Here is a 72089-nt window from a genome sequence, read left to right on the forward strand (position 1 = left end):
TAGATTCCACATATAAGTGAAAATACAGTTTTTGTCTTTCTCGGTTTGAAAGCTAAGTTTCACTTAGCATAAAACCCTCCAGGTCAATCCATGTTGTTGCAAATTGCGAAATTTCATTCTTTTTTAACTCTGAGTAATATCTCATCCTGCATACATACCACATCTTCTTTACCCACTTATCTGTCAATGGGCATTTAGCTTGCTTCTCAGTTCAGCTGCTCAGTTGTGTCCAACTCTTTGCAACCCCATAGACTGCAGCACACCAGGCTTACCTGTCCATTACCAACTCCCAGAGCTTGCTCAAACTCATGTCCATTGAGTCAGTGATGTCATCTAATCAGCTCATCCCCGGTTGTCCCCTTTTCCTCCTGCCTTATATCTTGTCCAGCATCAGGATCTTTTCTAGTGAGTCAGTTCTTTAGATTAGGCAGCCAAAGTACTGGAGCTTCAGCTTCAGTATCAGTCATTCCAATGAGTATTCGGGACTGATTGCTTTTAGGTTTGATCTCCTTGTAGTCCAAGGAAACCCAAGAATCTTCTCCAATGTCAAAGCTCAAAAGCATCAGTTCTTCGGTGTGCAGCTTTCTTTATGGTCCAACTCTCACATCCATACATGACTACTGGAAAAATCATAGCTTTGACTCAATGGACCTTTGTTGGCAAAATAATGTCTGTGCTTTTTAATATGCTTCCTAGATTGATTATAGCTTTTCTTCCAAGCAGCGTCTTTTAATTTCATGATTGCAGTCACCATCTACAGTGATTTTGGAGCCCAAAAATAGTCTGTCACTGTTTCCATTGTTTCCTCATCTATTTGCCATGAAGTGATGGGACCAGATGCCATGATCTTTGTTTTCTGAATGTTGAGTTTTAAGCCAACTTATTCACTCTCTGCTTTCACTTTCATCAAGAGGCTCTTTAGTTCTTCACTTTCTGCCATAACGGTGGTGTCATCTGCGAATCTCAGGTTATTGATATTTCCCCCGGCAATCTTGATTCCAACTTGGGGTGCACATGTTTTTTGAAGCTAGTGTTATAGTTTTCTTTGGATAAATATTCAGGAGTGAAATTGCTAGGTCATATAGTAGTTCTATTTTTATTTTTGGGGGGAAACTCTATACTGCTTTCTATAATGGCTACATTAATTTCCATTCCCATCAACAGTGCACAAGAGTTCCCATTGCTCCACATCCTTGCCAGCACTTGCTATTTGTTGGCTTTTTGATGACAACCATTCAGACAGATGTGGAGTAATATTTCACTGTGACTTTGCATGCATTTCCCTGTTTATGAGTGATGGTGAGCATCTCTTCCCATGTCTGTTGGCCATCTGTATTTCTTTGGAAAAATGTCTAGAAAGATCTTATGGTTATTTTTCGATTAAATTGCTTGTATTTTTGGTATTGAACATAATACCATTTGCAAATATATTCCCCATTCAGTAGGTTGCCTCTTTGTTTTCTTAATGGTTTCCCACATTGTGCAATGTAGTCCCATTTGTTTAATTTTGCTTTTGTTTCCCTTGTCTCAGAAGATAGACCCAAAAATACTGCTAATACTGATGGGAAAGAACATATTGCCTCTGTTTTATTCTAGGCTTTTCAGAGTTTAAGTTCTTACATTTAAGTCTTTAATCTATTTGAGTTTATTTTTGTATATGTTGTGAGAAAAGAGCCTAGTCTTTTACATGTAGCTGTCTGGTTTTCCTAATGCTACTTATTGAAGAGACTGTCTCTCTTACATTATATATTCTTGCCTCCTTTGTTACAGGTCAACTAACCATTATTGTGCATGGGTATTTGCTGGACTCTCTATTCTCTTCCATTAATTTATGAGTTCTTTTTTTGCACCAGTACCATACTATTTTGTTAATTAGTTTTTCATTGAGAGTTGAAGGTCTTATCCTAGAAGTATAACTCATAGTGGGAACTCTGACAGACAGCAAGTGGTAGGTTTATGTTTTTTGATGGAGACAACATGCCAATTAAATAAGTAGATCATTCTCTATTCCTTTAGATGACTGATTACCTGTTTGGCATAAATCTTTATAAGAAAATTTTCATAGAAATAATGCAAGGATTTCTGTATTCCGTATTAGAACAATATCAACAATAGAGAGTAAAAAAATATGACTTTCAGATCCTGGGAACCTGCCAACCATATGGAAGGCAATAGAATCCAGTGTGGTATAGTAATTAAGAGAAGAACCTGGAATATCTGCTACTTTCAAAATTTAGGCCTGACATTGGTAGCAATAGAATCTTAGGACCAATTTACTTAACCTCTGTAAATTACTTTCCTCATCTATAACAGCAGTACTTACTTTATAGAGATATAGCAAGAATCCAATTTTTTTAAATCAACAGAAGGCACTTACCACTGCTTAGCAATTAGCAAGGCCTATATAAATGTGAGTTATGGCTGTTTCCATCACTGTTTCCATTGTTTTCTCCATCTATTTGCCATGAAGGGATAAGATCAGATACCATGATCTTAGTTTTTTGAATGTTGAGTTTTAAGCCAGGTTTTTCACTCTCCTCTTTCACCTTCATCAAGAGGTTCCTTAGTTTCTCTTCACTTTCTGCCATAAGGGTGGTGTCATCTGCATATCTGAGGTTATTGATACTTCTCCCGTCAATCTTGATTCCAGCTTGAGCTTCATCCAGCCATTTTGCATGATGTACTCTACATATAAGTTAAATAAACAGGGTGAGAATATACAGTCTTGATGTACTCTTTTCCCAATATGGAACCAATCTGCTGACCCGTATCTGATTTTAATTGTTTCTTCTTAACCTCCATACAGATTTCTCAGGAGGCAGGTGAGGAGGTCTGGCTTTCCCTTCTCTTTAAGAATTTTCCACGGTGTGTTGTGATTCACATAGTAAAAGACTGGCATAGTCAATAAAGCAAAAGTAGATGCTTTTCTGGAACTCTTTTGCTTTTTCTATGATCCAACATTTGTTGGCAATTTGATCTCTGGTTCCTCTGCCTTTTATAAATCCAGCTTGAACATCTGGAAGTTCTCATTTCACATACTGTTGAAGTCTCACTTTCAGAACTTTGAGCATCAATTTTGAAGCCTGTGAGATGAGTGCAATTGTGCAGTAGTTTGAACATTCTTTAGCATTGCCTTTCTTTGAGATTGGAATGAAAAAATGACCTTTTCCAGTCCTGTGGCCACTGCTGAGTTTTCCAAATTGGCTGACATACTGAGTGCAGCATTTTCACACCATCCTCTTTTAGGATTTGAAATAGCTCAACTGGAATTCCATCACCTCCAGTAAGTAGCTCTCTTCATAGCTTCTACTGCTAAGTCACTTCAGTCATGTCTGACTCTGTGCGACCCCATAGACGGCAGCCCACCAGGCTCCCCCGTCCCTGGGATTCTCCAGGCAAGAACACTGGAGTGGGTTGCCATTTCCTTCTCCAATGCATGAAAATGAAAAGTGAAAGTAAAGTCACTCAGTCATGTCTGACCCTCAGCGACCCCATGGACTGCAGCCTTCCAGGCTCCTCCATCCATGGGATTTTCCAGGCAAGAGTACTGGGGTGGGGTGCCATTGCCTTCTCCAAGAGATATTTCCTAAGACCCACTTGACTTTGCATTCCAGGATGTCTGGCTCTAGGTGAGTGATCACATCATCATGGTTATCTGGGTCATGAAGATCTTTTTTGTACAGTTCTTCTGTGTCTTCTTGCCACCTCTTCTTAATATCTTCTGCTTTGTTAGGTCCATACTGTTTCTGTCCTTTATTGTGCCCATGTTTGCATGAAATGTTCCCTTGGTATCTCTAATTTTCTTGAAGAAATCTCTGGTCTTTCCCATCCTATTGTTTTCCTCTATTTCTTTGCATTGATCACTGAAGAAGGCTTTCTTATCTCTCCTTGCTATTCTTTGGAACTCTGCATTCAGATGGGTATATCTTTCCTTTTCTCCTGTTGGAAACAGTGACAGACTTTATTTTCTTTTGATCCAAAATCACTGCAGATGATGACTGCAGCCATGAAATTAAAAGGTGCTTACTCCTTGGGAAAAAAAGCTATGAACAAGATAAACATTAAAAAACAGAGACATTACTTTGCCAACAAAGGTCTATCTAGTCAAAGCTATGGTTTTTCCAGCAGTCATGTATGGTTGTGAGAGTCAGACCATAAAGGAAACTGAGCGCTGAAGAATTGATGCTTTTGAACTGTGGTGTTGGAGAAAACTCTTGAAGAGTCCCTTGAACTGCAAGGAGATCAAACTAGTCAATTCTAATCAGTCCTGATTATTCATTGGAAGGACTGATGCTGAAGCTGAAGCTCCAACACTTTGACCACCTGATGCGAAGAACTGACTCATTGGAAAGACTCTGATGCTGGGCAAGATGAAGGCAGGAAGAGATGGGGATGACAGAGGATGAGATGGCTGGATGACATCACCAACTCAGTGGACATGAGTTTGAGTGGGCTCAGGGAGTTTGTGATGGACAGGGAGGCCTGGTGTGCTGCTTTCCATGACAGCACAAGGAGTTGGACATGACTGAGTGACTGCACTGAACTGAATATCATTTTTATGGTCAGGGCATGTGTCTTTTTTTTTTAAGCAAATAATTAATGAATGACATTAAGGTCTTACTCACTGAGTATTTCACAAGTATCTGCTTATTACAGAACTTTAGTAGACACTACTCAGAGAAATACAAATGTACTTTTTTTTTTAATTCCTAGACTGAGAGTTCCCACAGATGGAAGACAGGGGTGGAGGAGTCTATATTTTCATTGCTTTATTTTTAGCATCTGACATAGAACATGTAGATAATAAATACTGCTGAATCAATGAATGAATGATGAACCCTTAAACTTAATTACCAATATTTTCATAATTAACTCCCATTTAACTATACTCTTATTTCTTAACTCATCTTTTCTCTTAGATAAGTCCCAATACATATATAATTGTTCTTCAGCCTAGAAAAGTATATATTTCTCCCTCAAGAAAACAGTAGTTTGGTCCCTCTGTCCAAAGGTCACTAAAATAACTTGGATTATTATTGCCCTTTAGAACACCCTAAGTTTCTTCTCAAGCCCTAAGTTTCTCTCTGACTATGCCCTTTCCCTGGCAACCCACTCCAGTGTTCTTGCCTGGAGAATCCCAGGGACAGGAGAACCTGGTGGGCTGCCATCTCTGGGGTCGCACAGAGTAGGACACGACTGAAGCGACTTAGCAGAAACAGCAGCATGCCCTTTCCCAACATCTTAATTGCCCATGACAATAAGACAAAATAAGAGTTGGCCCTTTTTCTGGAGGGGGAATTTTTTTTAACCCTCTGATTTCATGTTTCCCATAAGAAACACCCAGAATATGGCACAAGTCAATGTAATTGGGTATGCATCATTATGATCGCATAGGAATTGTAATTCTCATAAAGTATACCCTTTTATGCAGTGACTAGGACAAAACGGAGTTCACTATTACTCACATTAAGAATCTAGCTAGACTTTGTATCCCTAGGAAATGATTCAGTCCCTAACGTATATCTGGAGTGATTGTTCAGTAAGTGATTGTTGACTGTTGAATCATTACTTCAAAATGCAAGACTAATATAAAATAAGAATAAAATTTTCTATGATTTTTATGATTAGAATAAATATGGAAAGGATATACTTATGAAAGACAATGTTAGAAAAAACAGGAAGAATGCAATGTATGTAAAAGAGTATCCCTGATGTCTCAATGAACTGACAAATCTTGAAAAGTTTTTTTTTTTAATTTCTAGGAAATAGGAGTCATTAATAGTTTTGTACTTGAAGTCATAAGAAGAATAAATTTTTAAGTTCAAGACAAAGTTGATAACTCAAGACCAAACTTCATTGTCTAAAACAATTTAAAAGTATTGTAGTTCAGTCACTTGAGTAAAGGACTGAAAAATATTTATTGAAATGTTAACATTCTTATATTTCTCCTTTTGTTCTTTCCAGTCTTCACTCACTTTCCTCCCTCAAGAAAATGTACCTTTATCAACCCATTCTCTGAAAGTTCATGCAGGGACTTAAAGAATGAGTGGAAAGAATCTTCCTCACTTCCAAGATGACCAAGGAAAGAAGGAACAATGGTCATGCCAAAAGGGGCATGGCCACGTGCAGCCTATTCACTGTACCAACTATGCCTGATGCATGTCCAAGGACAAGGCCATTGAGAGGCCATCACTTGGAACACAGGAGAGGCTGCAGCCATCAGGACATTTCTGAAGGAGTGTTTTTGATGCCTATATGCTTCCCAAGCCATACACAAAACTACAGTACTGCGGGAGTTGTGCCAATCACATTATAGTCAGGAATCATTCTTGCTAAGTCAGGAAGGGCTGGACACCTCCGTCCACCCTAATTTAGATCTGTGGGTGCTGTCCCAAGAGCTCCACCAAAACCTGTGTAAGGATGTAAGTATTTCTTTAAGCAAGAAATACTGTTCAGTGAAAAGATAAGAAAATGGAAATTATACTTAAAAAATAAAGAATGAATAGAAATAAACAAGACTAAAGAGGCAGGAAAAAATTCAACATATAGGAATCTTCATGACTTAAAATTCAGGCAAATTTTTGGAGAGGAAGGATGAAAGATTCAAAAAATAAGAAGTTTATAAGAATCTGAAGGTGGTGAACAAAAACGGAGAGAAAAAAAGGATGGCTTTTGGAAGTACTTTTATGGGATAAATTTGATTAAAGCTTATTTGAGAGATACAAGTTTAACTAGTATCACATAGCAATTATTTTTGTTCTATTTTAATGATGCTAAAACTGGGCCATGTGGATCTCTAAGGTGATATTAGGAAAATGCTTAATGGATTGGAAACAGGAGTTGCTAGAAAAAAAGGATTCTAACATTAGTTAGTTATCAATTATTACATGTATTATTCTATTTATAAACAGGTATTTTTTTTAATTTAATGCTCACAGCCATACTGTGATTACAAGTAAGTGAACCAAGATTCATAAAGACTAATTAACCCACAATGACAAGTAATGGATGTAAGATTCATACCCAGATATCCTATTCTGAATTTTATGAGCTACATCTAGCAACTTCTGTATAAGCCACAAAAATTGATATGTCAATGAAGCAAACTAATCACCAATCCTAATAAAATATAAATAGCAAACAAATTATTTCGATTAGATCTGCTATAAATATTTGGATTGAAAATGCCACCTTTTCAATATAATACTGAAAATATTGTTGTTCAGTAGAAGTTAACATATCAGTATTAAGCAAAGCATTTTAGAAAATGCCTGTCTTAAGAAAACTCCTTTCACACATTAAATGTCTGTTTGATACCACTCCCACTGTGCATAATGCAATTCATAGTTCATAATGCAATTCATCATGTTGTAATGATACAGAAATAGTCCAATTTTATTTCTTTCCATATACCTGTAATTGATCCGGAAAGAAGTTGCTGGATTTGAAATTTCAGCTGGCAAGTAGAAAATGAATGGGCAAGCAGCTCTTTTAGTCATCTGCTTGCCTCTTGGCTGGCCTAATTAAATTTTATCCAGTCAGAAAATCTCCAGTAGTAAATTCTTCTGTTACTCTGAAACACTATAAACATTTTCCCTGAAATGTTATTCAATTCATCATAATGGAGTCTTTGGGAGGTATCCCCCAACATATAAATAAATTTTAAAATGTATTCTCAACTCTCAGATCACTGTATACATTATGGGATCATATAATTTGCTTGTCTCTGCTATTTTCCAACATAATCATATCAATTTATGCCATACAAACCATTAAAACACAATAAAAAAGGTCATGAGGTGAATTCTATCTTGTAAAGCTTTTACATGTAATAAGTCAATTTTGTTATCAAATGTGCAAATGATGAAGGAAAAATGACTATATGATGAAGGAAATAAGAATATATGATGAAGAAAATTCAATGTAAGTGTAAAATGCTGATTTTGCATGCACTCTATCAGATCTTGGAAAGGTAAACATTTATAACTATAAATTAATATTAAAATAACCTTAGTATAATATAGCTGTTTATCTTGATTTGAGGACACATAAGGAGGAAATTGGTTAAAACTTAAGGGAGATTTCTTGACAGTAGAGGTAGTTAAACTGGTGCACTACTGGAAAGATTTTTAAATAAAAGTAATTTTCCTTTCTGAAATTTTTTCAACATGGTATAACCCACAAATACATGCGTGTTCTGCCCCCACTGTATAATACAATATGATATAATATCATATACATATATATGCATAAGAAAAGACAAAAGTTATAGACCCTGCCTACACAGAACTTCAAACTAATTGTAGACTGCATAAAATAATTAATAAAACCAAGGTGTAAACACGAGGGGGCTTCCCTGGTGGCTCTAAGAATCTGCCTGCAATGTGGGAGACCTGGGTTCAATCTCTGGGTTGGGAAGATCCTCTGGAGAAGGAAATGACAACACAAGACAAATAAGTAAATACACTTAAGAACAGAAAGGCTAGGATGATTGCTGCTGAGAGAGGAGAGGACGGTATGACAGAATTTAAAATGGAACTTATATGATGAATGTAATAAAGGGGGAAAGATGGAATGAATTTAAACAGAATTAAATTAGGAAAACACAGGGCATAAGACAGTAACATGTCAGACATTGCTTTGGAGTAGAACATTTAAAAATATTTAGAGATAAATTTTAACAAGTAGTTTAGGACCAAGCCCTAAAGATCTTTGGATACCAGGTTAAGAAGTATTATTTTTTCTTTTGATAAATGGGAAATTTTGTGGCCAAAGTCACGTTGGGCAAAGATTAATATGATAAGACTTGACATTGTATTGGGAAGTCTAGAAAGTTAAAAGGACAAAGAATCAGAAAAAAATACTATTTAGGAAATTGTGATAGATATTCTAGTTCGGCTGCCTTGGCACCCATTCCAATTTCCTTCTTATTCAATTCAGTTCAGTTCAGTAGCTCAGTTGTGTCCAGCTCTGCGACACCATGAACCGCAGCACGCCAGGCCTCCCTGTCCATCACCAACTCCCGGAGTTCACTCAGACTCACGTCCATCGAGTCAGTGATGCCATCCAGCCATCTCATCCTCTGTCATCCCCTTCTCCTCCTGCCCCCAATCCCTCCCAGCATCAGAGTCTTTTCCAATGAGTCAACTCTTCACATCAGGTGGCCAAAGTACTGGAGTTTCAGCTTTAGCATCATTCCTTCCAAAGAAATCCCAGGGCTGATCTCCTTCAGAATGGACTGGTTGGATCGCCTTGCAGTCCAAGGGACTCTCAAGAGTCTTCTCCAACACCACAGTTCAAAAGCATCGATTCTTCAGCGCTCAGCCTTCTTCACAGTCCAACTCTCACATCCATACATGACCACAGGAAAAACCATAGCCTTGACTAGATGGACCTTTGTTGGCAAAGTAATGTCTCTGCTTTTCAATATGCTATCTAGGTTGGTAATAACTTTTCTTCCAAAGAGTAAGCGTCTTTTAATTTCATGGTTTCAGTCACCATCTGCAGTGATTTTGGAGCCCATAAAAATAAAGTCTGACACTGTTTCCACTGTTTCCCCACCTATTTCCCATGAAGTGGTGGGACCACATGCCATGATCTTCATTTTCTGAATGTTGAGCTTTAAGCCAACTTTTTCACTCTCCACTTTCCCTTTCATCAAGAAGCTTTTTAGTTCCTCTTCTCTTTCTGCCATAAGGGTGGTGTCATCTGCATATCTGAGGTTACTGATATTTCTCCTGGCAATCTTGATTCCAGCTTGTGGTTCTTCCAGCCCAGCGTTTCTCATGATGTACTCTGCATATAAGTTAAATAAGCAGAGTGACAATATACAGCCTTGACGAACTCCTTTTCCTATTTGGAGCCAGTCTGTTGTTTCATGTCCAGTTCTAACTGTTGCTTCCTGACCTGCATATAGGTTTCTCAAGAGGCCAATCAGGTGGTCTGGTATTCCCATCTCTCGAACAATTTTCCACAGTTTATTGTGATCCACACAGTCAAAGGCTTTGGCATAGTCAATAAAGCAGAAACAGATGTTTTTTCTGGAACTCTCTTGCTTTTTCCATGATCCAGCGGATGTTGGCAATTGGATCTCCGGTTCCTCTGCCTTTTCTAAAACCAGCTTGAACATCTGGAAGTTCACGGTTCACGTATTGCTGAAGCCTGGCTTGTAGAATTTTGAGCATTACTTTACTAACGTGTGAGATGAGTGCAATTGTGTGGTAATTTGAGCATTCTTTGGCATTGCCTTTCTTTGGGATTGGAATGAAAACTGACCTTTTCCAGTCCTATGGCCACTGCTGAATTTTCCAAATTTGCTGGCATATTGAGTGCAGCACTTTCACAGCATCATCTTTCAGGATTTGGAATAGCTCAACTGGAATGCCATCACCTCCACTAGCTTTGTTCATAGTGATGCTTTCTAAGGCCCACTTGACTTTACATTCCAGGATGTCTGGCTCTAGGTGAGTGATCACACCATCGTGATTATCTTGGTCTTGAAGATCTTTTTTGTATAGTTCTTCTGTGTATTCATGCCACCTCTTCTTAATATCTTCTGCTTCTGTTAGGTCCATACCGTTTCTGTCCTTTATCGAGCTCATCTTTGCATGAGATGTTCCCTTGGTATCTCTAATTTTCTTGAAGAGATCTCTAGTCTTTCCCATTTTGTTGTTTTCCTCTATTTCTTTGAATTGTCCACTGAGGAAGGCTTTCTTATCTCTTTTTGCTATTCTTTGGAACTCTGCATTCAGATGCTTATATCTTTCCTTTTCTCCTTGCTTTTCACTTCTCTTCTTTTCACAGCTATTTGTAAGGCCTCCTCAGACAGCCATTTTGCTTTTTTGCATTTCTTTTCCATGGGGATTGTCTTGATCCGTGTCTCCTGTACAATGTCACAAACCTCCATCCATAGTTCATCAGGCACTCTATCAGATCTAGGCCCTTAAATATATTTCTCACTTCCACTGTATAATCATAAGGGATTTTATTCAGGTCATATCTGAATGGTCTAGTGGTTTTCCCTACTTTATTCAATTTAAGTCTGAATTTGGCAAGAAGTATTTCATGATCTGAGCCACAGTCAGTCCCTGGTCTTGTTTTGTTGACTGTATAGAGCTTCTCCATCTTTGGCTGCAAAGAATATAATCAATCTGATTTTGGTGTTGACCATCTGGTGATGTCCATGTGTAGAGTCTTCTCTTGTGTTGTTGGAAGAGGGTGTTTGCTATGACCAGCGCATTTTCTTGGCAAAACTCTATTAGTCTTTGCCCTGCTTCATTCCATATTTCAAGGCCAAATTTGCCTGTTACTCCAGGTGTTTCTTGACTTCCTACTTTTGCATTCCAGTCCCCTATAATGAAAAAGACATCTTTTTTGGGTGTTAGTTCTAAAAGGTCTTGTAGGTCTTCATAGAACTGTTAAACTTCAGCTTCTTCAGCGTTACTTGTTGGGGCATAGACTTGGATTACTGTGATATTGAATGGTCTGCCTTGGAAATGAACAGAGATCATTCTGTTGTTTTTGAGATTGCATCCAAGTACTGCATTTCAGACTCTTTTGTTGACCATGATGGTTACTCCATTTCTTTTGAGGGATTCCTGCCTGCAGTATTAGACATAATGGTCATCGGAGTTAAATTCACCCATTCCAGTCCATTTTAGTTCGCTGACTCCTAGAATGTCGACGTTCATTCTTGCCTCTCTTGCTTGACCACTTCCAATTTGCCTTGCCTTAACCTGACATTCCAGGTTCCTATGCAATATTGCTCTTTTCTGCATAGGACCTTGCTTCTATCACCAGTCACATCCACAGCTGGGTATTGTTTTTGCTTTGGCTCCATCCCTTCATTCTTTCTGGAGTTATTTCTCCACTGATCTCCAGTAGCATATTGGGCACCTACCGACCTGGGTAGTTCCTCTTTCAGTATCCTATCATTTTGCCTTTTCATACTGTTCATGGGTTCTCAAGGCAAGAATACTGAAGTGGTTTGCCATTCCCTTCTCCAGTGGACCACATTCTGTCAGACCTCTCCACCATGACCCGCCTGTCTTGGGTGGCCCCACGGGCATGGCTTAGTTTCATTGAGTTAGACAAGCCTGTGGTCCTAGTGTGATTAGATTGACTAGTTTTCTGTGATTATGGTTTCAGTGTGTCTGCTCTCTGATGCCCTCTTGCAACACCTACCGTCTTACTTGGGTTTCTCTTGCCTTGGACATGGGGTATCTCTTCATGGCTTCTCCAGCTAAGCGCAGGTGCTGTTCCTTACCTTGGACAAGGGGTATGAATATATAGATTCATAAAATTAATAGAATCAGCAATCATCTTACGTCTAGCTTTCTTGTTATGTGACTTAAAAGAAAAAAAGAAATGAACCTCTATTTGGTTACACTGCTCTAAAGTTGCAGCCAAAGAATCTGACACAGAAGCCATTAAAAACAATCCAGAGGTCAAGAAGAGCATCCAAAACCAAGTTACAGTGGAGGATAGGAAAACACCAGTAGTTTTCCCATGGCTGATTACATACAGGAATTACACTTTAGAAGGGATATGTTGATCAGTGCTGTAACGCTGAGGCCATGCATAATCACAGCGTCTTAACATACCCCACTGAAATAGATCAAAGGGTTTCCACCCAGCATGTCATCTCTTAGAGACCTAATGTTGTCCTCTCATACTCACATGTTGAAGCCCTAGCCTTCAATGTGTCTATATTTACAGATATGTCTTTGAAAGTCAAAGTGATAATTGCTCAGTCGTATCCAACTCTTTGAGACCACATGGACTGTAGCCCAGATGTTAGTCATATAGTAATTACACAAATAATTATAGGCTTTACATTGGAATAAGTCCTATGATGGAAGAAGATGTACACTGGTTTCGTGAGACTATTATTTTATAAAATAAGGGGATTTGACTTTTAGGAAAATAGGCATAGCTGGAAGGTTTTGTTTGTTTGTTTGTTTTTTGTTTGTTTGTTTGTTTTGGCTTAAACAATATAGATTTATCTTCTCCTAGTTCTGGAGCTTGGAAGACTAAAATCAAGACACTTTCAGGGTTATTTTCTCCTGAGGGCCCTCTCTTTGGCTAACAGGCCACTTTCTCACTGTGTCTGCCTGTGACCTTTCCTCTGGGCATACACATCCTTGATGTTACTTCTTTTTCTTATGACACCAGTCCTATTGGTGGGACCAGGGACCAGTATGACCTCATGTGACTTTAATTACCTCTTTAAAGAAATATCTATAGGGCTTCCCTGGTGGCTCAGATGGTAAAAAATCTGCCTGCAATGAGGGAGACCCAGGTTCAAACCCTGGGTCAGGAAGATCCTCTGGAGAAGGAAATGGCAACCCACTGCAGGATTCTTGCCTGGAGATTCCCATGGACAGAGGAGCTGGGCGGGCTACAGTCCATAGGGTCGCAAAGAGTTGGCATGACTGAAGTGACTTAGCATGCACACATGCATGATTAACATCTATCTATCAAACTTGAATGTCTGTGGTCTTACAGAGCATGTTACATTTCTGACAACTAAGGAAATAAATACCTGTGTAATGATTGATTATTCTGAATCAATTCCAGGAAAATGAAGCTCCATGAGCTCAAGAGCAATGTCCATTCTGATTCAGTGTTGTAATATCAAGAATAAATGAATGATCAAGATAAGAAAGACAAAGTAGAAGAAGTACCGCCTACTTTGAAAAAGTTCTGGAAATAGATGGTGGTGCTGATTGCAGAAGAGTGTGAATGCATTTACTGCATTCACAAAACTGCAATCTCAAAAATAGCTAAGATAGTAGATTTATGTCATATATACTTTATTATAATAAAAATGTTCAAAAAAATAATAAAAACTCAACTGAACTGATTTGACCCAGATCTGCTATATGTTTGTTGCATATGGTATATGACATATATTAGATCTGTATATATAAGCTGTTTGTGACTTTAGACATAGCCTTAACCTCTTGACCTGTCTTCTGATTTGAAAAAAGGAGGTATTATTCATGACTTCACAGGAATTAAATATAATAACCAGACTTTGACAAGTAGCAGGTGTTTTATTAGGTTTCCTTTGTAGCTCAGATGGTAAAGAATCTGCCTGCAATGCAGAAGACCCAGGTTAGATCCTTGGGTCAGAAGATCCCCTGAAGAAGGAAATGGCAATCCACTCCAATATTCTTGCCAGGAGAATTCCATGGACAGAGAAACCTGGTCGGCTACAGTCCATGGGATCACAAAGATTTGGACACAACTAAGCAACTAATAAAACATGATGGAGGTGTTTTATTAGTACAGAATTTGTTGGATTTATGTATATTGAGAAGATATCTCAGAGTTACTTAAATAGGTATAATGTTTCCATGACAGCCTTAAGGAGTGTTGGCAAGCAGATTTTTTACTTGCATAAATGGATCATAGTGATGAGAATTAAGTGGAGGGTTTCATTTGGCTACTTCAAAAGCATAGCAGTACCATTTAAATTCATCTTGAACCAAGGATATCCAAATGTTTGATCCAAGTTTTCAGAAATAGTTTGCTTTAGTAATGGGAATAAAACTTATTTCTTTCCATTTTTGTCAATTACACTGTCTCTCTTAACCTAATTTATCTTCCATATTGTAGAAGGAAAAGTCTTCTCAAAGGGAAATTGAACATCTGTATCAAACAACAGTGAAATGAAATTTTGTCCTGGCAATTGTAACTGCTGTTTCATCTCACTGTGGGCAGGGCAAATGTTCTGTTCTTTGAAAAGAAAATGTACCTGCACACAGTTCTATTATAATTTTTCATTTTAAAAAAATCCAACTTTTCAAAGCCGTGTTCTATACTACAGCTTTAAAAAAAGAGAAAAATTCTGGGCCTGGAATGCCTGTTAGCTCACATTTCATTGAACAATGTCACTCTCACTGGCTGAAGAACAGAAGAGATGTAGGTCTGAAAGGATCACAATGCACATCTGGCTGTTCCATGGTTGAATTAAAATGTGAATAAACCCACCCCATATGGTATCACTCACTAGCATTAGTTTAGGTGGACTTTTTAAAAAAAGTAAAATGCTAAGAAAAGAGTAACTTGGCACTCTCATTGTATCAGTTACAGTATATCAAAATCAGAAGGAAGACAATCTGCATCAATTTATATGCAATCTATATGCAATCGTATTTGTTCATTTGAATATGTCACATACCTACTGAGGCATATTAATTTGTTAAGAGCTTATCAGGTTCCAGTTTCTTCTTCAGTTCAGTTCAGTTCAGTCACTCAGTTGTGTACGACCCTTTGCAACCCCATGAATCGCAGCACTCCAGGCCTCCCTGTCCATCACTAACTCCCAGAGTTTACTCAAACTCATGTCCATTGAGTTGGTGATGCCATCCATCCATCCTCTCTTGTCCCCTTCTCCTCCTGCCCTCAATCCCTCCCAGCATCAGGATCTTTTCCAATGAGTCAACTCTTTGCATGAAGTGGCCAAAGTATTGGAGTTTCAGCTTCAGCATCAGTCCTTCCAATGAACACCCAGGACTGATCTCCTTTAAAATGGACTGGTTGGATCGCCTTGCAGTCCAAGGGACTCTCAAGAGTCTTCTCCAACACCACACTTCAAAAGCATCAATTCTTCGGCACTCAGCCTTCTTCACAGTCCAACTCTCACATCCATACATGACCACTGGAAAAACCATAGCCTCGACTACATGGACCTTTGTTGGCAAAGTAATGTCTGCTTTTGAATATGCTGTCTAGGTTGGTCATAACTTTCCTTCCAAGGACTAAGCATCTTTTAATTTCATGGCTGCAATCACATCTACAGTGATTTTGGAGCCCAAAAAAATAAAGTCTGACACTGTTTCCACTGTTTCCCCATCTATTTGCCATGAAGTGATGGGACCAGATACTACGATCTTCGTTTTCTGAATGTTGAGCTTTAAGCCAACTTTTTCACTCTCCTCTTTGTCAAACTCAAAATTAAAATGTAAAAGCAATTTAAAAATTCAACAGGGCTTATATAACACTTTGCATTAACAAATGGAGTAGTTAGGAGAGGGAATTAATGTGGCATTTTGCAATTCTTTGTAAGCAATGAACATATCAACTCCAAAGCAAAAAGAAAATAAAGTCTTGGTAAAATAACTCTCCAATCATTACCTGTTCCATCATCACTCTTTAGCAATGACAGCTATACTTTAAATATTGTTATAATAGTCATGTCTCTACTGGACCAAGAGAGAAGTTAGCAGACATAGTGTGAGAGAGAGGGAGTCAGAAAGGGACCTAGAAGCCCTCAGTGCTTGTCCAAGCATCTACTACAGGTACTTTAAGCCCCAGAACACAGGGATATGCTTTGAGAACAAGGTTAGCAGAGGATGGATCCATAGGCTTGTCTTTTCTCTGCATATCTTCTTTGAAAATATATGGTAACAGTAGGGAGAGAGCTCAGGATTTGAGGCACGTGAGCAAGCCCCCACACCTCCCTCACACACACACACACACACACACACACACACACATGAAAGTAGGATGCACTTTGATAATATCTAGCTGGAGCTAAATATTTAAATTCTTGGAATCAGGAATAGGCCCTATTCCCTGTATATTCCTGGCAAATAGTACCTGTACCATGGTGGGCCTGTAAACATACTTTCTTATTTTTTTATTTATTTATTTTTTAATGTTGAAAAAAAATTTAAATTCTTTATTGAATTGGTAATAATATTCCTTCTGTTTTTTTTTTTGATTGTCTATTTATTTTATTTTTTTTCTGAAATTTCAAATTTTTCTTTCTTTCTTTTTTTTTTAATTTTATTTTATTTTTTAAACTTTACATAATTGTATTAGTTTTGCCAAATATCAAAATGAATCCACATACTTTCTTATTTTTTTAATTTATTTTTGCTGTTAAGAAATGAAGACAGTTAGAAGTCAAGTCACAAGGGTCTTACACTGCCACATGAAGTAGACTGAATTTTACACTGTAAAAGCAGTGAAATAAAGGCAAGTCACTATGTTCTCTGAGCATCATTTCACGGTCCTGCTAATTCTATCCTCCCGTTAAGTCTTACCCAACTCCAGATACTGAGAAATTTCTGTAGTTAGTCACCAAAGAAAGTAAGTAGGTCAAGACAACTACAGATAACTGCAACTGCTCACATCCCAAAGAAGACAAGGGGGGTGACCTGTTTGCATCTTGCTGCAATGTGCGTTCCTTGGTCCAAAGCCTCTGATTTCCTCAGTTTCTCAGCTGAGAGGTAAAGCCACTGAATGGGTAGCATTTATCCAGGCTCATTTTGAAAGTAAGAAGAATTAATTCAGGTATGCTGATACTTATTGTATTTGATGGGCCATAGGGATAAATTCCTTTAGTTCAGTTCAGTCGCTCAATCATGTCCAACTCTTTGCAATCCCATAGACTGCAGCACGCCAGGCTTCCCTGTTCATCACCAACTCCTGGAGCTTGCTCAGACTCATGTCCATCAAGTTGGTGATGACAGCCAACCATCTCATCCTCTGTCATCCCCTTCTCCTCCTGCCTTCAATCTTGCCCAGCATCAGGGGTTTTTTTCCAATGATTCAGTTCTTTGCATCAGTTGGTCAAAGTATTGGTGCTATAGCTTCAACATCAGTCCTTCCAATGAATATTCAGGAGTGATTTCCTTTAGGATTGACTGGTTTGATCTCCCTGAAGTTCAAGGGACTCTCAGGAGTCTTCTCCAACATCACAGTTCAAAAACCTCAATTTTTTGGTGTTCAGCTTTCTTTATAGTCCAACTCTCACATCCATCCATGACCACTGGAAAAACCACAGCTTTGACTAGACGGACCTTTGTTGACAAAGTAATGTCTCTGCTTTATAATATGCTGTCTAAGTTTGCCATAGCTTTTCTTCCAAGGAGCAAGTGTCTTTCTAATTTCATGGCTGCAGTCACCTTCTGCAGTGATTTTTTAGCCTGAGAAAATAAAGTCTGTCATTGTTTCCATTGTTTCCCCATCTATTTGCCATGAAGTGATGGGACCAGATGCCATGATCTTCATTTTTTTGACTATGGAATCTTGTACAAGTATCAAAATAATTGTGGTCGATTAACCAATTAGCTTGAAAGTTGGGGTAAAATCTCACACTCTTCACAGTGCTTGATACTTGATTATGGTAATCAGAGCAGACTGAGCAGGCCATAGCTCCCTAAATTTAGAACTATGACATTTTGGACTGGACTGTTCTTTGTTGTGAAGATCTGAACCGTGCACTTTGCAGCAGGTTGATCAGCACCGTTCTCTACCAACTAGATGCCAGTAGCACCCCATCATCGTGACAATCAAAAATGTTTCCAAACAAAGCCAAATGTCCCCCAAGGAGACACTATTGAGAACTACTGGAGTAGGGAAAGATGAGTTTGAGGGATCAGCCAGGATTTCAATACAAAGGTGTAAACCAGGAGAGACATAGTACGGAAGACAAATTCAAGACCTATTTTGTGGTCTGATTAACACATACATGTGTGCATGCTAAGTCACTCAGTCATGTCTGACTCTTTGCAACCCCATGGACTATATAGCCTGCTAGGCTCCTCTGTCCATGGAATTTCCACAGCAAGCATATTGGGGCAGGTTGCCATTTCCACCTCAGGGGGATCTTCCTGACCCAGGGATCGAACCCACATCTCCTTCATCTCCTGAATCGCCAGGCAAATACTATACCACTGTGCCACCTGGGAAGTCTTCTGATTAACACAATGTGGTCAAAATAGTGGACCAACATTTCTGTGGAAACCCCAGATTATTATCATCCTTTGGGCTGTGCTATGACAGAGCAGGGCAAATGACATAATCTCAGGGCAATATTAAAAATGCATGCAGCTGTCTACCCAGATGAATCCAAACTGCTTTTGATCTTTTTTCCTGATAGGAATTGCGGGGAGGTGGGGGGGGGGAGCATTTGCCAGTTCTGTAGGCACTTTCCTTGTTCCAGAGGCCATATTGATCTACTTCAGTAGAGATGTGATAGCAACCACGACAACTGCAGCTGGGGCTAACTTTACCGTATTCCACTATCATCCTCTGTGACACACTTGGTTTGTAATGGAACTGAGCTGGTGAATTAAATGGAAATATGGTAAATGCCACAACCCCTGTATTCTTTATGTCTTTGAGGATATCTCTGCTGCTGCTGCTGCTGCTGCTGCTGCTAAGTCACTTCAGTTGTGTCTGACTCTGTGCGACCCCATAGACAGAAGCCCACCAGGCTCCGCCGTCCCTGGGATTCTCCAGGCAAGAACACTGGAGTGGGTTGCCATTTCCTTCTCCAATGCATGAAAGTGAAAAGTGAAAGTGAAGCCGCTCAGTCGTGTCCGACTCTTTGCGACCCCGTGGACTGCAGCCCACCAGGCTTCTCCATCCATGGGATTTTCCAGGCAAGAGTACTGGAGTGGGGTGCCATTGCCTTCTCCGAAAGATATCACTAAATAGAGCCAAATCTTTTCCAACTGAAATTGAACATTGTTTTTGATTTACCATCTTGGTCACAGTCAAAGTAGGGTTAATTTCAGTGGCTTCCACTTTTACTTTCCTACCATGATAATTCCTTTTCACTGTTCATGGACCCAGTACAAATGTTATGCTGGCTGCTAACTACAATCAGTCCAATTATGCCCTCAAAGATGAAGGGAATGACCCAAGGTTTGGTCCATAAACCTTTTAGATCTTTGTGAAATGAGCTTTCACCAAAACTTCATTAGGGCCTCCATATGCCCTCATTTAAAAAGAGAGGGGGAGGTGACATTTTTGGCCCCCTGAATCAAACATAAGCTTAGACCCTGTCCCCCAACCATCATCAAATAATTTGAGTACTGTCTTTTTTCAAAGCCAAGTCATTATTCTGGAAAATGGCCATAGATCCCCTTGCAGAGGATTGGGATAATTGCTAAGACATGCTATGGGATATAGGGTCTTTTCCCAAACGGACTGGTCTCCTTTTCATTCTATGGCCTCTGGGTTTGAGAACTAGGTCAAGTGTGGAATCTGGGAAAAGAATTATAAATTTCCATTGCAGTGAAAGACTTTAACTTTCTTTCCCTTGTTCTTGACTTTCCCTGGCTCTATGAGGCAATCAGTATCTTTGATTGCCATTCAACTATCTCAAACTTAGCACAATCATAATCTCAAACCTAGCATATAGTAGCCAAATACATAAATCCCAGTCAATCAAGGCTTTCTAATTTCCATGCTGTCCATGCTCCTCCACACTGTATTTCATCTTGGTTTTGACTATTAAGTGCTATCACCTTACCTCTGGTATTTGGTATTCCTATCAACCCCACAATACCAGGGGCCCAGATCTACAGTACATATAGATACTATATGTACTATACATACTAAGTTGCTTCAGTCATGTCCAGCTCTTTGTGACTCTATGGATTGTAGTCCACCAGGCTCCTCCATGGGATTCTCCAGGCAAGAAAACTGGAGTGGATTTCCATGCCTTCCTCCAGGAATCTTCACAACTGAGGGATTGAAACTGCATCTCTTACATCTCCTGCATTGGCAAGCAGGTTCTTTACCACTAGCACCACCTGGGAAGCCCCAGATCCATAGTAATCTGCCGGTAAATTCCTAACTATGCATATGTTCCCTTCATTGATGTGTTCATGTTGCTTATGGGAAGAAATAATCATGCTGTATCTACAAAAGCACATAGGCAGCTATGTGTTTTCTGGACATTATTAATCAATTATAATACCCCTGTTCTCTAGACTTTTGACCACTTGATCAATAATTCTCTAAAGCAGTTCCACAGCACTACCTCACTTACTAGAAGTCATCATTGTCTCCATACTTCAAAGAGCAGTGCCAGATACAGAATGAAATAGGCTCCAATTATCCTCCTTTTGAATCCTGAGTCATGAGGGGATGCCCTCATCTCAATAGACTTTAAAATTATCTATTTATAAATCATCTATCTATATTTATTTATATTCAATCTACTTAAACTGAAAAAAAAACAACTGTTTACCCATTTCTCCATCATTGCCCCCCCAATCTCTTGCAACCACCAATCTACTCTGTATATATGAGCTTGGTTTTCTACTTGTTTCTTTAAGATTCCACATATAAGAAAGATCACAAGGTATTTATCTCTGTCTGACTTATTTCACTTATTTATATATCCAAAATATATTCTGTATTACTGTTAAAATCTATTTTCAGATATGTTCCCCTGGTTCTTATCAGCCTATATTAACCAGATCTGCAGCTTTTAATAAGCAATCTTGTTTTGTATCAGGGACAGTACTTCTTTCAAGTAACTGCTTCTCTGGTGAATCAATACTTCCCTGATAAAATTTGATCCCAGTTATTGGTGGTTTAGAAGCAATGGAAGGATTCAAGGACATAATAAATGGAAAGAAAGCATCATCTTTTCAAAATTTAACCTCAGGTGAACTCTTTGCATGATATTCCAGCATTAGAAGCTATTCTTCTCTATTAAAGTGTACACGGCTCATTGGCTTATAGGATTCAGAATAATCTAGGGATTTAATATTATCAAGTGCCCCAGGACTCAGGGTTTTGCTATTATCTATCAGGATTTTGATTTTACATTTAGAACTTAGGAAATTCTGATTTTAGCAAAAGTTAGGAAATTTTCCATTAATTCCATTAAATTTTCCATTAATAGAAATTCAACCTTCTTTATCACTCTGTTTGTCTCACTATTAGTACCTGTGTCTGATTTTTATAATATATTCTCTGGTTATGTGAAATAAGTATTTTTTTTAATGCTGTCATGGAACTTATGATTATTCCTTGAGTCGATAGGTGAACTGAGACTTCCAATTTGTTCTTTCAACATTTCAATGGCAACTAACAGCCAACAATATTTCAAATATTATAACTACCATCATGTCTATATCATTCAAGTACTAGAGACACTGCATCAATGACGGCATCTTCTATGTGTATTCAGTCTCAGTTCCCTGTAAATGAGCTTTAGTAATTTTGATATGACACCATGTCAGGAATGATCATCACTCCAGCGATTACTTGAAATAGCCATTAGTGATTCAATTCCACAGCCCTACCCTGAGGGTCTGTATACTAAGACCACTTCTGGTACCACTTATTATAGATTGGGTTTCCCAAGAAGCATCTTTGGAAACATAATTTAATGAAAGTAGTCATTTGCAAGGTGACCCCAGGAAGCACTGACAGAAGGGTGGGGAAATGAGACAGGAAGGATAAAAAAGCAAAAAGGATGCCATATGGATCAGGTAACAGCAAAAGCCACTTGGAGCTCAATCCCAGTGGGAAACACTGAGTAACAGGGTAACACATACCTTGAGGTTATCCCGTCTGATGTCAGTGAGCTAGGCTAGTTTTCCATCACTTACCATCAGTCAGTCATTGAATGAGGGCTGTTCATGGAGGGATAAATATTAACTATCTGGCAATACTAGCCTGCCCAGCTCATATGTAAAGAAAGTTAGTGACATAAGAACAAGGCTTTAGGTAAGAGGTGCAGGTGTTTCCGTTTGAAAGCTATCAGTTTACTATGCAGGATAATAATACAAACCAAGGAAATACAAGCAGACCATTTTCTGTGACTGCTACCTTTGGTCATTTCAAGTCAGAAACAGCCTTACTTCTGTATTTAAAATGCCCATACCATATAACACTCAACTCTTTCAATGTGAATCAAAATCAAGGCTACTCCACCTCCCTCTGGGAAGATGATAACCATTGTCTTTCTATCTAAACTCCTTTCCCCATGTTATTTTGCTGTCCCTAGTTTCTGAGCCTTCCAGAGCTGGAAAATAGAAAGGAGGGGAGTTGGAGGTGACTGGCAAGTTCCAGCTTAGTTGGAAATGTCACAAGCTGGAAATGTGTCAAGTGCTCTCTGGACTCAGACAATGCATAAAATCTTCTCTTTAATGAACACTCTTGTGGACTCTCACACTAGGGCCCTTGACATGCAATCTTTCCTGACTCATAGCTTTCTCCTCCTGCAGGCAAAAGAAATCCTTGGCTATAGTTTCTCTGTCCTGAGGCTTGTCAACCTCTCTAGGAGGCCCTATGAGGCAGCATTTATGATACCTCCCATGCTGGTCCTCTGTGGTACATGTGGACCCCGTCCATTCACAGAAAACATTCCTGATCCCTCTAACCCTGACAAACTCTAAAAATGCAGGTGACCCATGCAGCCACCTCTCCTTTCCCTTTCCACTGAGGGGAAAACCAGCCCATTTTTGCTTTTAGATATTCCCACGTGGGACTTGGACATTAGTTCTTTGCATCCCTCAGATCACAGGAAGCATCTGTATATGCAACTCTCTTAATGGTTCTATTGAAGTTTCTTGCTAGGTTTAAAGTAGCAGGCAGAAATCCTTGACCTCTTTCCCAGGATTGGGGGGATGGGATTTTTCCAAAATATTCTCTCCACAAACTCTTTCCTAAACTCTTTTGTCCACTCTCTATACCCACAGTGTATGTAAGGGACTTCTAAGAACTATATAACAAATGCTTGGCCACCTACTTTTTGCAAAACCTTCATGGTAGTCTACCTTATAATTCACTGTGGCTTCTGATACCTACTGTAATAAGACCATACACAAAATTGAGACATAAAGATCCAATTTTAGAATCTTAATATAGGTATAAAAAAATCAAACAATTCCTAGAAATTCAAACTGTAGTTGTAGAAATACATATAATACAAATTCATTATAGAAAAAATAGGGGGGAAAAAGTACAGAGAAAAAGAAAAACAAGCTCCATAATTCCAGCAACCACAGATAATCAACAATATATCATTTTGATTTTATTTCTATCCAGTTGTCTTTTATTCTGTGCATGGTTCTTTACATATTATGATAATTCTATGTACAGTTCCCCATAAGGATTTCCGATTACTCAAGTCTGTCATTTTCCATAGGATTCTAAGCACTTCACAAATTGAATTAATAGGGATAAAGTAGCCCAAAGAAGTGATGTGGCACAATTTATTTCACTCTTCCTATATTCCCATTGTTAAGAATTATGACTGGCTCCACATTTTAGTAATTTTAAGTATAAATACCATAAATATTTTTTCTGCCCTAACATTTTTTTCCCCTAGATTCTAGGTTTAGAATCTAATCACAGAGGCATAATTATTAGCTTAAAAGGAAACCCTCAAGATTTAAAGCCTTCTCACCGGTCTAAAACCAGGACCCCTCCACTGTTGTTTTATTGACAAGGTGACCACTGAAAAAGCTGAACGAGGGTCAGAATGGACAGACCCCAGGCCTCACTCTAGTGGCCACTGCTGAGACCTTTGTAAGGACAGGTAGGAAAGGAGTCCATGGTACAAGGACCCTCACACCTGACAGGTACTTTCCTGGGATAATTTTGGCTAAAATAATCACACTCAGTTTGTAGAATTAAGAACTGAAATACTATTTGAGACTCAGTTATGTAAGACAGCAGCAAAACCACAAAACCTTTCAAGTCGTGAAGAAGCGAAGTGGGCTCAGTGGATCTGCTGCAGACTGCCCTATCTAAGATGAGAAGTCACTACTCATCCTCAGATAGGCTTGTCACATTTAGCAAACAAAAATACAGATGTCCAGTTCAATTAGAATTTCAGATAAGAAGAGATAAATCTCTACTTATTTAATATAACTATACACCAATTACTGCATGGGATAGACTTATGTCCACACATTGTTTGTTGTTTACCTAAATTTTAATTTAACCAGGCATCCTGTATTTTATCCGACAGCTCTATCCTCACCCAGCTGCTACCATCCAAGAGGGTGGGCCTAGGATTGCTAGATATTCAAATCTCTCAAGAGCTACCAATAATCTGAAAGTTCTTACAATGTCTCCTTATTTAATGTTAGCCACATGTCTCTTAAATGTTAGCAACTAGGTCAAAATGTTTCCCAAACATCTGGAAGCCAATGATGGCAGTAAGCCCTCAGTTAGGGACCTCTAACATTAGATGATGATCCGGAATACAGACTAAAACCTATCGACCATTGGAAGGAACAGTTCTAATGCTTAGTAATCATGTTTTCTTTATGTCAGCGATTTTCTGAGAGCAGCTGGAGACAAGGGAAAGATGGGAAAAGCCATGTGGACACAATACCTCAGAGGAAGTTGGATAAGAGAGGGGAAGATTGGAATAACGTTGGAGAAGAGAGACTGTGGACACCATACACAAATTCTTCGTAGAGCCAGTCTTGTGCCTTAGAAAAGGCAGTGTGTGCCCTTGACAGTTAAACACATTTAACTAACCGTAGTCATGTCAACCATTTTCAGGTAATAGCAAGGAAAATACAAATTCTCCCTTTATTTAAACCTCACAATGAAGAGCTTCCACAGAAGACAATGAAAAGTTAACTGAGCTAATGTTTACTAGAATGAAACAAAATGTAGTTTCATTTTCAACCTATATTTGTTAATTACACGTTTCTTCTGTACTAATATTGGAACAATTTTAATTGAAAAATCTCCTTATACTAGGTAAGAAAGATTTTCTCCGATGGTGTGCAAGCCACAACTTCCTAATTAAAATAAAATAATGACTTTCCAGTTAACTGTAGGAAAGACATTTAGAGAATTACCATGAAGCACTTCAGAGCAACACCACTAAAAATGATGAATATAGGTAGCTGAACATTTGCTGTTGCTAAATTGAATTCAGTGGATAGGTGAATGAGTTTTTATTTACTTGACGCCAAGCCTTGACGCATTCATATAAATTGTCTGGTATGTGCAGTGTTATGAGTCAAATAGCTTTGCTTCTGTAAAATAATTCTTGATGCAGAGTTCTTTGGCTGTAATTTCTAGAGTTCTATATTAAGCACATAGAATTAAATTCTTACTTTTGCTTAAATAGTAGTAACAGTGTTTGCATGTGTGTAGGCTAAGTTGCCTCGGTCCTGTCTGACTTTTTGGGACACTATGGACTGTAGTCCACCATGCTCCTCTGTCCATGGGATTCTCCAGGCAAAAATACTGGGGTGGGTTGCCATGCCCTCCTGCAGGGGATCTTCCCCACCCAGGGATTGGGCAGGGGTCTCTTATGTCTCCTTCATTGACAGGCGGGTTCTTTACCACTGCTGCTGCTGCTAAGTCACTTCAGTCGTGTCCGACTCTGTGCGACCCCATAGATGGCAGCCCACTAGGCTCCTCTGTCCCTGGGATTCCCCAGGCAAGAATACTGGAGTGGGTTGCCATTTCCTTCTCCAATGCATGAAAGTGAAACGTGAAAGTGAAGTCTCTCAGTCGTGCCCTACTCTTAGCGACCCCATGGACTGCAGCCTTCCAGGCTCCTCCGTCCATGGGATTTTCCAGGCAAGAGTACTGGAGTGGGGTTCCATCGCCTTCCCCAATGCATGAAAGTGAAAAGTGAAAGTGAAGTCGCTCGGTCATGCCCTACTCTTAGCGACCCCATGGACTGCAGCACGCCAGGCCTCCCTGTCCCTCACCATCTCCCAAACCCTCAGCATAAAGGAGTGAGGTTGTCACAGGTAACGTCCCTTAACAATTCCCAGGAAATTAGAATTTGAGTGGTAAAATAGTCTAACCTCCCCCCACCCCCACCCCCGCGCCTTTTCCTTTGCGTTCCGTCTAGTTTCACTTGTTCGTATGCTGTAGCACAAAGCCTTGCATCCACACACAGACCAGAGCTCCTAGTGCGAAGTGGCTGTGACCGGCACCTTGGCTCAGGGGCCGTTGCAATTGAACACGGCGGCGGCAGCGGCATCACTTTGCGCAACAACGATTCGCGAGGTACCACGATTCTGGAGCGTAAGCAGCAGCAGCGCCAGACTCGAGAGAACTCCAACCCCTCCACACTGACAAGAACCCTTTAAAAGCAGTCCCACCAAAGGCCCTCTGGGAGAGTGGAGACAGCACGGACTCCAGAGTGAAAGCCTGCTCCTCTCCAGTCTTTAACTTTTTTTTTTTTTACTTTTTTTTTAAATGGGAGGAAAATTGCTTTACAATGTTGTGTTGGTTTCTGCCATACAACAACATGAATCAGCCATAACTATATATATATCCCCTCCCCCTTGAGCCTCCCTCTCCTCCCTTCATCCTATCCCTCTAGGTCATCACGGAGCACCGGGCTGGGCTCCCCGTGTTATATAACAACTCGCCAGCCGCCTATCTTACACATGATAGTAAATATATGCTGATGCTTCTTTCTTCATCGTCTCACTCTCTCCTTCCCCCAAGGTGAGTGCCAGTCTGTCCTTTACATCTGCATCTCCATTCCTTCCCTTTGAATCCCAACTGCTCTTGTGATTTGCTCTGACCAACAGTGGAAATGTGCCAATTCTAAGCCTTGGCCCCAAGGGGCGTACATGATTCAAGTTCTTTCTTTGAAACTTGCTGCCGCCATACAAACAAGCCTGGGCTGGCCTGCTGGATAAAGACAGCACAGAGTTGAGTCACCCTGTTGCTCTAGTCAAACTGCCAGCTGACTGCAGATACATGGAGAAGTCCGGCTAAGACTGATCCTGGCCGGTTCAGCAGACCAGCTGACACAGACTTACGAGAAAAAAGAAGAAAAAAAAATAGTTGTTTCATGCCACAAATATTTAGGGTGGTTTGTTAGTCAGCAATAGATAATGAATTCAATTAGCCTAGCTAATTTGAGAAAAGAGACAGCAGAAACTAGGGCTTTTATTAGCAGACAAAACTAAGATACACTAATGTCTCCGATTTTACAGGACTGTCGCAAATGCTGCAGAAACGCAAGCCAGTCCTCATTTCTATAGCGCTGAGCTTGACAAAGAGGTAGCTGTTTGAATACAAAGAAATTGAGGGGATAAAGACTGTTTTGTGCCATAGTTCAGCAAGAAATGGAAAAATAAAATTGCTATGTAGTCTCTATATTATTTTTCTCATTGATGCTACAGATAAAAATACTTCCAGAAATATTTTCACTACAGGACCCAATGTACCATGTGAAAATCTTCTGAAATTGAAGTAAACCTAATAAAACAAAATTTCTTCAAAGATTCTTCTTAAAAAATATGTACCCACAATGCCTTTTTAAATGCAAATTTACTAAGGGTAACTTGGGAAAGAAGCTCATCTTTCTCTTCATTTAAATGGAAATATTTGGGTCCATATCATACTTTTGACTTAAATATCATTGATCTTCAACAAATGATAACAATAATGCTGGCACTGAACATTTCCAGTTGTATATATTTTTTGTAGTTGCCTAGACAGTACAGAATTAGAGCTGAAAAGTTGTCACTGAGGAGTAAATACTGCATAAGGTTAAGGATAACAAGAAGTCTGAACTTCAGAAAAGATCATAGTGACTGTTACTTCAGAAGAGTTACGAATGAGATGGACATTACTGATTTTTAATGCCCTGAAATCCTGACAAGATGGCCAACCAGCATGAGCTGTTGGCTCACTCTAAAATCAGCCCATGAGAGAAACCAGGCAGGACAGAAACATGGATCTGAAGAACTAACGTTAAAGAGAATGCAAAGTCCCAAGGAAACCAATACTAAAAAAAAAAAAAAGAAAGAAAGAAAGAAGGAAAAGAAAAAAAAGACCATCCTGAAATAGTGTGTGTGTGTGTGTGTAGGGTCATAGGAGCGGTAAGAATAGCGGAAAAGCCTGTAGCAAAGTGTTCCTACACTGCTGTAGAAGGAGGGGCTGAGATGGAGCATCTAAATTCTGTACTCACTTATTCCCCAGAATCAGTTAAGACAATGGTAACTTGTGTCACTCACAGATACTAACAGAAATAGTGAGGTCAGTGGAGAAGCATCACTCAGCCTGAATGTCCAAGAGGTGGGAGCTAATGAAAACAGGTGCAGGCTGCGTGCCTGCCCTCAGGTAGTCATTCCACCACTTCTCCTCTCAGTGGACAGCCAGCAGATCAAAAGCCAAGGAGTTTATTTCTTCCTGACAATCCCCAACCAACTGAATCACCTGAAGCCGTGGCAGCAAATACTAGTAGTTGTGTGGTGTGCTGGGGCATTTGAACTCATAACCAATTACCAAAAAGCTGTACACAGCTTAGCAACTGAAACAACCACCACCACCATTTACCTACTAGGCATTTTCCTTTGAGTGCTTCATTAGACATTTTAGTCTTCGTGTGTCCAAAATAGAATTTGCCTTCTCCTTAAAATCTTTTTGAAAAAATCAGTAAATGGAACTACCATCCATATATAACCATCCAACCCAGAAACCTGAGAATCATCTCAGAATTTAACAATACCATTTGTTACTAAATCATGTCACCTTTTCTTATCCATTTTCTCCATTCTCATTGTTAGTGCCTTAGATATACAATCTTAATTTATATAGTGCTGTATATAATTTTATTACCAGGATATTGTTGTTCCTGACTCTGTTATTATCATTGAGCTTCCTAAAACAAACTCTGATCACATAGCAGGGTAAAACCTTAAAATTCCTCCTCTCCATCTAATTTGCAGATTTTATGTTGTCATAAACCACTTCACACAAGTAAAATATATAATATTTTTAAAGGCATTCAGGGAGGAAAAAACCTGTTTATGCCAGGACTTAATCATTCATGTTCTAAAGATTATTTTTTGTATTGAAATTATGTTATTTGTAATATTTCAGTTTATAAGTTAATGACAGCAATTTTTAGTGAATGTTTCTGAATTATCTTGTATGATTTAGTTATGCTATTTCAAAGACCTGCCACATGCTGATAAAAACACTAAGAAAATGACTGAGGAAAAAGATCACTCCTCAGCTTCATCAGTTCTTTCCTTCTCATTGTCAGTAATGACTGCTCAGCCACCCGAATAATCCTAAAGGCTCTAAACAAGAGATGTGTTGTCTCCACTGAAGGAGGTGGGATAGAGCAAGACCCCTCTTTGTGTTAATTTCCCTGGTAACTCAGATGGTAAAGCGTCTGCCTGTAATGCAGGAGACCTGGGTTCGATCCCTGGATTGGGAAGATCCCCTGGAGAAGGAAATGGCAACCCTTGTGTGTTGCCACCTATCTCTTCCTTTCCTAAGAAAATTAACATATTGGTACACGTGTTTATGTGTGTTAAGTATATAGGAGGGCTACAATAAGTAAAGTGAAAGGTAAATGTAAAGCTCTTATTAATTTTGACTCTTCCCAAAGTCCCAAAGTGAAAGATTTTAAGGAATTAATTAGAAGTGTCCTTATAGGTATTTTCTGGATGTTAATCTCTCTCCTTTACCCTGAGATCTGAGGATTTTTTTTTATCCATGAGTCTTTTTTCTGGGAGTTCCTTTACCCAGATCTTCTTGTATTTAAAAAAAAAAAAAAACTCCACCTCAGACCACGAGTAGGATCCTGCTCCCTATGTTCATTCTACTCTTATTCTGTATGTAAGCCCAAGTTTGTGACAGTCTGTCTGGAGAAGCAACCTGGGAGTCTGAAGTCCATCCAGTGATGCAAATCTCTTGTTAGAGGAGCAGGTAGGAGCCTCAGGCATGCCAAGTTCTGCAGTCCAGTCGGAAATTGGCTCCTCCCGTTTGGATTTTACTTTTGATGTCTCTAAAATAAGACGAAAGCTCATCTAGTTCTTTAGTTATTGAACTTATTAAACAAAAGAGCTTTCCCAGGGCAGGTTGGGGGTCTGCACTATTGCTGTTAGGGCACATCTCCCTTCTGTTGGCATCGGTGAGCCTCTACTGCATACTAGCACTTTGACTTTCCTTCTAGTCCTCCTTGAGTTCAAACAACACACCAAAAAAGAAAATATATTTCTTTAATGGCTTCTCTTCTTGGAATTTTTCAAGATTGATTATTCTAGGAAGAATTCAATTAAATACTTCTATTGTTCTCAATCTTTATCTTATGTGCCCCTCTTTCTCCATGTCTAGGCCGTTATGCTTGCTGCATAAATTCTGATTTTCCTTTAATCAGTAAGTCCAATATGTCACTGTCTAACTTTGTGTTTGAAATATAGCTCCCTAAACATATGATGACTGCATGAATAAATTACTAAATAAAGAAATATAGAATACAGTGAACGTGCATAGCTGTTGCAGAAAAAGACTATCTCTTTTATCATGGTGCATTTTACCTGCTACACTTTTTGCTTTCTACCTAGAGAAACGGGTTGCTTGCTATTTTATGAAATGCATGAGAACAGGAACTGACATTTTGAATATTACCAAAAAACAAAATCTTGGAACTAGTGCCCCCAAACAGTGCCATAGCTACCAAAACTCAAAAGGACTTGTATTAAAACAATAGTTAAAAGACAGTTATATCTGTGGGTTTATCCAGAGGCTCCTTTAGCGCTAAATGTAAGGGCCAGAGTATTGCGGCTACATCCTGCAGGAGAAGCCAGCCAACTTTTCATCCCTCATCACTGGCTTTCTTATTGCAAGTCTCAGGTCCTAAAGCTACAATGACTGAAATCGCCAGAGTTTGTCGATTAAATCTTATGTAACAAAATTCTGATATATCTCTGTTTTGCAAATAACACTCTTTTACTTGCATCTTCACTCTCCCATAGGTACTCATAAGCACCTATGCTTTTCTAGCATTGTCCTGGCCATTTTAAGGAATCCAACTAGATTATGAGCTAGGTGGCAAGTAGGAGGAATGCACACATATGGTTTTGGGAAAACACATGAAAAATCATTAATCACTTAAAAATAAAGAAGTATATACTCTTTAGTTTAAAGAAACAGGAAGAGAACCAAACAGGGATAGGAGAACTAACATCTTCAAACACAGGTTAAAGAAAAAAGGCAAAAAGACCAGGCAGGTTAGTCAATGGAAATTTAGTCACTGATGTCCTGACTTCCATCTCCCAAACCACAAATTGTACCTTCAATTTTATTCTTGATAATACATATAAAATATATTGACACAAAGAACATGAAAATATCTTTGAGTAAATCAAGAAATATACCCAAAAGGACAAATTAAAATCATACCGGGATATTGTTTCTTCAAGATTATTGAGAGTTTTTCTTTCGTTTTGGCACGATGAAAAGCAGAACAAACTTGGGATGAACAAAAGACATGCACTTCACCATTATGCATGGTGATCATGCACTGGCCTTAGGGTGAATCTAATATTGTTCGTGCATCTGTCGTAATGGTATCTGGAAGTTGGTATTCATCATCAAATAACCTTACCAAGAAAACCAAGAAGCTCTGGGTGTCACCATCCAATATTGCTGAGGTCAGAAGAATGATGAGAACCAGGAAATTTTAAAGTTTATAAAACAAAAGGGAAAACAGCTGTAAAAGATGAGATCCAAACAGACAAATTTGTCTAAGGATGAAAACAGATGTTGCTTAAATTTATTTCCTGTTTCATTCCTGTCAATGATGTAGCTTTCTGAACTCAGACATTAAGCCCAGATGGTTAAGGCAAAAGGAGACCTGTGGCCAGAGACCTCGTATCAACCAATTTGTAAAAATCTATTAATTTTTATGATTTTACTGCAATCTTTATTTGCATGACTTTCAATTTCTGAATTTAAAAAATAATTTTAAACTTTTACTAAGAAAAAAAATTCCTTTCTGGCCAGATTCATGCAAGGAATTATTTTAATAGATTATCAAAATGAAATTCAAGGAGGTAGAACTGTCTTTGGCAACATTCACAGGGAAAGAAAGTATATGATTAAGATTCTAGATGCAAGCACATGACACAATCTACGTTATAGGGGAATAAAACTAGAGTGAAATACACTTATCAGACAAAAAAATGGTTGAAACAAAATAATGACCTACATTCAACTCAAAAAATTTGAAATAAAAAAACAAACAAAATAAGGACATATTTAGATCAAAGTAGACAAAAATGCATTGGAGGAGGAAATGGCAACCCACTCCAGTGTTCTTGCCTGGAGAATCCCAGGGACGGGGGAGCCTGGTGGGCTGCCATCTATGGGGTTGCACAGAGTCGGACATGACTGAAGCGACTTAGCAGCAGCAGCAGCAGACAAAAATTATAGAAAATTAGCGAAAAAAAAATCTTTGAAAATAGTAAGTCAGATATATGATAAAACCAAACAAGTGGGGGGAAAAAAAAAAAGAAAGATCAGACACAGGAATGGATAAACAACTACAGATATAACAGAGATGTACGTGAACATGAAAGTTGCTCAGTCGTGTCCGACTCTTCTTGACCCCATGGACTCTATAGTCCACTGAATTTTCCAAGCCAGAACACTGGAGTGGGTAGCCTTTCCCTTCTCCAGGGGATCTTCCCCACCCAGGGATCAAACCCAGGTCTCCTGCATTGCAGGCGGATTCTTTACCAGCTGAGCCACAAGGGAAGTAAGATGTAGTCAAATAAAATCGTGAATAGCTATTTACTTATAAATTAGAAAATTTAAGTTCTTCAATTCATTTCAGCAAAATACAACAATGCAAAACTAGCTCAGTGAGAGACGAAATTTTAAATATACCAATAATTTCAAACATATTGATATATTAATCCAAGACTCATAAAAACTTGTTCTTGGCCATTTACTAGTAAGTTCTATACCGACACTACTACTTACATATCTAGTAGTTAATGTGATCTAATGAAGATACTTTTAACCTGTTTTGTGGTAAATTGGATGAATTCTGCCCCAGAATAATGTCTTTATATGCAAAAAATAAATACAAGTAGTCCTTGGTTTGCACAGTACATACAATATGGTAACACAGAGTCTATGTTAGTTGCCACAAAACTATGCAAAACAAGGACTGTCTGTATACAAAAATACAAAAAAAAATACTGAATATAATTATTAAATATTCAGTAATAAATGCATATCTTGCTTCTTGATTAATGTAGTAAAGCAATAAATAAGTTCTAAAAGTGATTATTTTATCCACCATAATTTGAAAAAGGTGATGAACATTAACAATATTTTGAGATATCTGCAACAATTGAAAAGTAATATAAAACTATACCTAAATACTGTTATTGGTGAAGGAACAGATACTCTTAATATTGTATTATTGAATTATTTTGCCTATATTCATATTTGGAGAAAGTATTAAAATTCAGCTTTAGGTTAGTGAAAAGAAACACATACATTTTTCCCCATCCAAATTTTTGGATGCCCTAAGTTCCATCCATGTTACCCTTGATTCATAAACCTCAGATTAGGAATCTTTAAACCTCAGGTTAAAAGGCAAATTGCTCAACTCTTTGCACTACATTTCCTTATCTATAAAAAGGGAATAATAGTACTATTGTGATATATTGTTAAAAAACAGGTTAATAAATATAAATCAATTAGAAGAATAGGTTCAAATATATGAATATTTTCTGCAATTATTATTCATGTTATGAATCTTTTATTGAACAGTTAATTTCTATCTAATAAAAGCTGTTCCAGAATATGTAAAAAAATAAACAATGTTCATATGATTTAATGAAAGTAGTGATATTATCCAAAATCAGATAAGGACAAAATACAAAAGCAATCAGAAATTCATTTCACTTATGAACATAGGAGGAAGAACCCTAAAATAAATATATTCATAAATAATAAATCCTGCTTAATTTATTAACATCAGGAAATTTACCAATGACACCACATTAACAAACTAAGGATAAAAATTATGTAATTACCTCAATAGACACAAAAAAAGCAATTGTCAAAATTCAGCACTTAGGAAAATATTCTTTTTAAGCTAGGAATGCAAGGGAATTTCCTGAATTCAGAAAGGCCATAATTTAGAAAAGTACAACAAAAAATCAAATTTAATAGTAAAAGAAAAATGTATATAAAAGCCCTTTAAGATCAGGAATTAAAAAGGTGTCTACTATCACCAGTATTCTAACAGAGAATTGCCAATATAATAATCACAGTGTAATTAATAAAAGGTATGAGGAGCATAAAGGGAGAGTTCATCTATACAGAAAAGTCCATAAAATGAATAGAAAGATCATTAATATCAAAATGAAATTTTAGCATAATTATTAAAATCAAGATAAATATTAAAATGGATTAAATTTCTCTATATGACATAATCAAATATAAAATACAATAACAAATACAAATCGTGGTGTTTCATTAGTAGTAACAAAAAGAATTATAATATTAACAAAAATTAAAAGTATCTAGCAATCATCTTATCAAAAATACTAGGGCTGTTCAAAAGGATATGAAGGAAGAACACTGGAGAGATTCTATGGTGTTGAACTGGAGTACTTACTACTATGAAAACAGAATTATCTCCTAATTACTAATTTTACTCCAATCATAATTCTAATTGGCTTTTTAAAGGAGTTCAACATATATTCTGAAATTTCTGTGAAAAAAATAAAAATCCATGAGCATTTAAGTATATAATCTGAAACAAAAATGTATAAAACGGACCGGACACTAAACAAACTCTGAAGCAAATGTCAACATGGTCAAAGCAACATGGTCAAAGAACAGATCACAGAATCAATGGAACCAAATGTAGAATTCTGACCAGGCCTCTATGTGTACAGACACTTAATACTGATTAAAGGTAAGACTTTGGCTATGTCTGTAACACTCCATCTTGAGCAGATTAAAAAAAAAAAAGACTTGTGGTAAAGATGACAAAATGAAAATTTTGTCTGGAAAAATGGTAGCAGCAGTGACAGAAAGTTTTTCATCCTTTCTAAATCCCTACATAAAAGCAGACAGAGCAACTGGATTAAAAAAAAAAAATAGAAACCATTTCCAACAAATTAGGTGATTGAATATCTCCATGACACCCTCTCCTGCAACAAACACAAGAGAGTAGGGATAAACCACCAACATCCAAATTATCTCCATGATATTATAATCGTGGGACAGACCATATGACAGTCTCCAGTGGCATATTTGAATGATAAAACTATAAAAGGAAAATCGCAAAGATGTGATCACTTTAAATGTCAGGATAGTGATCAGCAGTGGCAGAAGAGGCAGTAACATGACTGGAATGTGGACTCTTAGGGGGTTTATTTCTGAGGTGACAAAGTTCTATTTCTTGGCCTTGGTGGTGCCTGACTTACAACAACTGCAAAACTGCTGCTGTGTATAGACAGCTGGGACATACATTCATATCATACTATGGTTAATACTTTTTTATTGCATTAAATTTTCTCTAAAAATACGATAAAATGTGGTAGTAAATCAAGAAGATGGCATATATGTTTTCCTCAAACCCAAAGCTATAAGCTAGAAAGCCCACAGGCCATCTATTTCCCTAAGCCAAGCTTCAAGAACAGGGCTTAAACTTCTCTAATAGTCACATGTGATCACAAATAATAAAATGATATATAGAAAGAGCGGTATATTTACAAATATTTCTCACTCAAAATTCTAGAACTTCTCAACAAATTTTAAACTGAAGTGTTAGGAACGTGCTCTCATTCACAGATAATTGATAGGTAGATGATACCATACAGAGATTTTATGATTAACTGCTTTTTTAATAAAAGTGACAGACTTTATGATAATCTATCCAACTCGTCCATCCATGTCCCAATAATGATAATAAATGTGGCCATTATATTTTATATTTAAAAATTAATTTCACACATATTATTACATTAGATCTTTCCAGTATCTCTAAAAATTAATTCAGATGCATTTAACACTATTTCTTTTTCACTCTTGAACCCAAGAGGGTTAATTAACTTGCCCAAGAATACACAGTAAGTTAGTGGAAGAAATAAAATTCAAACTTAAATGTTATCTTTCTCTTACTAGTGATTTTTCTACTCATCTTAAGGCACTGATTTTTTTTCTGTATTTGGGGCTTAGCACAGAATATTTGGCAATTAAACCCATGGGCTTAGCCTCATTAACTTAATATTCTGTGTTAATTAAACTAAGAGACAGGCATGGTCAAAATTGAGTTCTATCTGCAAAATATAAGTAATCTTCAGAAATCTTTTCTTCTGCTTAAATTCATCAGAGATTACTAGGCAACCAAAGTAAAGTAATAAAAGGGATAAAAAACATGTTTTTGTTATCTACTAACAACCTTCACAACATCTGAAGTTATTTCAGAGAAGCAGATTTGCTTAGAAATTTTAGGGTTGCGTATTAGTTGCCGTTAGGATATTAACAAGAACATGGATATACATAATGAAAATTCTATTTGTCTACAAAGAGAATGTTTAAGAGTTTCAGATCCCAGTTCTTTGCCATGCAACCTATGGGTGCTTAACACTGACATACTAACTCCAAGCATATGTAAGGGAGCTTGCTACTATACTAATCACAGCTACCCATGTTAAGTTTTTATTCCATGTCAGCAATAAAAATTGTCACAAATGAGAACATTGGCATTAATTAAGACACTTTACTTACCCCTAATTTTAACTGCCTTATTTAAAAGGAAAAAAAAATTATCACCCATACACTATTTCTTCAGTAGCTCTGAAGCCTATTATTGCATTATTTTTACAAAGATTTACAAAACAAACATGTCTGATATCTATTGATTCCTCACAAGGAATTCTGGGGGGGAAATCAATTCAACAAATCAATCCAACAAATATTTATTTATCTGCTAATTAGATTTAAATATATTAATAAGAGAATCATCATAAGAACTGCCATTCTTCTTACAGTCTGAGCACAAAGTTAAAATGCACTGGTCACTTGAGTGCTGTTAAACATTCTTAATTTAACAGAGCTTGTAAGTACCAATATTAGAAGAGAAAATTTAGAAATAGAAGAAACAGCCAAAAATAACTTGAAATTTGTTTTCCTTTTTAAGGTATTCTATGGGAAGTAGTGTATGTTAAGCAAGGATTAGTATCACGAACCAGAATTTGCCAAACTTTATGATAGGGATATATGCTGAGTTTGACAGAAGAAAGTACTTCTTTGTAAGAGTAAGTAATATTAAAACATAGTAAATATTGAGAAATTTTAATTTTAATATTTTATCAGCTGTTATAATATTGCTATGTGATTACATAGCCCGAAGTAGCTATGAAATTAACAACAACAACAAAAAAGACGATGGATCACTGTTATTCTAATGGAGTCCAGTGAATCACTGGGGCTTGATTTCATGTGACATCACTGTTTCTCATGAAATATTGCTGTCACCAGATGAGGAAGCCCATTCTAGACTTCTGGAGTATCAAATACCACATGGAGAGGTAAGCGACCATTACAAATGTCCCAACCAAGCTGAGTTCCCTACAAACTCTAGAAGAATGAATCAGCATGAGTGAGACCAAGAAAGAACTACAGAGGACCATTGAGCAAGCCATGAATATTTAAGAAATAATATTTTTCATTGCTTTAAGTCAGCAATACACAGTTGATTTGAAAATTTGTACCAGAATTGAATGACTGCTATAACACAAATCTAAAAATTGTGGAACTGACTTTGAGACTAGACCAGTATTAATTTTTTCTGTAGTCCTTATCATTCCTAATACTGAGAAATGGTAGACATTTAATTAGCACTGGATAATTGATTAACCTTTCCATATCAATTGTTTTTTTCTTTCAGGGATGCTTAGCTTTTAATAATTTATACATCTATAAATACATAGCATATTTAAAGGTATTTAAAAGATAGGAGTTTTGTTGATTATCCTTAACTCTTTGATACTACTGAAATAGAGATTTAATTTTGGCTATTTCACTTTTCATTTCAAAAAACATGTTGTAATGTAGAAATAAAGGAAATTTGTTAAGACTTTTACCATTTAAATAAAATCTAAGAGCAACAATGCTGAGGCTCAATTAGGATTACATCCAGTACTAACTCAAGTGGTAAGTGCTATTATCCACAGCACTCAGAGGTTCTTAAAGGAAGAAAACATCCAGGGAAGATGGGTCCACTGATAATTATGAAAAGCATAATAAAGCCCAATGCCAAAAATAAAATGAAAAACCTGCATCAAAATTACTAGAGCAAATCCAGCAATCTAAGAGGATATTGAAATATGTACATTTAATGTTTGAAAAGATATACAAAGTCATTAAGTCAGTAAAACAATGACAGAAAATTATGAAACAAGAGGAGCCAGATTTGAAGAGCATCCAAAAAATCCATAAAGTTGAGTAATGAAAGTTTATAAATGTTACATGGTTTATAGATGGGATTTTACTGAAAGGGTATTAATTAACTGAAATAGATATTTTAGGATATCATCCAGACATAGATATATAAAATTAAAGAAATGTGGTAAAGCACCACGAAAAATATACATCACCATCCCATACTCCTCTCCCAAACTCCAAACCAATAAATTCAACTGCGTATTCAACTTTGGGTATCTAATGAACTTTCCAAACCCCAAAAGTCTACAGCTGAGCTCCTGATTCTTCTATCAACAACTGTTCTATTCACTATCAGATCAGATCAGATCAGTTGCTCAGTCATGTCTGACTCTTTGCAACCCCATGAATCGCAGCATGCCAGGCCTCCATGTCCATCACCAACTCCCTGAGTTCACTGAGACTCACGTCCATCGAGTCAGTGATGCCATCCAGCCATCTCATCCTCTCTTGTCCCCTTCTCCTCCTGCCCCCAATCCCTCCCAGCATCAGAGTCTTTTCCAATGAGTCAACTCTTCACATGAAGTGGCCAAAGTACTGGAGTTTCAGCTTTAGCCTCATTCCTTCCAAAGAAATCCCAGGGCTGATCTCCTTCAGAATGGACTGGTTGGATCTCCTTGCAGTCCAAGGGATTCTCAAGAGTCTTCTCCAGCACCACAGTTCCTTTCCCATTTCCATGATGTCAATTCTATCTTTCCAGTTACTTAGGGTAATTACCTTGGTGTAAGCTTGATTTCTAATTATTTTCATATCTTAAATCTAATGTATCATCAACTTACTGACTCTAGTTTCCAAAATCTTAGATATCTGATCACTTCTCACCATCTTACTAATACATCCCTGGTGTGAGCTACCATCATCTCATCAATAATGGCTTATTGACAATGTCTCCAGTCTGGTCTTCCTGCAGTACTGTTGCTTCAGTATGACAAAAAGCATGATTAACTAATCCTGGGTTCAGAAACTTGAGCCAAACTAATTTAGTTTTAAAATGCATAAGGGGCAGAGTAGAGAGGGGATTGTAGAGGACTATAAGCCTGATAACCCAAAGGAGCTACAAACTCAGATGTTGGTAGAAGTCAGGCTGGTGATCTACTGGGCAGGGTTTAACACACAGGAATTGGTGAGGCCCGTGGCAAGCAAAAAAGTATATGACCAGTGAAAAGCGAAAGTCACTCACTCGTGCCCGACTCTTTGCGACCCCATGGACTATATGGAATTCTCCAGGCCAGAATACTAGAGTGGGTAGCCTTTCCCTTCTCCAGGAGATCTTCCCAACCCAGGAATTGAACCCAGGTCTTCCACATTGTGGGCAGATCCTTTACCAGCTGAGCCACAAGGGACACCTAAAAATACAGGAGTGGGTAGCCTATCCCTTCTCCAGGGGATCTTCTCAACCCAGGAATTGTACCAGGATCATGGAAAAAGCAAGAGAGTTCCAGAAAAATCTCTATTTCCGCTTTATTGACTATGCCAAAGCCTTTGACTGTGTGGATCACAATAAACTGGGGAAAATTCTGAAAGAGATGGGAATACCAGACCACCTGATCTGCCTCTTGAGAAATTTGTATGCAGGTCAGGAAGCAACAGCTAGAACTGGACATGGAACAACAGACTGGTTCCAAATAGGAAAAGGAGTACATCAAGGGTGTATATTGTCCCCTGCTTATTTAACTTATATGTAGAGTACATCATGAGAAACGCTGGACTGGAAGAAACACAAGCTGGAATCAAGATTGTCGGGAGAAATATCAATAACCTCAGATATGCAGATGACACCACCCTTATGGCAGAAAGTGAAGAGGAACTCAAAAGCCTCTTGATGAAAGTGAAAGTGGAGAGTGAAAAAGTTGGCTTAAAGCTCAACATTCAGAAAACAAAGATCATGGCATCTGGTCCCATCACTTCATGGGAAATAGACGGGGAAACAGTGGAAACAGTGTCAGACTTTATTTTTGGGAGCTCCAAAATCACTACCGATGATGACTGCAGCCATGAAATTAAAAGACGCTTACTCCTTGGAAGGAAAGTTATGACCAACCTAGATAGCATATTCAAAAGCAGACATTACTTTGCCAACAAAGGATCGTCTAGTCAAGGCTATGGTTTTTCCTGTGGTCATGTATGGATGTGAGAGTTGGACTGTGAAGAAGGCTGAGCGCCGAAGAATTGATGCTTTTGAACTGTGGTGTTGGAGAAGACTCTTGAGAGTCTGTTGGACTGCAAGGAGATCCAACTAGTCCATTCTGAAGGAGATCAGCCCTGGGATTTCTTTGGAAGGAATGATGCTAAAGCTGAAACTCCAGTACTTTGGCCACCTCATGCGAAGAGTTGACTCATTGGAAAAGACTCTGATGCTGGGATGGACTTGGGGCAGGAGGAGAAGGGGACGACAGAGGATGAGATGGCTGGATGGCATCACTGACTCGATGGACGTGAGTCTGGGTGAACTCAGGGAGTTGGTGATGGACAGGGAGGCCTGGCGTGCTGCGATTCATGGGGTTGCAAAGAGTCAGACACGACTGAGCGAATGAACTGAACTGAACTCCTGCATTGCAGGTGGATTCTTTACCAGCTGAGCCACTAGGGAAGCCATGACCACTAGAGAAAATCAAATATATTACCCCTAAGCTATATTTCTCCATGGGATATGATTTTTCACTTAGTTCCATTAAAAAAATGTTAACCAACCTAATATTTTTATATTTGTTGCAGTTTTATTATTTCCTAAGATGACATGGGATTTTTTGGGGGGAGGCATTTAGACATAATTTAATAGTAGTTCCTCAGAGTTAACGTTTCAGCTTCTGTGCTTAATGTCTAATTAAAAGAGTCACTTAGGTATTCTTAGAGTCCACTCCTTTATTCTAAAATAAATTCCATGCTTGGTCTTGATCAAGAATTTGAGGATCCATTTCCTTGTAGGTTTCAACTGTGATTTTGCTTGTTTGCCTCCCTGATTCTTGCAGCGAGAGATTTTGGGAAATGACACATAGATCTCTTGCCATATGGTTTGCACATGCATTTTCTGCATGCATGTCTAATTCAAGGGCATGAGAAAACATATGCAAACACTATTGGGCACAGAAATTTAGACACTTCTTTGAAATGTTGACCTTTAAATGTTTAACACCTGTAGTATCCAGGATATAATAACACCTCACAAAACTAAAAAATCTTCATTGTAAATATAGGTAAGATGGTCATGCTGTGGAAAAAGGAAAGAAATCTCATTCTTTATACACAAGAGGTAATCTCAGCTAGCTGAATTTGGAATAGAAGTATTTGTCCGTTCCAATATTACTTTTCAAAGTAGACAAAATAGTTGACTAAAATCATCAGAAATAAAATGTCCATCATCCTGCAACTTTCACAAAATGAACTATAAAAAGCAATATATAATATTTCAAGATAGCAGCAAAAATAAAATAAATTCTATCAGTTCTGTGTTGGCACTGATTGTGATAATTAAACATATACATAAAAGTATGCTTAAGTGAAGAAAATATTGTATGATATCACTTTTATGTAAAAGCTAAAAATTACAACAAACTGGTACATATAACCAAAAGTAAGCAGACTCACAGATACAGGGAACAAACTAGTGGTTATTAGTGGAGGGGAAAGAAAGGGCAATATAGGAGTTGGGAAGGAGAAGGTACAAACTATTGGGTATAACATAGGCTCAAGGACATATTTTACAACACAAGGAATATAGGCAATATATTACAATAATTATAACTAGAAAGCAACTTTTGAAATTTGCATAATAATTTTAAATGTTTTTAAATAAAGTAAAAATATACATTATCTGAATACCACCTAAGAAAAATATTTAGCTGTGGAAATTTAAAAAAATAAACCTGTGACACTACAGCTACAATTGTAGCAATTATAAGTTTAATTAAAACTAGCTGAGCCACCTAAAACAGATCATTCTAATTTTCTGAGCCTCTGTTTATTCATCTTTTAAATCAGCTCAAAAAACCTACCCCACAGACTGGCACATGAGATAATGTAAATCAGTAGGCTTTGTAAATTGTGAAATATGATCTATCAGCTAGCTTAAAGTGTATCTAGGTCAACCTGGGACTGAATCTTGATTTTTTTTTTCCACTTGCTGTATGACCTTGAATAAATTATTCAGTAATTTTAGTTGCAGTGGTGGCTGGGTGTTTCGACAGCATATTGATCTCCCCTCAATGTTTTATACCCTGTGCATCAGATGATTGCTTAGAGATAGCTTGGGACCATAGCACCTAGTTTAACTGAAATGACAAATTTTTATGGATAATCAGACAATCCATATGCCAATAACTAAAATGGCTGATGTTTCCTAGGGATTTATTCTGTATAAAGAATTTACAATTATACAAGTCATGATTATCACAAGATGTTTACTATAAAGTACATAATAATGTCCACTCCGTTTAATATATAAATAAGACTGATGCTTAGGCAGCTTAAATACCAAGCACAAGTCACAGAGCAAGTTAATACAGCTAGGAATATAAAGATCTTTTCCCCTTCTCTGTGAGTTCATAATATTTAATTATTAATATATACTGACAATAGTCATGGCAAAAAAGGGTCATTGTATTTTTCACTATGGCCATAATAAATGCTCACTCTGGCAATATATGAAGTGTGTGTGTGTGTACAGTACTTATTCTTAGAATCCATTCTTTTTGCTAGTGAAACCACTGAAAAAATTTATGTAATATAAAGGTTCTCAGTATCAGTAATATGGGATATATGTCTTGGACCTCATAATATGAGTACAGAGCAGAGAAACGGAATAAACTCAATACTCATGAAGGAAGAAATATCAAGTCAGAAGGCCAGAGTGAGGGATGACAAGGACTTGTCATGTGACTACTACTCTCCTCTCTAGAGTCCCTGGCAGACATCATGAGTGTATCATCTTAACTTGAACTCAGACGTGACCTTGGAATCATTCTTTACGTAGCTCTGTAGACAGCTATTAACAACTGGTTGGTGAAAACTTATTTGTCATCCATAACCTAGACCAGTGATCCTCAACTATAGGTATGCATTAGAGTCACTTGGAGAATTTCTAAAAAATATCAACATCCTGTTTCTTTGAGGGATTCTGAGTAATTTTGTCTTATTAACATAATTTAGGACCCAGGCATCTATACAATTTTTTTGTTTCTATGTGTTCTAATATGCAACCAAATTAAGAAATTCTGGCTAAGATTGTGGATAAACATGGTTATTAGCATGTTAAAAGGACAAAAAAGATAGATGAAGAATAAATTGACATGGATCTTTTGAAAACAATAGTATTAAAAAATAATTCACTATGAAATTCAGATTTCATAATTATTTTAATAGATGTAAAACATGACAAAATTTTAAACTAATTTCTTGGTTAGCATTTTCCCCTTGAAGAATATCAATAGCAATAGACAAGAGGAGTAGTATATATTTACCAACTGTGAGACCAGACTAGCAACATTTAGTATTCCATTCTTTCTCCTAATCTACTAAAAAAAAAAAATCATTAGACTTGACATCTGTGCCAGTGACAAATTACAAGAGTGTCTTCAGGACACTCAGTGGTCTTTTGCTGACTCTGTAGTCAAGTTGCCAGTTTCCACTGACATTCTCCAGCAATTTGGCAGTTAAAGCCTTTGAGTTACAAATCAGCAGGTTTCATCTCAAACATCTGTGGCCATTTAAGTTCACCGGAAAATTGGCAAAATTATCCTAAGGGATAAAAGACACTTGAGAGTGATATCAGTCATCCATCATCTCTCACAATCGTTCCAGCAGAGCCGCAGATTTAGAAAATTGGTGTTGGGCTCACTTTCCTTTCTCCTCATTCTTGCCAAAGCCCTCCCCTTTCATTCTCAAGTGCTGTGCAAGGTGTTTCCATGGTGGAAATTGCTCACATGGGCGTTCATCATGGCTGATGGATGATCAATGCAAAGCATGAAAATGCCTCCAAGTGACCCCTCATCAGACATGTCACACAGCTGCCCAAACCAAACTGAGAATGTGACAGTGAGACAAGTTATATTGTGCAAATAGGAAGAAAGCAAATGGAGAAGGTATATGACAGCAAATTACACCAAGTAAAGATGAATTGTCCAACCATGAGTTATTTCATTTTACTTGCTTTGCCTATCTTTACATTGACAATGAGCCCAACATTTGACCATTTACTGTGCAGGGTTTATTCCAGCCCCTTCTCTATCAATAAAGTAAATTTAAAAATCATCCTGTGAAATTGATCACTGTTTTAATAAATGGACACTGAATAAGGACTAGTACACAACTTAGACTGCAGACTTTTTCTTTTCCTACTTGAAACAGTATATTTAAGACCAACAGTTCTCAAAGTGTGGTATGAGGCCCTTGTGAGCTCCTGAGACCTTTCAGGGAGAATACAAGGTCAAAAGGATATTCATAATGATACTAAGGTACTATTTATCTATCTCATCATTAAGATATGGTAGGTTTTTTTCAGAACCTATGTGAGATATCCAAAATTATCTTAAAAGGCTATTAACATATTGCCATTCTATTTCCAATTACATATCTATGTGAGACTGAATTTTCTTCATAGACTTTAACCAAAACAACAAATTGCAACAGGCTGAATGCTGAATAAAGAAGCACATCTGATAATCAAGTATTTTTCCTATTAAGCTGGACACTAGAAAGATATATAAAATGTAAAGCTACTATATGTTCTTGATTTTTTGTTTTTAAAACATAATTTTCATAAAAATACTAGTTAAACAAATATTGGGCTTTCAGTTTCATTTAAAAGGACTGTTAAAAGGATATTTTTAAATGTCACCATTTGTCTTTTTAATTCAGTACATATAAATAGATATAATCTACATAAATACCAGGACTTCCCTGGTGGCTCAGATAGTAAAGAATATGCCTGCAATGTGGGAGATGTGGGTTCAATCCCTGGATTTGGAAGATCGTCTAGAGATGGGAATGGCAACCTATTCCGATATTCTTGCCTGGAGAATAAGAGCTTTTTGAGGTCCTCAATAATTTTAATGCATCCTGCGATAAAAGGTTTGAGATTGGCTGTTTAAGGCTATTTGTAAATGTCATCAATTAATCTCGTTACCATTTTGCATCATGTATTAGTATTCTTTCTTAAAAAAATACTTGTGCACCGAGCACCCATACCTTAGTTGTTAATACTACCTTCCAATTAAAGGAGTCAGGATTTGTTGAAGACATGGTAAATTCTATAATTTGAGTAGGAGATAAATTAGATAATCCAGAACCATCTTTCAGTACTCAAAAGTAAAGAAGTGTTAAATCAAATAAACTAAGACAAACAAACAAAACAATGAGCATACATAAAAACAGTACTGGAGCATACTGAAAGGATTTTTGACGGCAAAAGCCAGAAAACTTTAAGCAACAAAATAAAGCAGTACTAGATTTATACTTTCGAACTGTAGTGCTAGAGAAGATTCCAAAGAGTCCCTTGGACAGCAAGAAAACCAAACCAGTCAATCCTGAAGGAAATCAGCCCTGAATATTCATTGGAAGGACTTGTGCTGAAACGGAAACTCCAATACTTTGGCCAGCTGATGCAGAGAGCTGACTCATTTGAAAGGACCCTGATGCTGGGAAAGATTGAGGGCAGGAGGAGAAGGGGACAACAGAGGATGAGACGGTTGGATGGCATCACTGACTCAATGGACATGGGTTTGAGCAAACTCTGGGAGATAATAAAGGACAGGGAAGCCCTACATGCTGCAGTCTATGGGGTCACAAAGAATCAGGCATGACTGAGTGATTGAACAACAAAGTGAAAGTGAAGTCACTCAGTCGTGTCCGACTCTTAGGACCCCATGGACTGCAGCCCACCAGGCTCCTCCGTTCATAGGATTTTCCGGGCAAGAGTACTGGAGTGGGCTGCCATCACCTTCTCCGACCGAATTATAATCCAAAGTGTAAAATAAATACTCTGTGAATCCACACTGATGAATAAATACTAGACTAAATAGACAAATAAAGGAAAAAGGATAAATACTCTGCAGAAGAATTCAAATAATTTAGGCGATATTCCTCTCTCTTAAGGAGTTGGAGCATAACCCCTCACACCTTAAATGTAAACTTGCTTTCAAAGAATATGAAAAGAGGGGGAAAAGAGTAACTTTACAACTAAGAAACCTGACCAATACTGCATCAACAAGGAAACTAAGGAAACAAAGAAAGTCTGAAAAACATGTCACAGCCAAGAGGAACCTGGGGAGACGGGACAACTAAACACAACGTGGCGTCCTGAGTGCGATCCTGGAGCAGAAACGCGATCTTAGGCAAAGGGTTTTAAAAAATACGACTTCATTTAATAATAATATATTCTCATTGGCCCATTAGTTATAACAAATGTACCATGTTAATGTAAAAGGTTAACAGTAAGGGAAGCCAAGTACTAGGTTTATAAGAAATATTTGCTCAATTTTTCTGGAAATCTAAAATGGCTCTAAAATACAAAGCTTTAAGAAATAAGTTAGTTAACCATAAATATATTACATTTTTGGTTGAGCTCTTAAATGACAAGGAGAAGCAGCAATAACTATTCTCTACATAAATTAGACTCTACATGAATATAATGTTGTCCTAGGAATACCTACAGGAGAATCTATCCAAGGAGCCCAATAAACCAGATTCCCAGAGCACTCTTTGCCTGGTCCTACTGAAATAGGAACTCTAGAGAGCAGAGCCCAGGAATCAGCATTTGAACAGTCTGAACTCCACTGGCTAATAAAACATGCTATATTAGCCACAAAAATTCATTTTGCACCTTTTATTTACTTCAATTAAAGTAACAAAAATAATCTGATCAAATAATTAAGAAGCAGGTCAAACAAGTCTCCTCTAAGAACTTGAATAAATAAATATATTTTCATTATTTGCAATCAGATTAACCATCATTATTTTCAATAACATCACTTAGATGTTGTCAAAATATATTTCTTTCTGTACTAATAGGTAACTGATACATTTTATAATTTAGAGTGGCAGAAAGTTATTCATTATTCACTTTTCAAATTAGATTATCACTCTAAAATTAGTTATACTTCATTTTATTAAGCCTAAGAATATCCAGGGAAACAGAATTAATTTCACCTAATTTTGATTCAATTTGAAATTTATAATGTGAGTAAAGGGCAGCTTCATCAAACTTCTAAGAATCAACTTAATTTGCCTTCAACACAGTAGTTGTTTCTTTCTGAAAAAAAATTATTAATAAATACACAAAATTGTAAGAGGAAACTAGGTTTCATGATGATGGAATGATCAAGGGAAAGAGGGTACTACCAAAGTGCATGAGGGAGATAATTAACAGGGAGTAGACTTTCTCCCTTCTATATCCTTCACCATCATTCTTAGAATTTCTAAGATCATCAGTCCACCATAGAGTGGTCCCTGAAGAAAGGTGACATGTTTTTGCAAGACTGACATGATGAGAGGATATTAATATTGTTTTTCTGGTGTAATTTTGCAATTCATATAAATGGGATATAATAAACTGTGCTTTTGTTTCCCACATTCTGGAGGCTTTTGAAATCATATCAAGAGAAAGAATAAATAAGATATCCATTGTACTTTTCTGGCTTCATGGAAATACTTGTTTATTTGTCTCTTAATAGGAATAAAAATAAATTTAAACACTTGACAAACTTTGATTAGAGTGCAAGATAATTGTGAGTATTAAAATGGTTGAAAATATCACTCAGAGTTTCAGTTACAATCCCTACAACACTTGAAGTTTTGACATCTGCTATTTTTTAAAATTTTTATTGGAATATAGTTGCTTTGGAATAATATGTTAGTTTCAGCTGTACAGTAAAGTGAATCCATTGTACATATACATATATCCGTTCTTTTTTTAGGTTCTTTTCCCATATAGGTCACTACAGAGTATTGAGAAAAGTTCACTGTGCTGTACCTTATTAATTATTTTATGTATAGTAGTTTGTGATATCTGCAATTCTGCTGGGTATTAAATACAGGGAAATGTTCAAATTACAATGGCTGCCAGAAATTTGGAGAGACATCTTTCATTAAAAGACTATCATCACCACTTTTCATAATGAAAAGGGGCAACATGAGTTGTCTGCATATTTGATAATATAAAGCTTAGAACTATTTAGATATTTTAAATATTTAGATTTATTACAAGGGCTAATAACATCAATGACATATTCAAGAGTTATATTAAAAATACACATGGTGACTATCTATGTCTTTCTACCAAATAACATATTCAAGAAATATAACTCCCTTTGCTATGTGAAAGAAAGCGAAAGTCTTAGTTGCTCAGTGGTGTCCTACTATTTGCCATCCCCTGGACTGTAGCCAACCAGACGCCTCCGTCCATGGAATTCTCCAGGCAAGAATACTGGAGTGAGATGCCATTTCCTTCTCCAGGGGATCTTCCTGATCCAGGGATCAAACCTAACTCTCCTGCACTGCAGAAAGAGTCCTTTGCTATAACTAAATTTAATTTGTACTCCAAGCATCTAAATCATTGAGTGGTGCTTAGTCATTTCAGTGTTTCTTCTATCTTTTCTCTGAAGTAGCTGCTGAATTCCTTAGGAATTGTATAGTGACAGGTTATGTGGATAGAAATCTGGGCATTTTTTATCATCGTCTACACATATAATAACTTACAATCAGCTAGATGTTTGTGTTACAAGCAGTCAGTTGTCTTTAGCTTATGCACATCACTGTCACAGTCTCCTTGTCTTGAAAACAAGGTATTTGCAGTTTCACTGGCACTCTGCATCATGGTCTTACTGCTTATTGCTTTCAGAAAAATGTATCTGTTGCTCCATGAACTCTACAGGAGCACAAGGATATTCTAGTGGGCTGCTTCAAGCCCATTTGCCTAGATGCCTACACAGATATTTTTCTGCCATGCTGGGGGTGCAAAGAAACTATGGAATCTTTTATTTCCTAGAATCTACCTGAAAAAAAAAAAAAAAGCACAGGGTCAATCCACTCTCAGAGTTCACCAAGACCACTTAGGGGTAGGAGATGTTTCCCCTCCCTGGATTTGGCAACTAAGGGTAGAAAATGGAAAAGAAATGTATCTGGCTCCTTGTCAGGAATCTACCAAAAGCTAAAAGCTCTTTTCCCTCTCTTTCTTCTCCCTACCATTCCCCAGGATAGATATTCTTTATATAGCTAGTAGAACACGGACAAAATCTGGCTCAGAATTATCTTGTATCTTTCCTAATTTTATCTATTATATCAGATCAGATCAGATCAGTTGCTCAGTCGTATCCGACTCTTTGCAACCCCATGAATCGCAGCACACCAGGCCTCCCTGTCCATCACCAACTCCCGGAGTTCACTCAGACTCATGTCCATCGAGTCAGTGATGCCATCCAGCCATCTCATCATCTGTCGTCCCCTTCTCCTCCTGCCCCCAATCCCTCCCAGCATCAGAGTCTTTTCCAATGAGACAACTCTTCGCATGAGGTGGCCAAAGTACTGGAGTTTAAGCTTTAACATCATTCCTTCAAAAGAAATCCCAGGGCTGATCTCCTTCAGAATGGACTGGTTGGATCTCCTTGCAGGGACTCTCAAGAGTCTTCTCCAACACCACACTTCAAAAGCATCAATTCTTCGGCACTCAGCCTTCTTCACAGTCCAACTCTCACATCCATACATGACCACAGGAAAAACCATAGCCTTGACTAGACGGACCTTTGTTGGCAAAGTAACGTCTCTGCTTTTGAATATGCTGTCCAGGTTGGTCATAACTTTCCTTCCAAGGAGTAAGAGTCTTTTAATTTCATGGCTGCAGTAACCATCTGTAGTGATTTTGGAGCCCAAAAAAATAAAGTCTGACACTGTTTCCACTGTTTCCCTATCTATTTCCCATGAAGTGATGGGACCAGATGCCACGATCTTCATTTTCTGAATGTTGAGCTTTAAGCCAACTTTTTCACTCTCCACTTTCACTTTCCTCAAGAGGCTTTTGAGTTCCTCTTCACTTTCTGCCATAAGGGTGGTGTCATCTGCATATCTGAGGTTACTGATATTTCTCCCAACAATCTTGATTCCAGCTTGTGTTTCTTCCAGTCCAGCATTTCTCATGATGTACTCTGCATATAAGTTAAATAAGCAGAGTGACAATATACAGCCTTGACATACTCCTTTCCTGATTTGGAACCAGTCTGTTGTTCCATGTCCAGTTCTAACTGTTGCTTCCTGACCTGCATACAGGTTTCTCAAGAGGCAGGTCAGGTGGTCTGGTATTCCCATCTCTCGAAGAATTTTCCACAATTTATTGTGATCTACACAGTCAAAGACTTTGGCATAGTCAATAAAGCAGAAATAGATGTTTTTCTGGAATTCTCTTGCTTTTTCCATGATCCAGCAGATGTTGGCAATTGGATCTCTGGTTCCTCTGCCTTTTCTAAAACCAGTTTGAACATCAGGAAGTTCACAGTTCACATATTGCTGAAGCCTGGCTTGGAGAATTTTGAGCATTACTTTACTAGCGTGTGAGATGAGTGTAATTGTGCAGTAGTTTGAGCATTCTTTGGCATTGCCTTTCTTTGGGATTGGAATGAAAACTGACCTTTTCCAGTCCTATGGCCACTGCTGAGTCTTCCAAATTTGCTGGCATATTGAGTGCAACACTTTCACAGCATCATCTTTCAGGATTTGGAATAGCTCAACTGGAATTCTATCACCTCCACTAGCTGTGTTCGTAGTGATGCTTTCTAAGGTCCACTTGACTTCACATTCCAGGATGTCTGGCTCTAAGTCAGTGATCACACCATCATGATTATCTGGGTCCTGAAGATCTTTTTTGTACAGTTCTTCTGTGTATTCTTGCCATCTCTTCTTAATATCTTCTGCTTCTGTTAATATATGATGTTTAATTCAAAAATTAAAAACTTGACTCAAACTCTCTGCTTTCTGCTGTAACAAGACTATCTTGATGCATTGGATTCCTCATTGACTGCTGAAAAGAAGAGAGGTCAAGGACAATTTAAAAAACATCAGTAGAGGGAGAGGAATACATAAGTTAATATTGCAAATATCATTCTACCAAATGCCTGTTTGTACACCATGGGAAATGTCTTCTGTGCTTTTATACTTTTGGTTCTTACTGAAAACATAACTGATATTCCTGGAAAGGTTATAAAACTGAGAGGAAATATCAGGGTAGAAAATTTTCACAGATTGCATCTATTTCTGGTACAGATTATTTTTCCATTCTGGCCAGCTTATTTAACACAGATATGCTGGGTAAAACAGAACTGACTGCCTTCTCAACACTCAAAGATATAAACTGAAATTAAGATGTTAGCTTATGTGGAATCTATTTGTCTGACAATATTATCTTGATAAATATGAAAGAATAATTTCTAGGTGTTCTGTGTATTATAAAAATTCTTAAATGGATGAAGAATCAAGTATTGGGAAATATTTATGAGTACATTTCTATTAATAAATACTTTAAATTTAAGCTTTACTCTTAGAAAGCAACCTTTCTTGACTAAAAGTCACAGGAGTTACCTATCTCCAATTTTATTTCTAGTTCTTGACTGACATACACATTCCTTCAAAGAAGAAATAGCTCAAAGTATGTAACTGATAACAGAAATACCTAGTAATCACTTAACAAATAAGTGATTTTAAATTATTCATGGTCAGACACTATAATTTATATTTTTACCTATTCCTTCAAAAGGTATCCACTGTGAGTGCTCAACCCATATATATATATATATAAGGGGACAATAAAAAGTTCAGAAAAGAAAACGAAGAATGAGGATCAGTGTGTTGCTTGAAATTAATTAGCAACTTCCAAGAGAAGTAATTAAAAACACTTTTTAGATGGATATAAGGTCCTATACTACTCTAGTTCTAAGATGAGAAGTCTTTTTGTTGTTCAGTTGCACAACTGTGTCCGACTCTTTGTGACCCCATGGACTGCAGCACACCAGGCCTCCCCGTCCCTCACCATCTCCTGAAGTTTACCCAAGTTCATGTCCATTGCATTGATGATGCCACCCAGCCATCTCATCCTCTGATGCCCTCTTCTCCTTCTGCCCTCAATCTTTCCCAGCATCAGGGACTTTTCCAGTGAGTCATCTGTTCATATCAGATAACCAAAATACTGGAGCTTCAGCTTCAGCATCAATCCTTTCAATGAGTACTCAGGGTTGATTTCCCTTAAGATTGACTGGTTTAATCTCCTTGCAGTGGACTGCAAGGAGTCTTCTCCAGCACCACAGTTCAAAGGCATCAATTCTTTGGTGTTCTGCCTTCTTAATGGTCCAACTCTCACAACCATACTTGACCACTGGGAAGACCATACAGACCTTTGTTGCCAGAGTAACATCTCTGCTTTTCAACACAGTGTCTAAGTCTGAAATAGCATTTCTGCCAAGAAGCAATCATCTTCTGATCAGGGAACCCCTGGTTTCCTTCTTATGAAATTAATATTCAAAAAATACAAGGCAATAATTTTTTCATCAAAGTGTTTATATTCTTACACATGAGCTTTGCATCATGGAAATCTATTGTTTTATAACATCAAAGGCTTTCAATGGCTGTTACTGGCATGAGCATGTCTATCTGTGTGTGTTTGTATCAAGCGCATATCAAGTTGTTATAGCTCCAGGAGTTCTCCAAACCTCTCTCCTACTCAACTCTCGTCCACCAGGTCATTTAGTGGTTTGTTTGTGTGTTCTCTTGTCTGTCTCTCACTTTTATTCAATGCAAAAATGTTAATCATCTAAGAAATGCAACATTATGATTCATATATATTACTTTAGAAACCATGGACAAAAATAGTTTAAGTATTCCAAGTCTCATTTTTCTTTAAGAAAAATTCAGTCCTCATTTTGTACATAAAACAAAAATTAATCACAATCTTTTTTCTCTTCCTCATCAAAGATGATGATATGTTAGGCTGAGTATGCACATTTGAAACATTTTTACTCCGTCTCTGTAATACTACATTATCCTTTCTAACCATTAAATCAATTTCCCTTGATTATTCAGTTCAGTTCAGTTCAGTTCAGTCACTCAGTCGTTTCCGACTCTTTGCAACCCCATGAATCGCAGCACGCCAGGCCTCCCTGTCCATCACCAACTCCTGGAGTTCACCCAGACTCACGTCCCTTGATTATTACTCATGAATTAATGATAATACTATGTGCTATAGGTGTTAAATTGCATTTTAGGTAGTCCATACCTGAGAGATTCAACTTGTTCACTTTTGACATCCAACCCCTTCATCTTACCGGTACACTGAGAAAACAGTTCTCTTAAGCCTTATCTTTTTTTGCCACTCCCTGCGTAAGGCTCAAGGATATAAATCCATGTGACAGCAGCTCCTAAAAGTACATAACGAGGCCCTAAAGAATGAAGCCTTGTATTGGTTGTCTCCCTTTGTGCTGAGCTGACATAAACTGCCTTCTGCAAAAGCAGGATCAGTTCAGCAGATAACATTAAAATTGTGTGAGAACAGTGAGACCTACCTCAGCCACAATGCCAGAGCTTTCATTATACAGATTCTGTGACTCCACAAATGAATAAAGACACATATTCCCCGTGAAAGTCAGTAGATGCTAGTAGTTGGCTATGTCAGCAAAAGGGCACTTGGGGAAAACACCATATATTCCCTTTCAAAGAGAAAGTGCTGACACCTCACTAAGCTGAGGGCGATGGAAGCAACAGGAGCCAAGACAGAAGACAGAATAAAAAGATTTGGAGAGACAGGCAGAACACACTTCCCACACACAAGCGGCTCTGGGACCTGAATGAAAAGATCAATCTACTTCAATTTCACAAAAAAGTACATAAGAATTCTAATGGGCCTCTATATATTAACATACAAAATCTTGAACTTGATCAAAGATCCATTTACCTATCAATGGTGAGAAAAAGCAAAAGTAAGATTCTAGCCTTTAGCTAGAATTAAGCAAAATGAGAAATCAACTTTTCTTTGGAAGCCTGCAAATGAAACTTGATTTGCCATTATATCTACATCTTGGTTATTGAGAATGCTTTCATTTTATACTTTTTTTTTTTTCATATTATGCAGTTTCAGACAAGACTGTGTATAGTTCTGAATGACAGGTCTGCCTCATAGAGAACTGTGCTATCTGGGAAAAAAATGTCCAAAGTATTATACAATTTTCCATGCAGAAAGGAGATTTGACTTTCCCACTTAACTTTCTCTGCAGAACTTCTCCAGCCTACCATAAATGCCCATTTCCTGGGGTCCTCTGTTCATTTACTTACCAAGGCATTCTGAGTTCTCCTCTTTACTGTAGATTGTAGGAGCTATTCCTCATGCAAATGTGCAGGGTTGTAAATTCAATTGTCATGGTTTTGCCTTCAGGTTATGTGATTAATTAAAAAAAAAAAAAGAGCTTGCTAATTAACATCCATATTTTATTGATTTTATTATTTTGAGAAAAAATTATCATAACTCACTTGAAATGCTTTATTAAATTCTAGAACTGAAGGTTTTTCTAAAGAAAATAGATCGAATTGCAAAGCTAGTCAACAGTGGAATCCAGAAAAGAAATCCAAGTATTCTTCATGTATTTCATGCATAGAACCAATCCATTTTAACAAAAATCATAAATTAACTAACTAATCTTAGTGTTAGATCACTAATTTAAAAAGGCTAAATAACATTTTAACACAAGATAATTCTCTTGGCTGATTCAAGAGGTCTGATCTGGGTGTTAAGCCAAGACAGTCACCTCTAGAAGTGCTTTCAAGTCTTCAGTTTTCTGTCTAAGAAGTTTCTATTAAGAATGGCATTGCTTTAAGGTGATAGGACTAATGTCGATTTCAATGTCCATGTTCTATACTAATCTCCAAATTACTACCTCAAAGAGGTATAGCAAAATTTCAAAAGAAGAGTACTATTAACAAAAACATCGCTTGCTGTATCAGTAAACGAAAGATGTTGTGGCCATCAGGCCATCAGCCATCACAGCCACCTCTGAATGCATCAGTGCAGTTCAGTTCAGTCGCTCAATTGTGTCCGACTCTGCGACCCCATGGACTGCAGCACGCCAGGCTTCCCTATACATCACCAACCCCCGAAGCCTACTCAAAATCCTGTCCATTGCATTGGTGATGCCATCCAACCATCTCATCCTCTGTTGTCCCCTCTCCTCCTGCCTTCAACCTTTCCCAGCATCAGGGTCTTTTCCAATGAATCAGTTCTTCGTATCAGGTGGTCAAAGTATTGGAGTTTCAGCTTCAGCATCTGTCTTTCCAATGAACATTCAGGGTTGATTTCCTTCAGGATTGACTGGTTGGATCTCCTTGCACTCCAAGGGACTCTCAAGAGTCTTCTCCAACACCACAGTTCAAAAGCATCAACTCTTCTGCACTCAGCTTTCTTTATGGTCCAATTCTCAACATCCATACATGACTCCTGGAAAGACCATAGCTTTAACTAGATGGACCTTTGTTGGTAAAGTAATGTCTTTGCTTTTTAATATGCTGTCCAGGTTGGTCATAGCTTTTCTTCCAAGGAGCAAGCATCTTCTAATTTCATGGCTGCAGTCACCATCTTCATTGATTTTGGAGCCCCAAAAAATAAAGCCTTTCACTGTTTCTATTGTTTCCCCATCCCTTTGCCATGAAGTGATGGGACCAGATGCCATAATATTAGTTTTCTGAATGTGGAGTTTAAAGCCAACTTTTTCACTCTCCTCTTTCACTTTCACCAGTAGGCTCTTTAGTTCTTCTTCACTTTCTGCCATAAGGGTGTTGTCATATGCATATCTGAGGTATATATATTTCTCCCAGAAATCTTGATCCCAGCTTGTGCTTCAGCTAGCCTGGCATTTCGTACGATGTACTCTGCATATAAGTTAAATAAGCAGGGTAACAATATACAGTAAGTTCCTCAGAGATATCTTAAAGTTGCCTCCCAGGCTTAAATTCTCAGAAAGTCCACCAAATAAAACAGAATTCTCACCCTTTAAGTTGCACCTTTTTTACAGTCAACAGTACACTGGCTTAAACTCCTCACAAAGTAGACACCAAGATGGGTAGTATATTTGGAGGACTGATCTCAGCAAGCAATATTAGAGAGTGGGAAAGTAAAAAAGGAAGAAGGAAACAATAAAAATGCCTTAATGAGTTTGATCCTGTTCTAGCTGCATCTCAAGCATCCTTTGTGAGGCCAAGGAAACTGTTCTTCAGATTTCTGCATAAAGATATGTCTCCTGTAGTCTACTAACACAGAAACCTGGCATGCTGCAGTTCATGGGGTCAAAAAGAGTCGGACACAACGGAGCAACTGAGCTGAACTGATTAAGTTACGCTGTCTAAACAGAAACTCAAAGAGTTGATTGCATTTTCACAGTAGACATTGACTGCTCTCTGCTCATGCCCTAGCTTGGTGACTTAGCTAGTACCCATCTCTCCATCTTGTACTCCTATTCTTCCTGTCACATTGCTTGTTTAAAGTTCCTGAGTTAGAGAGTCTGATTTGACTAGCTGACCTGTAGTACAGGACACTGATATTCATCCTTAGGTCATGCTGAGCAACAGTATGTCATTAACCAGCCAACAGATGGTTGGATTTAAGTCTGGTCTACCCTGGGTCCAAGGTGGTGGAGATGTGATATGCAGATTATATCAACCCTTTCATTAGGAATCATAGAGCACCTATGTATGAAATAGGCATTTTGAGGCTTTCCAGGAGAGGACTTTGGAATGGGCAAGTCCCTGCCTTGACTATTCTAACCACTGAGGTTAACAACTTTTCTTTCATTTATAATTTGTAACACATGATGTATGCACAGTCCATTGTTCTCTGAACATTCTTCATAGCTCCAGCTACTGTGTCTCATATTCTGTACCCAGAAGCTACTCAATAAATATTGCAGAGTGAACTCAAGGGCTCTGGAAATTTCAAGAAAAGATGATAGTATCCACAGCAAGCAAATACAGGCTGTAAGTGCCTACCCAAGTGCATCCAATTATGATTCATTAGGTCAATACCAGTGCTGCTGGTTTACATGGCCATTCCAGTACAAAATATTATCAATCTAAATTGAAAATGCTACACTTGTCAGCAACAACCAATCTTTGCTAGATCTTGCATGTGTATTTATAAATACTAATGGAAAACAACAAAAATCCTTTAGAGAAAAAAGACCAAAGAAAAATAAATACCCTAAACCCAAATGTAGTTTGAGTTCTTCAACACACTTCAACATATCACTGTACATAGAATAAAATATTTAGGACTGTAGGCAGAAGTGACTCAGAATCCAATTTGAAAGAAGAAATTGTTACAAGTGAAATCCTCCAGGGCTACCTACATTCTTATTGCTTTTCATTGTAAATCTTGTCAGAGAGCTTTGAGAAGAAAATAGAACTTTTAGTAACTCTCACACGATTGCCTGCACTCTTTTAGTATTCTGTACAGTCAAGGGGGTATTCCATTGCAAATTCCTCTGAAGGTTTCCTTTCTTTCTTGTTTTAAAGTTAAATTTTAAAAAGTTTAGCCTTTTTGTAAAACAAACTTGATTAGCATGTAAGCCCACAGTTGCAGGATGTGCTTCTGATAAGATGATAATTTGTCACCTTTGTGACATTTGTTTTGGCTAATCAAGTGAGCAAATACTCCTTGACGTACCATGAAAATTTTCTAGGCTAGGAGTCACGGAAGAGCTAGAGAATAGAGTCCACACCTTCAAGGAACTCACAAGATAGTGAGGGAGTAAGAAGGCAATGGCACCCCACTCCAGTACTCTTGCCTGGAAAATCCCATGGATGGAGGAGCCTGCTGGGCTGCAGTCCATGGGGTCGCTAAGAGTCAGACATGACTGAGCGACTTCCCTTTCACTTTTCACTTTCATGCATTGGAGAAGGAAATGGCAACCCACTCCAGTGTTCTTGCCTGGAGAATCCCAGAGACAGGGGAGCCTGGTGGGCTTCCGTCTATGGGGTCGCACAGAGTCGGACACGACTGAAGCGACTTAGCAGCAGCAGCAGCAGCAAGACAAGTATGCAAATAAGATAGAATATAATGTGCCATAAGACAGATATGAAATGATGCTCACAGAAACAGAGTGGGTGAATAGATAACTTAAAATTCATGGAAAATATAATATTTAAGATGGTTTCTAAAAACCAGGCTGTATTTAACAGACAAAACTGGAAGGAAAGACATTTCAGGGGTTAAAAAAAAAAGAAATCAAAACTAAGGCATGATGTCCTAACTGTAATGATTTCTGTTTAGTAAAAGTGTGGATAGGTATAAGAAAGTAGATCAGAAATGAGTGATCATCAAGTACCAGTTGGAGATGTTGTAATAAATTGAAAGGAAGATTCTAAAAGTTCAGAGGTGGGAAGCTAAATAACTAACTCTATACTGGTTGGGAATATGGGAGATATTTAAGAAACCATTAAAGGTCTTCAGTTCTACCCTACACCTTCTCCACAATTCATTTCTCAGATGACACTAAATTATGTAAAAGAGAAACTCCTAGGCTCTCAAGATAAATCTAGGAACCCAGCCCCATGGATATTTCCAAGGACATCTTTAGGCAAATCCCATCCCCTGCTCTCAGTCTTAATGATCTCTTGGTTACTGTGAATACTGGAGAGACAGATAGGCGACAGAAGAAAGGAAGCAAGGAAGGGAGGGAGGGAGAAAGAAAGGAAGGAAGAAAGGGAAACGAAAGGGGAGAGGGAAGGAAGAACCTACCTTACACATAAGACTTTCAAAGATATTTCACTTCTACCAACATTTTAATCTTACAACATTTTTAAGGAAAATAGGAGTGTTACTCTGAGAGTAATTTAAAAGAAGCTGGGCTAGGTGACATATCTAAACGGTATAATTACTAACTGATGTGATCAGTTTGCACTATAATTTTTTGCCTATTGCTTTTTTCATTACACCAAATGGCACATTTAGGATTCTGCAGTGGTACACCTACTTATTTGCCAGTGGTTTTCACATCTCTTATGTAAGCCTGGACATTTTCTTCAGTCATCAGGACTGTAAGTTTAGCTCTCAGCTGCAGGTCTCTCTCTAGATATCCTGTAGACAGATTAAGTCCACCAAGTTCACCACATAACTCAGTCTTCCCAATAAACTTGAACTTCTCTTGCCTGTTTTACAATAGATCATGTCAAACAGAGCCATAAATATTATTGTTAATTTTTTCCTCTGCTTAATTTACCATATCTAATCAGTCACTGAGCCTTAATATTTTCTTAATATTAAGAAATTATTTAATATTTTCCTTAATATTTTCTTTAATATTCCTTCCTTAATATTTTCCCCATTCCTAGTGTAAACACCTTGGTTCTGATCTGCAATATCTCTTACTCTTAAGAGATAACATTCAGTTATAATAAGCACAGGTGACCTTCAAACCCATACTATGTCCTTAGAGCACCTAAGCTTTTTTAAAACTTCTCTGTGCTAGAAAACATAAATGTAGCACATTGTTGGTGTCAAAATATCAAATCTAACTACTTTGTCTCATAGTTTATATCACATATGCTATATTAGAAAAGATTTAATTGAGATTATTTATTTTTAACATTTTCTTAAGACAGTGAATAAATAGAAAATGATTTCTTTTCTTTTAAATTTCAGTAAACTAAATTCAATTTCTAGGAAAGAATGTAGTGTGAAGTCATTTCCTAAATTAGTCTGCTTAAAAAATGCAGATAAAATGTCTTGATAGGTTGTGCAAAAGCATTTAACTAAAGTGTTGTACCTGGAAAGAATGCATATTGATTTTTGAGGTTGCATACCTGTTTTGCTGCTGTTACCCACAGAGAATTCTATTATAATTCATGACATATGATATTTTTATTTCTCAGAACTACTTTATTGTGTTTGGCACTCGATCACTCATCTATAATGAGCCAGTCAGAATGGTACCACTAAAACATAATCCAGTTGTCTCATCTATAAATAAATATATAAACATATATATGTGCATATATGTATTAAATTTTCTCCTAGTTCTTGAAAAGATGAAAACATTTTCAAAGATAGAGCATGACAAAGACATTTAGTTCACAAAATACCTTAGAGTAATGAAATAAGAAAACCTGAGATATATATTGAAACATGGTAAAAGATTTGATTATGAATTATGCATAACTACTGCCTTGCAGCATAAACGTGCCCTGGCAGACACATAAACACAGACTACACAAGCATGCAAAGTCTTGTTCAAAACTTTAATCCTTATAACTGTGTATCAGGGGCGCACTCTACCTTGGCAACCGGCCTGATTCATGTACCTCAGAAAGACATGGGAGCCACTTTGGGTTGCTCAGTGCCCATTTGAACTCAGTTCCTTTATCAAAAGCTTCTTGTTTTACTTTAAAAAAATTCAAAATATTCTGTTTTGTACTCATTTTGTCCAGGGGGAAAAACTAAAAAAAAAAAAAAAATCAATGGATATGAGACAAATACTTTGTTCACATCCAACCTAAATGGTTATAAAGAATGGAGAAGGAACAAGCAGGAAGACCCCTGCAATCTCCCATCTCCCTTGTCCACGTTCTGCTCCCACACTGTGATCCAGCCACCGTGTCCTTCAGATGGTTTCTCATGTATCAAGCTCTAGTCATCCCTCAGGTTTTTCTTTCCATGACTCTCTCTCTAGAGGATCCCCACTTGCCATTGCCTGGATAGATCCTTCCCTTCCTTCCAATCTCAGCATAACATCTCTGTCACGGAGGATATCTCTACCACCTGGGATAACACAGCCACCCGCCCTCCCCCCATCATTCTCCTTTATGAATTCTTCCTCTTTTTTCAGAGCACACAGGACAATGCCCAGCTCAGTACATGGTAGATGTGTAATAAATACTGAAGGAAAGAAAGTAGGAAGAGAGGAAGAACAATGATGAAAACTAAGGAAAATCACAGTCAGAAAGAAAGGAGATAACTTTTAAAAGGAAGGCAAAGATAAGAACAGAACAAACAGAAAATAGAGAAAAGATAGGGACTAAGAACAAAGTATTATAACCTGTACTGGAAAAAAAAAAAAAAAAAGAAAGCATAGAATAAAAAGAAAATGATCTCTGATGACAGTCCAGCCAATCCAACATTTTTCCATGAATATCAACTAAAGAACCAGACTGAAATAAGATTATGACTGTCACCAGTGAAAAATTGTCATACTGATGTCTCCTTGTAATGCATGCATTGGTTTATGGACCCAAACTCCTTGAGTCAGCACCACAAATCTGGCTAATGTTCTTTAGAACAGCATTTGCTGTTTAGGGTTCTGATTTAGCTGACAGATGTGTAAAATCCCTTGTAGCCAGTTACCTTACTATTGATTACACATCTGTGAGACTCGTAGATCCATACTTTTTCTAGCTAAGGTCAGGGTTACTCTAAGACCTATGCCCTGATACTGAGCTGTCTGTTTTAAAGCGCATGGCACAAACTCAAGCTATGCCTTGGCTATTTCCACCTTTTACCCCCGGTGGTTCTGTAGATGAATATGGAAGATATTGATCTAAAGTACTCTGCTGGTAAATGGATGTGTGTTGGTGAATTTTAGGTTAAGGACAAAGTCTGATGCCCTTTATTTCTTATACATAAGTAAAGCTGAGGCTTGAAGTTGTCAAAGGACACTCCCAAGTGAATTCAGGTAACAAATACGCAGCTGTCAATGAAACCTACCCTAATGATCAGTCGCTAAGTCATCTCCGACTCTTTGCAACCCCATGGACCGCAGCACACTAGGCTCCTCTGTCCTTCACCATCTCCCAGAGTTTTCTCAGATTCATTCATTAGCCTACACTAATAGCCTTATCTAAAATTGCAAATTTACTCTTTCTGCCACATTCCCAATTCCTCTTAATATGTTCTACTTCTTTTATTGCCCTTCTCCCCCCACCAACATACATCCATGACTTGAGTCATTTGTTTATTTCCTCTTCCTCCTACTAGAATATAAGTAAATGTATTGGGGATATCATCTGTTTTGTGCAGAAATGTATTGTATTTTGTTAAATGATGACTAAATGAATGAAAAAATGAGTGAAGGTAAGTATTCTACACTGTGGGAAGTGAGGAAACAAGTAACATTTGGATCTTTGCCTCTGCAGAGCTTATGATTTCATTGGAAAAACAATCATATACACAGGAAATTAGATAATAGCTCCTATGAGATAGCAAACATTAATAAATATAATTATAGATGTTAATAAATAACATTGAACCATAAGGAGAAGAGCTTCCTGTAGTGGTAATAACACTGCATTTGGAAAGCAGGGGTTGAATCCTGCTTCAACCATTCACCAACTATAACTTTAACACTTATTAACTACGACTCAGACAAGTCACTTAAACACTCTGAGTATCAGATTCCTTATTAATATGAATGAATAAGAATAGCTTCCTCATGGGATTCTTGTGAGGGTAAAGTGAGATTACAACTGTGAAAACAATTGGCTAATAATATTTACTCAAGATATGTCAGTTGAATAGATGGCCGTTCTCATTTACAAATGAGACAAGCAGAGTGCTTAGCTGCTTCTCTAAGGTCATCCAGTTTAAATGTCAGATTAGGAGTTCCAAGTCTCCTGGTTCCCATCCCAGTATTAATGAAAATAGAATATACTGCCTTCCCTGTCGCTTGACTTTATTACTATGAGCAATTCTGTTTCTCACACATAACAAAAATTTATCATTTGTTCTAGAAAAGGAGCATCATTTCCCTGAAACACCCTCATTAGGCTCCAAGATGTCTAAGCTCTGTCTCCCTTTAATCGGTTTACTTGTGAAGGAGCAATTTGCTTTACGACCTCTTTGCAGAGTCTGAAGGGTTTATGACCATGTGGTGTCAACAAGGAGCTCTAAGATGCTTTCAGTTCCATTTACTAGCTTCAGGGTCTTGTAAGAATTGTAGGAACCTATTTGTTCTGAAAAGACTGGAGTTTGAACATCATATCTGAGTGGTGCTCATGCTTTTTCCTCTTACTGTCAAATGGAACAGTCACTTCTCATGGTCCATTCAACAACCAGAGAAGCATTCCTTAGGAAAATATGATCAGTACCAATATGATGTGTTTTGAATAACACATCAACTTAAAACAATACTTCCTCTTGTCCTTTCACAAGCCTTCTGAAAGGCTGGGTGAATCTGTTTTAGTCAGTCTTATAACTTCTTTGTAAATGGAAATAAAGATTTCCAAGAAGCCAAGAAACAGATTACCGCAACCTGGAGTTCTGAAATCTATAATAATGGAAAGGTCATGCTCTTTCCTTACTTTTAAATGCATAAGTTGAGACATGAAAACAAGGGGATAAAATAGTTAAAGGCTCAGAGGCCTTAAACCTATTCATCATGCAATCCTGTTAGCACCATGTGAGTCTTAAATTAAGCAGTTGATGGATAGGGAAGGAGATACACTAAAAAGCTAAAGGAAATCTCACCCTAACTTGCTCAAGTACAAAAAATATGGTTGTCATGCAGTTATTACTATGTTTGGTAATTTAAGAGGAGGCTGTGATACAGAATCAAGCCACATTTTGTCTCTCAAATGCTACACTGACTCTAGTCTCTGCCATAATCTGTAAATTTGCTTCAATTTCCTCTCTCTGATAAACAGTTGTTTAATTTTGTCTTGCTTTTTCTTCTTACTTATCAATAGTTACAATTTTTCAGACCAAATTCCCAATTGTCACTGATCCAATATTTTGGTGTCTCAATTCCTACATTTCTTCTTTCCTCTGATGGTATCAATTCTTAGTTTGGTTCCCTAGCACCAGAGTAATTGAAGGGACTTGGAATTGGCCTGCTGAATGGCTATTTAGATATACAGATTGTCAGAGATACACTTCTGAGTCCTTAAGTCCCCACTGTCCTGCTAATAAAACCAGAAAATTAGTCTTCAACTGAAAGTGTAACCCTACCTTCTAAATAAATGGCCCAGCAATACATCCCCATACAACTCCTTCAAGGTCACTTGCTGAAAAAAGCTGACCTTGCTCAGACTAGGAAAGAAACCTGATACCTCACAGCATTTAAAAAAAAAAAAAAAAAAGAAGTTAGATTTTCTTCTTTATGTCTGCCAAATGGAGCTGCTAATAGCTTTTTACTATGTTTAGCTGCTTCTTGTAGTTTGGGGATCATCTGGTAGACCCCATATAGACCTACAGGTAGGGTTCCCTATAGTCTTCATGTCCACAAGTAACCCCCACCCCTATGCCAAACACACCTGACACATTGAAACCTAGCCACAGGATCGGTGGATTTCATTAAAGTTTGGCAAGAAGACAAAAAGCTGTTTAACTTTTTAGCTACCCAGAAAGACAACCTGAATTAGATGAGTGGAGGTTTAGTAGTTTATGAAACAAGGGTCCAACCAGCTCTTATATCTCGGTTTTCTCTCCTTGTTGTGCCTAAGCTTCCCAGAAAAGCATCCATTTAGCCTTTACCTCATATCACCTCATTGCAATTCCTCAGCTAGATTTCATGTATAGACACAGCTCCTACCAGCAGAAGCAACTTGTCTTAGTTGAGTATTTGAATGCTATCCATGCTAAAAATCAGATTAAGGATTCTATCTTATTTTTAAGCTGAAGTTTCCAACTCTGAATTTATCTTTTTCCTTTTCTAAAAACATTTTTTAATTAAATGTCTTAAAAACAAACCTACACTGTCTTCATCAGGTAACATTTCACTAAATCCTGACAAGAATAATTTTTCCTGAAACAGCATCCATCTGCCTCAGCATTTCTCTCATTTCAGGATCAGTTCTATGTACACATTTCATGTATACACATGGCAGTACAGCAAGTGCCATAAATGATTATGTAGCAACAAACTGGCTTGCACATGGCACCTAATACTCTTGTCTGGGGCAAAAGTGCCAACACTGGGTTGTGAGATCAGCCCTGGGATTTCTTTGGAAGGAAGGATGCTAAAGCTGAAACTCCAGTACTTTGGCCACCTCATGCAAAGAGTTGACTCATTGGAAAAGACTCTGATGCTGGGAGGGATTGGGGGCAGGAGGAGAAGGGGACGACAGAGGATGAGATGGCTGGATGACATCACTGACTCGATGGACGTGAGTCTGAGTGAACTCCGGGAGTTGGTGATGGACAGGGAGGCCTGGCGTGCTGCGATTCATGGGGTTGCAAAGAGTCGGACACGACTGAGGGACTGAACTGAACCGAACTGATATTCTCTAAGAAGAGGGCTTTGTCCTGGATGAGTAATCTCATCCCAGTCCTATTTATTAGCTTCAAGATTCCTATACTAACACCAGACTTTTGCCTTAGCATTGAGCAAAATGTTAACTTACATCGAATCTATGTGGAAAGATACTAACAAAAGAAGAAAATGCATTCATTTTGTTTCAGTGCAGAAGAGTATGTTTTCCTTTCTCAGACCTTCTGGCCAAGCAGCAGTTTTAGAATCAAATAGTTTTGTAGTTTGTGTTTGGATAACCTGACCACAGTCTCCAGGCAATTTCGTATGGTTCTGATCCATCATTTACAATGATAGCCTTGTCCATAGACTATCACTTAGATTAAATTGATAAAAATTCATGAATTTTGGCCTGAGTAAACAAATGCAGCCTTACTACATACATTACAGTTCCATCCAGAAACAAGTACTCAGTCAACCAAAGATATAATTTGCGTTGAATCTTTTGGAAAAATCTTCACATTCCCCACCTCTAAGAGGCTGTGTTCTACTTTTCATCACTCTGTAGATTCATGCTCTTAAAAAAATATTGCTCTACAAATGACCATTTTCTATACCTCTTCTTCTAAGCTCTGCTGAAAATTCAGTGAATGTTACCATAATTTTCTTTTTGAAACACTCCACCTTCTAAGCATCTGAACTCTGAAATAAATGTGTCTTGTTTTATCTGACTACTCTCTTATCTTCTGTAACTTCCTTCCTTGGACATGGACTGGGTATTGTTCAAGGTTCCTTTCCTAGCCCCGGGCCTTTTTTTCTCTTCTCTCTCTCTCTCCTTTTTTCTTTTTTTCCTCCACTTTGTTTCCTCTTCAGTGACCACTGTTACTCTGGTGGATATCAGTTTAAGAACTTTCTCAGACTCATGACTCCCATTCCTAACAGTCTGCATTCAGAATCGTTTGAGTTGTTCCATGAAAACATCAAATTCAATGTGTTAAGGAATAAACTCATTTTGTGCTCTTCAAGTCTGTCATTAAACTAGTATTTCCCATATTACTTTTTACACCACTGATCTCTTGGTTACTCCAACTTAAGATCAGTTCAGTTCAGTTCAGTTGCTCAGTCGTGTCTGACTCTTTGCAATCCCATGGACTGCAGCACGCCAGGCCTCCCTGTCCATCACCAACTCCCAGAGTTTACCCAAACTAATGTCCATTGAGTCAGTATGCCATCCAACCATCTCATCTTCTGTCGTCCCCTTCTCCTCCTGCCCTCAATCTTTCCCAGCATCAGGGTCTTGAAAGGTTGTTGTTGAATCACACGAATACACCGGGATTCTTGGCCCCCGGAGGAGAAGAATTCAATCCGGGGCCAGAGACGAGGCTTGATCGCTCAGAGCTTTTGTGTAACAAAGTTTTATTAAAGTATAAAGGAGATAGAGAAAGCTTCTGACATAGGCATCAGAAGGGGGCAGAAAGAGTGCCCCCCTGCTAGTCTTCAGCTGGATGTTATATAGTCACTAGCAGTCTGTTAATGAAAGAAAGGAATGTCTTATAATTCAGAATAGCAACAGGCCCCTCGCCCATAAGATGCATTTTGGGATAATCTTGGGCCATAAAATAATTAACTTGAATCTTAAAGAAGGACAGACCACCATACAAATAGTTTCATTTACATAGATTAGGGGAACAATATCTGAGTATAACATACTGGTTTGTCAAGTAGGTTTTGGGCCCAGAGGTGGAACCGACTTGGAGACCGAGTTTGGGGTAAAGGCGTAGTACATTAGCATAGCTTAAGACAAACATTTCCATAAGAAAAAGGCATTGGTTATCTCTAGGCTCAAGAATAGCTAACTTCAGGTGAAACCAGGTGTCATTATGGCAACACAGTATTTTAAGAGAAACCTCTCTTTAAATTTGTATAGAGAAGGAAAAAAATATTGCTAGTTTGTTTCCTCCTGCAGCTTAAGAGAGAGAAAAATGTCTGACACTTGCAGGCTATTTCCTCCATTTGGAGACCCCTGGCCTTCCTGTCTGTTACCCTCTCAGTCTTTTCAAATGAGTCAGCTCTTCTCATCAGGTGGCCAAAGTATTGGAGCTTCAACATTAGTCCTTACAACGAACACCCAGGACTCATCTCCTTTAGGATGGACTGGTTGGATCTCTTTGCTGTCAAAGGGACTCTCAAGAGTCTTCTCCAACACCACTGTTGAAAAGCATCAATTCTCCGGTGCTCAGCTTTCTTTAGAGTCCAACTCGCACATCCATATATGACTACTGGAAAAACTATAGCCTTGACTAGACAGACCTTTGTTGGTAAAGTATGTCTCTGCTTTTTACTATGCTGTCTAGGTGGGTCATAACTTTCCTTCCAAGGAGTAAGCATCTTTTAATTTCATGGCTGCAGTTACCATCTGCAGTGATTTTGGACCCCCCAAAAATTAACTCAGCCACTGTTTCCACTGTTTCCCCATCTATTTCCCATGAAGTGATGGGACCAGGTGCCATAATCTTAGTTTTCTGAATGTTGAGCTTTAAGCCAACTTTTTCACTCTCCTCTTTCAGTTTCATCAAGAGGCTCTTTAGTTCTTCTTCAGTTTCTGCCATAAAGGTGGTGCCATCTGCATATCTGAGGTTATTGGTATTTCTCCCAGCAATCTTGATTCCGGCTTGTAATTCATCCAGCCCAACATTTCTCAATATGTACTCTGCATAGAAGTTAAATAAGCAGGGTGACAATATACAGCCTTGACGTACTCCTTTTCCTATTTGGAACCAGTCTGTTGTTCCATGTCCAGTTCTAACTGTTGCTTCCTGACCTGCCTACAGATTTCTCAAGAGGCAGATCAGGTGGTCTGGTATTCCCATCTCTTTCAGAATTTTTCAAGTTTATTATGAGCCATACAGTCAAAGTCTTTGGCATAGTCAATAAAGCAGAAATAGATGTTTTTCTGGAACTTTCTTGCTTCTTCGATGATGCAGCAGATGTTGGCAATTTGATCTCTGGTTCCTCTGCCTTTTCTAAATCCAGCTTGAAAATCTGGAAGTTCATAGTTCATGTACTGATGAAGCCTGGCTTGGAGAATTTTGAGCATTACTTTGCTAGCCAGTGAGATGGGTGCAATTGTATAGTAGTTTGAACCTTCTTTGGCATTCCCTTTCTTTGCAATTGGAATGAAAACTGACCTTTTCCAGTCCTGTGGCCACTGCTGTTTTCCAAATTGGCTGGCATATTGAGTGCAGCCGCTTTCACAGCATCCTCTTTCAGGATTTGAAACAGCTCAGCTGGAATTCCATCATCTCCACTAGCTTTGTTCATTGTGATGCTTCCTAAGGCCCACTTGACTTCACATTCCAGGATGTCTGGCTCTCGGTGTGTGATCACACCATGATTATCTGGGTCATGAATACCCTTTTTGTACAGTTCTTCTGTGTCTTCTTGCCACCTTTTCTTAATATCTTCTGCTTCTGTTAGGTCCATACCATTTCTGTCCTTTATTGAGCCCATCTTTGCATGAAATGTTCCCTTGGTATCCCTAATTTTCTTGAAGAGATCTCTAGTCTTTCCCATTCTACTGTTTTCCTCTATTTCTTTGCATTGATCACTGAGAAAGGCTTTCTTATCTCTCCTTGCTATTCTTTGGAACTCTGCATTCAGATGCTTATATCTTTCCTTTTCTCCTTTGCCTTTCACTTCTCTTTTCATAGCTATTTGTAAGGCCTCCTCAGACAACCATTTTGCCTTTTTGCATTTCTTTTTCTTGGAGATGGTCTCGATCCTTGCTTCCTGTACAATGTCATGAACCTCCATCCATAGTTCTTCAGGCACTCTATCAGATCTAATCCCTTGAATCTATTTCTCACTTCCACTGTATAGTCATAAGGGATTTGGTTTATGTCATGCCTGAATGGTCTAGTGGTTTTCTCTTCTTTCTTCAATTTAAGTCTGAATTTGGCAATAAGGAGTTCATGATTTGAGCCACAGTCAGCTACTGGTCTTGTTTTTGCTGACTATATAGAGCTTCTCCATCTTTGTCTGCAATATGATTTTAATATTGACCATCTGGTGATGTCCATGTGTAGAGTCTTCTCTTGTATTCTTGGAAGAGGGTGTTTGCTATGACCATTGCCTTCTCTTGGCAAAACTCTGCTAGCCTTTGCCAGACTTCATTCTGTACTCCAAGACCAAATTTACTTCTTACTCCAGGTATTTCTTGACTTTCTACTTTTGCATTCCAGTCCCCTATAATGAAAAGGACATCTTTTTTGGGTGTTAGTTCTAGAAGATCTTGTAGGTCTTCATAAAACCATTCAACTCAGCTTCTTCAGCATTGCTGGTAAGGGCATAGACTTGGATTATTGTGATACTGAATGATTTGCCTTTAAAATGAGTCAGTCTCTCCCAGCAGGAAGCTTCCATAAGCCTCTTATCCTTATCCATCAGAGGGCAGACAGACTGAAAACCACAATCACAGAAAATAAACCAATCTGATCACGTGGACCACAGCCTTGTCTAACTCAATAAAACTATGAGCCATGCCGTGTAGGATCACCCAAAATGGACAGATCATGGTGGAGAGTTTTGACAAAATGTGGTCCACTGGAGAAGGGAATGGCAAACCACTTCAGTATTCCTGCCTTGAGAACCCCATGAACAGTATGAAAAGGCAAAAGGATAGGACACTGAAAGATGAACTCCCCAGGTCAGTAGGTGCCCAATATGCTACTAGAGATCAGTGGAGAACTAACTCCAGAAAGAATGAAGAGCCAGAGCCAAATCAAAAACAACACTCAGTTGTGGATGTGACTGGTGATGGAAGCAAGGTCCGATGCTGTAAAGAGCAATATTGCATAGGAACCTGGAATGTTAGGTCCATGAATCAAGGCAAATTGGAAGTGGTCAAACAGGAGATGTCAAGAGTGAGCATTAACATTTTAGGAATCAGCAAACTAAAGTGGACTGGAATGGGTGAATTTAACTCAAATGACTATTATATCTACTACTGAGGGCAAGAATCCCTTAGAAGGAATGGAGTAGCCATCATGGTCAACAAAAGAGTCTGAAATGCAGTACTGGGATGCAATCTCTAAAATGACAGAATGATCTCTGTTTTTTGCCCTGGAAATGAACACAGACCTTTCCTACAAAATAGGCTTAAATAATATTATCATGGCATATCAAACTCTACTAGCCTGTGTTCCTTTTCCAAGCTTGCATTTTGCTATCCATGAACACCATGCCCCCACAAAAACATTATGTACTATTCTATTATTTTTCCCAGACACATCTTTGCCAATGTTATTTTTCCATGTGTAACAGCCTTTACCCTACCTATTGAACCATTCCTGACACAAAATTTCCACAGGCCAACATGAAAAGGGCCCAGTAATATATGCACACACAATAGGCTGCATATAGAAGAGAACCCTGAGTTTGGGGAAATTGGATCTTTTATATTGAACACTGTTTTGCATTTTTGCTTGACAGAGAGACGTATTTCTATCTTCCAAAGCTGTTTGCTATACAAATCTCCTTGAAAAGACAGTCTTGAGAAATGGTAGCTAGTGCCCTAGCTGACAGTAGGCACACAAGAGACATAGAAATGGCCTCCCAATAGTACTAGTTCTGAACATCCTCCAGATAGAAAAAAAATTAAATAAAACACATTTTACATAGTGTCATGATCTCCCATCTTCCAAACATAAGCCAGTTATGCTTGTAAGCAATATGTTTCTCTTTTGAATGTTTATGATATTCTCCATACATTGTTCTTTTTAAGCACAAGTTTTATTGTACAATAATTACTTTTGCTCATAACTTTCTCCATTATAAGACTGTAGGTTCTTGAGTTCAGTGTCCTCCAAAACACAGAGAAAATATGTATCATGCTTTTAAAGAGGGAGAAAATTA

This window comes from Bubalus bubalis, chromosome 9 (assembly GCF_019923935.1).
Source record: "Bubalus bubalis isolate 160015118507 breed Murrah chromosome 9, NDDB_SH_1, whole genome shotgun sequence".
In the NCBI taxonomy this organism is placed as follows: Eukaryota; Metazoa; Chordata; class Mammalia; order Artiodactyla; family Bovidae; genus Bubalus; species Bubalus bubalis.